This window comes from Muscardinus avellanarius (assembly GCF_963383645.1).
Source record: "Muscardinus avellanarius genome assembly, chromosome: 1".
In the NCBI taxonomy this organism is placed as follows: Eukaryota; Metazoa; Chordata; class Mammalia; order Rodentia; family Gliridae; genus Muscardinus; species Muscardinus avellanarius.
The window spans coordinates 99,201,427-99,273,322 of record NC_137786.1 but is presented as its reverse complement, the minus strand read 5'-3'; the positions used below and the strand labels follow the sequence as shown (position 1 = coordinate 99,273,322).

The following is a 71,896-nucleotide window of genomic DNA, read 5'->3' as shown; positions in this document are numbered from 1 at the left end:
CCTAAATGTACTCATAATTCACTTTTAAGTCTATGCAAGATTTTTTTTTCTCTTGGTGGTACTGGAGATTGAACCCAGAGGCATTCTGCCTTTAAGCTACACCCCTAGCCCGATTTTCTTATTTGGAAACAGGGTCTTACTAGGTTGATGAGAGCCTCACTACTTGCTGAGGCTGTCCTCGAACCTGCAATACTCCTGTTTCAGTCTCCCAAGTACAGGGATTACGCACATGCGCCACTATACCGGGCTCTGTAGTTTTTTCTTTTTGTTTTTCATGTTTGTGTATGTGGCAATAGGGATTGAACCCACCACAGACATTCGACCTCTGAGCTGCACCCCCCAGGTGTGTGTGTGTGTGTAAAAGAGAGAGATAGAGATAAATACAGGAGATAGATACAGGAGAAGGCATTCCACCTTCGAGCTACATCCCCAGCCCGATTTTATTCTTTTATTTTGAAACAGGGTCTTGCTAAGTTGCAGAGGGCCTCACTAAATTGCTGAAGCTACTCAGGAGCCTTCGATCCTCCTATTCTCCTGTCTCAGTCTCAGTTTTCCAAGTACTGGGATTACAAGTGTGGGCGACCACACTCAGCTTTATTTTATTTTTTATTTGGAAACAGAATCTCACTTAAGTTGCTGAGAGCCTCGCCAAATTGCCGAGGCTGCTTCGAACGTGTGATCCTCCTGTTTTAGCCTCCCAAATACTGGGATTTTAGGCATGGAGCCACCTGCCCAGCTAAACACATGCAATTTATATAGCTCCTATTTTGACTTACAAAAATATAGAGGTGCAAGGTGTTGGCCTTTTTGTGTGGTAGTAGGGATTGAACTCAGGGGTATTCTACTTCTGAGTCCTTTTTATTTAGCCCCATCCCTTTTTATTTTTAATTTTTGAAACAGAGAGTCTCTACTAAATTCCCAAGTGCTGCCATGGAACTTGTGATCCTTCTCTCAGCCTTCCAGTACTGGGATTACAAAAGTGTAATGCTACAACCAACAACATACAGGAGGACATAGAAGCAATAATCCACCATTTATCAGTAAGACCGTAGCCATTTTCTTTCAAGTTTTGTAATACTATTTTTTCTCAGTGTAATAAAGATAGATTTTATTCTGATTATAAAAAATAATATGTATTGGGCGTGGTGGCACATGCCTGTAATCTCAGTACTTAAGAAGCCGAGAAGCTGAGTGTGGTGGTGCACGCTTGTAATCCACGCGCTTGGGAGGCCAAGGCAGGAGGATCGCACAGGTTCGAAGCTAGCCGCGTTGGCTTAAGAGACCCTGTTTCCAAATAAAAAAGTATAAAAATAGGTCTGGGAGTGTAGCCCAGAGGTAGAAGGGTTTCCAGGAATCCCAGTACCACCAAAAAAAAAAAAAAAGAGGCTGAGACTGGAGGATCACAGGTTAGAGGTCCACCTGAGCAATTTAGTGAGGCCCTCTACAACTTAATGAGATCCTGTTTCCAAATAAAAAATAAAATAGGGCTGGGAATGTAGCTCAGAGGTAGAATGCCCCTGGGTTCAATTTTTAGTACTCACACAATAATAATATGGAAATGAATATTTATTATTTAAAAATTTAAGCAGTAGAAAGATGAATATGGAAAAAATTTAAAAGTGCCTATTGTTTCTCCAAGGAACCTACTTGCCCAAACTTTGTTTTTACTATACCCTCACACTTTACAAAAGCAGGTTCACTCTACACATGTCATTTTATAACCTTAATTTTGTGTGTGTGTGTGTGTGTGTGGTACTTGGGATTGAACCCAGAGTCATCTCGATAAATTGTGAAGGCGTCATTAAGTTGCCAAGGCTGGCCTCCAATTTGCGATCCTTCTGTCGCAGCGTCCCAGTTTTCTGGGACTGCAAGTATGTGACCCTGTGTGGGGCCCCAGGGTTATTTTATTTGTGTATGTATGTGTGTGTGTGTGTGTGTGTGTGTGTATGTATTTACTTAGTGGGTCTGGAGATGGAACCCAAGGGCATTCGACCTCCAAGCTACACCCCCTGCCCTATTTTTTATTCTTTATTTTGAAACAGGATCTCACTAAGTTGCAGAGGGCCTCTCTAAGTAGTAGCTGAGACTGTCCAAGAACGATCCTCTGGTCTCAGCCTCCCAAATACTGGGATTCCAAGCGTGCGCCACCATGCCCGGCTTCCCCAGGGTTATTTTAGAGTGACCACTACTCTGCTACCCTGCCTTCCTTTCCTCAGAATGGTGTGCCAGAATCTCATTGTTAACAGATGTTAGATCTGCAGTATAAGAAACAATTGCTGATTGCTAACGCATTTTGCACTAAAATTAAACAATGAAGTGTCTATGCAGTTTTTAAGTGTCTTCCTATAGAGTAAAAAGAGACCATCATCGTCAGATGCTTGGTCAAGCTAATCATTATTACCTTCTCTCTGAGTCCTCACAGATGCGACCATTTCAGTTACAGTTGGCACCTAGGGAAGCCCTGTGCCTGGAGGATGTAGGATGCACAGCAGATTTTCCCCCCACTGTGTCGTTTTTCCATTGCTAGTATTTATGAAAGTATTATATAATACAGCAAAATGATGATCTAACCAGGAATCCTCTGCTCTTCCAACTCCTGCTGGATTGGGGAAAAGGAAAGCTAATGGAGTTGAAAAGGATTTGCTTCTGTCAGAATAGAGGGATAATGGTAAAAAGAGAACACATAATATCAGTAAAGTCAGTCAAACAGAACTAGTTTATAAGTTGATGATAGTTTTATCTTAGTGGTAAGAAAAATTTAAAGATTAATTTAATGCTAAAGTTTGAGCAGGGCGTGGTGGCGCACACTTGTAATCCCCGTGCTTGGGAGGCTGAGACAGGAGGATCGCACAGGTTCGAAGCCAGCCTCAACTACTTAGTGAGGCTCTCAGCAACTTAGTGAGACCCTGTTTCCAAATAAAGTATAAAACAGGTCTGGGAGTATAGCCCAAAGATAGAAAAGCCCCTGGGTTCCACCCCCAGTACCACCAAAAAAAAAATTTTTTTTTTTTTTTTTTTTGGTGATACTGGGGTTCCTGGAAGCCCTTCTTTCTACCTCTGGGCTACACTCCCAGACCTATTTTTACATTTTTATTTGGAAACAGGGTCTCCTAAGCCAGTGCGCACGGCTGGCTTCGAACCTGCGCGATCCTCCTGTCTCTGCCTTCCAAGCACAGGGATAAAAAGCCTGCGCCACCACGCCCGGCTTCTTAAAATATTTTTCTTAGCTGCATACGTGTAATCCCAGTATTGGGGAAACTGAGACAGGAGGCTCCCAGGTTTGCAGCCAGCCTCAGCTATTTAGTGAGGCCATCTTCAACTTAATGAGACTCTGTTTCAAAATAAAATAAAATTGGGAGCCGGGGATGGTGGCAGACGCTTGCAATCCTAGCATCTGGGAGGCTGAGACAGGAGGATTGCCGTTTTTGGACAGCCTTAACTACATAGTGAGGCTCTTTGCAACTTGGTGAGACCCTATTTCAAAATAATGAATAAAAAAATATGTCTGGGGTGTAGCTCAGAGGTAGAATGCCCCAGGGATCCATCCCCAGTACCAAAATAAATAAATTAATTAAATAAATAAAATTGGGCTGGAGGTGTAGCTCCAAAATAGAATGCTCCTGGGTTCCATAACCAGTACCCCACCACAATACATAAATAGGTAAATAAATAAATAAAATGTTATTCTGAGCCATTGTTGTTTTCTGTTTTATCAAGATAACTGCTTGTCCTCCAATTAAATTTACATGTAAGTCTTTTATGATTTATTTAGCATATTTTTATCTAGTCCAATTCTTGGCATTGTTTAATATTAGATAAAAACTGTGAGCAAGGTGTGGTTGCACATGCTTGTAATCCCAGCATTTGGGAGGCTGAGACCAGGGGATCACGGTTAACAGATAGCCTCAACTACTTAGTGAGGCCCTCTGCAATGTAGTGAGACCCTGTTTCAAAATAAAGGTTTAAAAAAAAGGCCTGGCGACTCCAGTATAAAAAAAAAAAAAGCCGTGAACTTAATTTCAAATAAACTAAGTAGAGAGGTCTTTCTAAAGACACAAGTTATAAGTAATCATATCCTCAGAGAGTCTAGAAATAGAGGCTTTCTCTCTCCATCGATCTGTTTCGTATGCCACAGTGTCGGGTTATAAACATACCAAATATATGTGTGATATAGGCTGGGTATATCACGTAAATATCAATTCAGTAACTATTGTACAAAATTAGAGGCCCACTTGTGACTTTGAGTAAATTTTATAAAGCTGGTTAAGATGATATACACTACGGCTGGTATTGTTTAAAGACAGTATATATCATAATGTTTTTAGACTAATGAATTCTCACTTTTCGCAGGTAAGTTTTTGTTATGATGGTAGACGATAGAGTCGTTAGGAAGAAAAAGTGTGGGGGGAAAAATCAAGCTTGTCTCTCCAAACCTTGGGCGAAAACTCCAATTGTCGCTAGTTATAAATCTTCCTCAGTATTGAGTTTTAGAGAGACCATGGGGGTCAAAAGCAAAGGGCTGTGTGGTCCGGTCATTCCCGGGTACCTGCATGGCAGAGCTCATCCTAGAACAAAAGCTATTTTAAGTATTCAAAAGAAAAAGCACGTCCTTGAGGCCACCATTGTGGTCATGGGGTGATTGATACCCAAGAGCTGGAGGAATGTGGGCCAAGATGCCTCCTAAAAAGGCTTAAAAGACCAAGGAGACTTGAGAGACCAAGGAGAGACAGGAAGCATTGGAGACTGCTGAGTGACAGAGCTGCATTCATCAGCCTGCTACCCGCCAGAGAACAGCTTGACTTTGACCTGCCGTGTGTTTTAGGTCAGTCCCTTGTCCACCTCCCTGGAAGCCTGGATGGTCCATTTCCCTTGGCCACAGGTAGTCTCAGGGAAAAATGAGGAACCAAACAATTTTATTTTACTTCTTTGTGTCTTGGTAAAGTGTACTACTGTAGCTCACAGGCACCTGCCACTCCCCACCCCATCAACACAGGCTCTCAGAGCCAGGCGCAGTGATCTCAGTCTGTGATCCCAGTGCTTGGGAGGCTGAGACAGGAGGATCACAGGTTCGTGGCCAGTCTCAGCAACTTAGTGAGGCCCTGTTTCAAAATAAAATAAAAGCTGGGCATGGTGGTATACGCTTTTTTTTTTTTTTTTTTTTTTTTTTTTTTTTTTTTTGGTGGTACCGGAGTTCCTGGAAGCCCTTCTACCTCCGGGCTACACTCCCAGACCTATTTTATATTTTTATTTGGAAACAGGGTCTCTTAAGCCAGTGCGGCTGGCTTCGAACCTGCGCCATCCTCCTGTCTCTGCCTCCCAAGTGCAGGGAGGTATACGCTTGTATCACAGTACTTGGGAGGCTGAGACAGGAGGATCACAGGTTTGTGGCCAGCTTTGACTACTTAGTGATGTCCTCTGCAACTTAGTGAGACCCTGTTTCAAAATAAAGAATAAAAATAAGGCTGGGAGTGTTGTTTGGAGATAGAATGCTCCTGGGTTCCATCCCCAATGCTGGGGGAAAAAAAAAAAAAAAAAGCCGGGGATGGTGGTGCATGCTTGTAATCCCAGCATTTGGGAGGCTAAGACAGGAGGATTGAACAGGTTCGAAGGCAGCCTCAGCTATTTAGTGAGGCCCTTTGCAACTCAATGAGACCCTGTTTCAGAATAAAGAATAAAATATAGGGCTGGGGGTGTCACCCGGAGGTAGAATGTCCCGTCCCTGGGTTCCATCCCCAGTACCGCAAATAATAATAAAATTAAAATTAAAAAATAGGGTCAGGGGTGTAGCTCAGAGGTAGAATGCCCCAGGTTCAATCTCCAATACCACAAGAAAAAGAAGAAAAGAAAGAATAAAAAGAAAAGAATAAATGAAATTTTAAAATGCTCTCAGTTCCTTCACACACAAACTGATTGATGCAAAATAGGTACTCAATATACATTTTAATCTTCCTCTCTTATTGCTGTACTCAGTGCTGATGGAAATGTGCTTTATTATTATTATTATTATTATTATTATTATTATTATTAATTTTGGTGGTACTGGGGTTCCTGGAAACCCTTCTACCTCTGGGCTACACCCCCAGACCTATTTTTATACTTTTTTAAAATTTGGAAACAGGGTCTCTTAAGCCAGCGTGGCTGGCTTCAAACCTGCGTGATCATCCTGCCTCCGCCTCCCAAGCGCGGGGATTACAAGCGTGTGCTACCACACCTGGCATTGGAAATGTTCTCTTATCACCCTGGAAAAAAGTAGCCTTCGCGTGGATACTGACTTTTTCCTTTTGCAGTGCTGGAGGTCAAACCCAGGGTTTCACACATGCTAGGCCAGTGCCCAGCCACTGAGTTACTCCCCTAGTTTTCTTTTTTTTTTTTTTTTTTTTTTTTTTTGTCTTTTTCTTTTCTTTTTTTGGCGGTACTGGGGATGGAACCAAGAGACATTCTACCTCCAAGCTACACCCCCAGCCCTATTTTTTATTCTTTATTTTGAAACAGGGTCTCACTGAGTTGCAAAGGGCCTCACTAAGTAGCTGAGGCTATCTGTGAACCTGTGATTCTCCTGTCTCAGCCTCCCAAATGCTGGGATTGCAAGTGTGCGCCACCACGCCTGGCCTCTCTTTCATTTTGAGATGGATATCACTAAATCGCTAAGGCTGGCCTCCAAGTTGCTATCTTTTTACCTCAGCTCCCTGCTTACCAGGATTACCAGCATGTGGCTTTTTCTGCAATGCTTTCAAAGTTTTCTCTGGATTAACACAGCCAAGTTTTTGTTTGTTTGTTTTGTTTTGTTTGCTGGCTCTAGTAAACTGAGCCTCTTCTGTAATTGGGTAGTATGAATTTTATGATTTGGGGGGAGGTGGGGGAACTTGGCCCATTTCACAGTTCGCATGGTCCCTGGAGGCAGTAACTCCATTCTGCTTTTGACAGGCCACCTGTCCAAATGACTTGATCACCAAATAAGTTGGCCACCAAACCCTCTTTTTTTGCAGCATAAAAAAAAACCCGGTGGCACACGCTTGTAATCCCAGCATTCGGGAGGCTGAGACCCAGAGGATCGCGGTTCGTGGACAGCCGCAGCTACTTAGGCCCTCTGCAACTCAGTGAGACCTGGTTTCAAAATAAAGAATAAAAAATAGGGCAGGGGCTGTAGCTCGGAGGTAAAATGCCCCTGGGTTCCATCCCCAGACCCGCAAAAAAAAAAAAAAAAAAAAAGCCCCAGTTCTAACCTGTTTTCCAAAAACCCTAATTTATGCCAATATTAATAATAAAAGTTATATACTGTTCCAGATTCAAATAAAAGAAAAAAATATGCTCTTATTTTCTTATTTCTCCTAGAACATTTTGGTTTTCACAGATATGAAACCCATGAATCAGAATAACAAGACAAGATGTTGGCATCAACTCTTGTGACTGCTTCATTTACCTATGAGTTTTAGAGTAGCTAACACTGTACAGTACTCCTTGAGGCCAAGCCCTTTACAAAATGTTTTATACAGAGTATCACATTTACTCCAGCAACCTATGAAGTAGATACCAACATTATCCTCACATTATAGGCTGAGAAAAGTAGGGTTCTTGGAGGTTGAGGACCTTCCCACAAGCTTACAGCCAGTAAGTAATGGAGTCATGGCATCTGTGCCAGGGCCTGTGCCTTAACTCTGACCATGACCTGGGTTGGCCCCTGATGTGCATGAAAAGACCCCCCAACTGTCTGATCTCAATGTGTTTATTCTTTCTGTGGACCTTAAGGCTGGACCTGGAGGCTTTACTATGTAAGGCCATCATGGTAGGCAGAATAATGAATCTCCTAAAAATGTCCTTGTGCTAATATCCAGAACCTATGAATATATACATTATATTACATTGAGTGTTAGCTTTCCATTACTGTAACAAATACCGGAGATAAAACACTTAAAGAGGAAAGGAGCCTCTTCGTGGTGGCGCACGCTTGTGATCCCCAGTACTTGGGAGGCTGAGACAGGGGATCACAGGTTTATGGCCATCCTCAGCTACTTAGTGAGGTCCTCTACAACTTAGTGAGATCATGTTTCAAAATAAAGAATAAAAAAAAAAAATAGGGTTAAGAGTGTCGCTCAGAGGTTGAGTGCCTCTAGCTTCAATCTCTGGGACCAAAAAAAAAAAAAAAGGAAACAAAATGTGGAAGTAGAAAGTAGATGAGTCAGAGAGATGAGACAGAAGACAGAGAAGAGAGATTCTCAGTCCTCTGACCACAAGGAACTGAATTCTGCCAACCGCCCAAATGAGCAAAGAGAGGGCGCTTTCCCTGAGCCCCCGGTGAGGCCGTGCCCCTCTTGACACACAGAACTCTATAATAAATCTATGTTGTTGTGGTTGTTGTTTTGGTGGTACTGGGGTTCCTGGAAGCCCTTCTACCTCCGGGTTACACTCCCAGACCTATTTCATTCTTTTTTTATTTTTGGAAACAGGGTCTCTTAAGCCAGCACAGCTGGCTTCAAATCTGCGATCCTCCTGTCTCCGCCTCCCAAGCGCGGGGTTTACAAGCGTGTGCCACCACGCCCGGCTAAATCCATGTTTTAAATCACCAGGTTTGTGCTAATTTGATGCAGCAGCAATAGAAAATACACTGGTCAGATTTTTAATTCATGTCAACTAAACTTTCCTGTGGTATTTTTATGCTGGTGAAAATCTCTAGATTTATGTGCGATAGTAATTACATATGGCATTTAATTTCAGAATAAAATTATGTTTGCTAGCCAGGTGGGGTGGCTGGTGCACACCTGTAATCCCAATACATAGGAGGCTGAGATAGGAGGATCACAGGTTCAAGACCAGCAATTTACCAAGACTCTCAGCAACCTAGCAAGACCCTGTTTCAAAACAAAACAAAAAAATAAGCCAAGCGTAGTGGCACGCACTTATAATCCCAGCATTCCAGAAGCTGAGACCGGAGGATTGTGGTTCTCGAACAGCCTCAGCTACTTAGCAAGACCCTTCGCAACTCAGTGAGACCCTGTTTCAAAAAAAAAAAAAAAAAAAAAAAAAAGCCAGGCATGGTGATACACGCATGTAATCCCAGCATTTGGGAGCTGATACAGGAGGTTCACGGTTCGCGGAGAGCCTCAGCTATTTAGTGAGGTCCTCTGCAACTAAGTGAGACCCTATTCAAAATAAAGAATAAAAAAATAGGGCTGGGGGTGTAGCTTGGAGGTAGAATGTCCCTGGGTTCCAACCCCAGTACCACTAAATAAATAAATAAAAATAAAATTTAAAAAGACTAAAAAATAGGGCTTAGGGTATAGCTCAGAGGTACAATGCCCCTGGTTTCAATTCCTAGTGCCAAAATAAATAAAATAAATTTTAAAATAATAAGTAAATAAGGCTAGGAATGTAGCTTAGAGGTAGAGCATCCCTGGGTTCAATACCCTGTGCCCCTCCTACAAATTTGTAAGCAGCAATTTTTATTATTTATTTATTTATTTATTTATTTTGTAGTACTGGAGATGGAACCCAGGGCCTTACTACCTCCAGGCTACACTCTCAGACTTTTTTTTTTTTTGCGGGTTTGGGGATGGAACCCAGGGGCATTCAACCTCCGAGCTACAGCCCCTGCCCTATTTTTTATTCTTTGTTTTGAAACCGGGTCTCACTGAGTTGCAGAGGGCCTCACTGTGTAGCTGAGGCTGTCCGCGAATCACGACTCTCAGGTCTCAGCCTCCCGAATGCTGGGATTACAAGCGTGCGCCACCACGCCCGGCTTTCAGACTTATTTTATATTTTGTTTGGAAACAGGGTCTCACAAAGCTGCTGAAAGCCTCACTAAGTAACTGAGGCTGGCCTCAAACCTGCGCAATCCTCCTGTCTCAGCCTCCCAAGTACTGGGATTACAGGTGTGCACCACCACGCCCGGCTTCACTGTAAGCAGTAATTTTCTAAAATTCAACTTTCTATTTAATAAATGGAGAAACACAATAAAATGTTTTGTCATATTTTTAGTAAAAATCTTTAAAAATTAGACAAGGCAAATAAAATGCAATTCAAATGTATTCAGTGACGCCTGATAATTTTCACATTTTACTACTATTTCTTACATTATATTGAACCTCTACATTTCCCTCCCGCAGTCTGGCAAGTCTGTGTCTTGGGTTTGTTTACTGTCTTTTCCCCTTTTCATGGGGGGGGGGGTGGTCACCAGCCTTCTCCAGCAGGGGGAGGGCGTGTGTGCTGGGGGCTGTGTCTGTGAGCCCAATGTCCTGATCCAGAAGGCTGGCTGTTCCTTCAGTGCCACGTGCCAATAAAAGCCAAGGCACCCTACAAATGCACAGCCTGGGGAGAGTAATGAAGAGACTGTCCAATAAACTATGCGCTCTCGCTCTCTCCCTCTCTCTCCCTGTCTCTCTCTCTCTCCCCTTTCTGGCAAAGGAGAGTTAGAACCACAGTCTGTTATGACTTGGAGTAGTTAAGAAACCGTCTTCCCCTGAACAAACTGCTTGTACGGGGCAGAAGTGACGCTCAGTTCTCCAGCAGAGTCGTCCTTTCTAGCTCGCGAAGGTGTCATGGCATCTGTGTCATCCCGTGATGCTTTGACTTCCTTCTTAGGAACTGCCAAAGTCAACCTGCTCCCGCTCCGGGGCACCTTCTGTGTGGCTTCCCAGAGAGAGAGAGGTCTGGTCTGTCTGGTTCCCAGGTCTCACAGTGTGGGGCACAGGATATATGGATCAATAGGATGAGTGAGTTGTCCGGGACCTGCGGCAGGGTTCTCTACTGCATCTCTCCTCATGTAAGAAACAGTACAAAGTTTGCAGTGATGACTGTATGAGTTAAGGGTATCACACTCCCACAATCTGATTCTAATTTCCTAGAGGCAAGAGTTACATAATTTTTCTCTATCTCAATTTTAGCACCAGGCTGTGTCTTTTCTTTCTTCCTTAAATTATTTAACAAACACTTTGCATTGGACACTCTTCTAAAAACTTTATAAATGCCAGGTGTGGTGGCGCACGCTTGTAATCCCCGCGCTTGGGAGGCGGAGACAGGAGGATGGCGCAGGTTCGAAGCCAGCCGCGCTGGCTTAAGAGACCCTGTTTCCAAATAAAAATATAAAAATAGGTCTGGGAGTGTAGCCCAGAGGTAGAAGGGCTTCCAGGAACCCCAGTACCACCAAAAAACAAACAAACAAACAAACAAACAAACAAAAAAACCCTTTATAAATCATATCTCTTAATTATCATGAGAATGCTGTGAAATAGGCGCTATTGTAATAATCCCTGTTCTACAGATGAAGGGACAGAACTTGCTCAAAGTCACACACCTAACTGGAACTGGCACTCGGGCCTTTGAGACAGTACACCGTGCATCAGGTTTTCATGTGCTGCCTTACCTTACAGCGCTTGATTGAAGGAGAAAAAAACAAAACAAAACAAAAACCTGGCAGCTAAGTCAGGAGAAAATTGTGGAAGAGAGAATTTGTGTGTGTGTGTGTGTGTGTGTGTGTGTGTGTGTGTGTGTGTGTAGTGCTGGGGATCGAACCCAGGGACAGTCTACTTCCAAGCTACACCCCCAGCCCGATTCTCTCTTTATTTGAAACAGGGTCTCACTATGTTGCAGAGGGCCTAAGTAGCTGAGGCTGGGCGCGAACCCAGATCTCCCTGTCTCAGCCTCCCAAGTACTGGGATTATAAGCGTGCGCCACCACGCCTGGCTGAGAGAATATTTTTTTATAAAAGAAATCCAGGCTACTGTTTTTGAGGCTGAGGGAATCGTTGGCAGAAGGATGACACGCAAAAGGATGTGAAAAGAAATTTGGAACTATGGTCACTCCAGCTATGTGGAAAGACGGTTCAAGAAGTACCACAGAAAGTGATGGAAGAGAGCTGAATGAAAATAAAGCTTTGACTTCAAAAAAAGCAAGATGCCATCCATATGGAAAGAATATTTCCACCTCAAGAAATCTGTAAAAGTTCCGTGTACCAACCAGGTCCTCATTACTGCCAAGGCTGTGCCTACCAAAAGGCATCTGTGTGATGCGTGGAAAAGGGTTTTGGGTACGAAAAAGTACAAGCAAGCAGCTATCTCCCTGCTTGGTTTCTGACTTTCCATGATTTTACTTTCTGTTCTGAATTGTCAAGGCCAAACTTACAAAATAACATTTCAAGACAAATGATTAAGTTTATTATTATTATTATTAATTGTTATTATTATTTCGGTGGTACTGGGGTTCCTGGAAACCCTTCTACCTCCGGGCTACACTTCTAGACCTATTTTATACTTTTTTTTTAAATTTGGAAACAGGGTCTCTTAAGCCAGCGAGGCCGGCTCCGAACCAGCGCGATCCTCCTGTCTCCGTCTCCCAAGCGCGGGGATTACAAGTGTGCACCACCATGCCTGGCTAAGTTTATTTTTTTAATGTTTTTATTATTTATTTATTTATTTATTTATTTATTTATTTATTTATTTATTTTTGCGAGTCTGGGGATGGAACCCGGAGGCATTTGGCCTCCGAGCTACTCTCCCTGCCCTATTTTTTTATTATTTATTTTGAAACAGGGTCTCACTAAGTTGCGAAGGGCCTCATTAAGTAGCTGAGGCTGGCCGTCAATAGCGATCCTCCTGTCTCTTGGGCGTGGTGGCGCACACTTGTAATCCCAGCGCTTGGGAGGCTAAGACAGGAGGATCGCACAGGTTCAAAGCCAGCCTCAGCTACTTAGTGAGGCTCTCAGCAACTTAGTGAGACCCTGTTTCCAAATAAATAAAAAATAGGTCTGGTAGTATAGCCCCGAGGTAGAAAGCCCCTGGGCTCCACCCCTAGTACCACAACAAGAAAAAAAAAATGCTCGATTACAAGCATGTGCAACCACACCTAGTAACAAATGGTTAGGTTTAAATCAGAGAATTTTATCTATGTTCACTCTTTTGCTCTCAAGAAGTTTGACCAGCAACAATCTAACTAGTCTTCTGTGTTAAGTATTTTCCTCGTGAACATGTTATTGAACTGGAATATGCAAATTTTGTGAAAAAATATTTCCAATTTTGGTATGCAGTTATGATTAATCTTATAATTCTTATCCCCTCTGTCTACTTTATTTATATATATTGCAAAAGTGAGGCGATCATTTTTATTTTGCTCTGAACTTGACATTTAGGCTTAGCATTCTTCCCCCATTCCTTCACTTGTGACGTAGAATTCTTCCCTCCTTCCCTTAAGCAGTTCTTAGAACTAGCAGTGTCAGCCGGATACGGTGGTGCACCTTTGTAATCTCAGGACTTGGGAGACTAAAACAGGTGGATTGCAGGTTCACCGCCAGCCTCAGCAATTTACAGAGGCCCTCCAAAATTAGTGAGACCCTGTTTCAAAAAGTAAAAATAAAATAGGGGTAGGGCTCTAGCTCAGAGGTAGACTGCATCTAGATTCAATCCTCAGTAACACACACACACACACACACACACACACACACACACACACGAAAAATTAGCAGTCCCTTAATTAGCTTCATAGAGTATTTAAATGTTTGAGCCGGGCGTGGTGGTGCACGCTTGTAATCCCCGCGCTTGGGAGGCTGAGACAGGAGGATCGCACAAGTTCGAAGCCAGCCTCAGCTACTTAGTGAGGCTCTCAGCAACTTTGTGAGACCCTGTTTCCAAATAAAGTATAAAATAGGTATGTGAGTATAGACCAGAGATAGAAAGCCTCTGGGTTCCACCCCCAGTACCACAAAAAAAAAAAAAAAAAAAAAATTAAATTAAGAAAAATGTTTGAGGCCATTATTTTTAAGTGGTTCCTTAGTAATTAGACCATACCCAAATCAAAACCAAGTTGGATTTGTGATTTTTAAAAATTTGTTCTTGAAGCCAGACGTGGTGGCACACACTTGTAATCCCAGCATTTGGGAGGCTGAGCCAGGAGGATCACAGCTTGCAGACAGCCTCGGCTAATACTTAGTGAGGCCCTCTGTAACTTAGTGAGACCCTGTTTCAAAATAAATAATAAAAAATAGGGCTGGGGGTGTAGCTCAGAGGTAGAATGCCCCCTGGGTTCCATCCCCAGTACCATACACACACACGCACACACAAAATTTGTTCTTAAGGCAAAAGTGCAAAAGTGCCAGTTCTTCTCATATGTGGACAAGAACACCAGGAACACCCACATGTCCAAATGAATACACTGGATTTGAGAAAAACATATATTGAGTTCAAATTGTCATGAGAGCCGGGCGTGATGGTGCACACTTGTAATCCCAGTATTTGGGAGACTGAGACAGGAGGATCACAGTTTTTGGGACACCTCAGCTACTTAGTGAGGCCCTTTGCAACTCAATTAGACCCTGTTTCAAAATAAAGAATAAAATATAGGGCTAGGGGTATAGTGCACAGGTAGACTAGCCCTGGGTTCCATCCCCAATACTGCAAAAAAATAAAAATTGTCATGAGATTCATGAGAACAATGTTCAGTCATAGTAATGTGTGATGAAAACAAATCCCCACTCTTTGGGAAAGCTCTTTTTTTTCTATTTTAAAAAATTATTATTATTATTATTATTATTATTATTATTATTATTGCAGTACTGGGGATGGAACTCAGGGGCATTTTACCTCTGAGCTACACCCCCAGCCCTATTTATTTATTTATTTATTTATTTATTTATTTATTTATTTATTTTGGTACCAGGAATGGAACCTAGGGGCTTTCTATCTCCGGGATATACTCCCAGACCTATTTTATATTTTATTTGGAGACAGGATCTCACTGAGTTGCTGAGAGCCTCACTAAGTAGCTGAGGCTGGCTTCGAACCTATGCAATCCTCCTGTCTCAGCCTCCCAAGCGCTGGTATTACAAGTGTGTGCCACCACCCTCGGCTTATTCTTTATTTTGAAATCGGGTCTCACTGAGTTGCAAGGGGTCTCACTAAGTAGCGAGGCTGTCGGGAAAGCTCTTTGAAGCAGAAAACAAGCGTTCTATATATCCTTCCCGCTGTACCCCCAAAGAAATAAATAGAACAAAGCAAACATCTTGACTCTTTTTTTTCATAATGTAGACAGCTAAGAAACTCTGTGGTTTTAAGTGAAAATGTTTCTTATATTGTCCTCATAGGTTTACGGCCTCTGCTTTTAAAACTTGTAGCCTATTTTAGGAGAACAAAAAGGTATTCACTGTTTCCAATTTCAGTATTTATAAATGTGTTGCTGTAAAATATGTAGATACTGTATACAGTGCGATAGTATACATGGCATAGATATTATGTTTTTCTTGTCTTAAAATTACTGTGAAAGATATTTAAAGTTTTAACTGTTCAATTTATCTACAGTTTTTCAAATAGTGTTTTTTTTTTTTTTTTACAATATATTATTACTTGTACATAAGCATAAAGATTATAACCGGGCTGTGGTGGTGCATGCTTGTAATCCCAGCATTTGGGAGGCTAAGACAGGAGGATCTCGGTTCGAGTACAGCCTCAGCTACTACTTAGTGAGGCCCTTTGCAACTCAGTGAGACCCTGTTTCAAAAATAAAGAATAAAAAATAGCGGCCAGGTGTGGTGGTGCACGCTTGTGATCCCAGCATTTGGGAGGCTGAGACAGGAGGATCGCAGTTAGCGGCCAGCCTCAGCTACTTAGTGAGGCCCTTTGCAACTCAGTGAGACCCTGTTTAAAAAAAAAAAAAAGAATAAAAAATAGGCCTGGGTGTATAGTTCGGAGGTAGAATGCCCCTGGGTTCCATGCACAGTAATGCAAAAAAAATTAAAAAATTAAAAAATAAGGATAATACAAAATAAATAATATATCTAAGGGGAAAAAATCCAGATATTCCATGCATAGTTGGTGTTAGACAAATGTCACTGTATAAAATATAGTGATTAAAACCAGGCAGAAGCTAGGCAGGATGGTGCATGCTTGTACTCCTAGCATTTGGGAGGCTGAGACCAGAGGATTGCAGTTCATGGACAGCCTCAGCTACTTAGTGAGGCCCTTTGCAATTCAGTGAGACCTGGTTTCAAAATAAAGAATAAAAAATAGGGTGGGGGTGTAGCTCGGAGGTCGAATGCCCCTGGGTTCCATCCCTAGACCCGCAAAAAAAAAAAAAAAAAAAAGCGCGCGCACACACACACACACACACACACACACACACACACCAGATTTAAATGCTTAAAGGGATTTTGCTCCTTGGCTAAATATCAAATTATGAGTCATTGGATTGTGACCACCTCAATGACTGTGTGTGGGCTGGGGGTACTGGGGATGGAAGCCAGGGGCTTTCTACCATGGAGCTATACTATCAGCTGTTTTATTTTGAAACAGGGTTTCACTAAGTTGCTGATGGTGTCACTAAGTTGCTGAGGCTGGCTTCGAACCTGGGACCTTTCTGTCTCAGCTTCCCAAGAACAGATTATAAACATGCGCCACCACGCCTGGCTTCAATAACTTTATTTTAATTTGACTATCTCTGTGAAGATCCTATCTCCAGATATGATCATGTTCAGAATCACTTAGATAGGGATTCCAATATACTAGATCTTCTTTGGGGGAGGGGGTACATTTCAACCCATCATAGCAGAAGTAGATGGGTAAGAGCCAGGGTCTGAATTCTAGCTCTGTTCTTTATTAATATGAGACCTTGCTGTACTTTATTTCCTTCCTTTTTATGAGGACGAGACAGGTAGTATCTTCCTCATGCTATTGTAAGAATTAAACAAACTAATCAACACATAGAATGGTGCAATGCATGTGAGATATCCACCTATTAAAAAAAATAGCCAGGCGTGGTGGCACATGCCTGTAATCCCAGTACTTGGAAGACTGAGATAGGAGGATTGCAGGTTCGCAGCCAGCCTCAGCAATTTAGTGAGGCCCTCTGCAACATAGTGGGACCCTGTTTCTAAGTAAAATAGAATAGAATTGGGGGCATAACTCAGAGGTAGAACACCCCTGGGTTCAATCCCCAGTGCCCCCTCACACACAAAAATAGTTATTAAATATCTACTAAGTGCCAGAGACTGCTAGAGGCACTTGAAATACAAAAGCAAACAAGATACACAGAAATAACCTGGGCGTGGTGGTGCATACTTGTAATCCCAGCGCTTGGGAGACAGAGACAGGAGGATCGCACAGGTTTGAAGGCAGCCTCAGCTATTTAGTAAGGCTCTGGAGTATAGTCTGGGAGTATAGTCTGGAGGTAGAAAACCCCTGGGTTCTACCACCAGTACCAAAAAATAAAATAAAATAACATAAAAAATAGGGCTGGGTGGTGTGGCTCAGAGGTAGAATGCCCCTGGGTTCTATCCCCAATACTGAAAAAAAAAATTAAGATACACAAAAAATACTTGTATGGAGCTAATTAACTGGTGGGGAAAGAAAAAATGTTAAACACATGGAATATCAGGCAGTAGTAAGTGCTATGGGGAAAAATCAAACAAAACAGGGCTGGAGACCACTTGGGGTTGTAATTTGGGATTAGGGATGCCATTGAGCAAAGACCTACTAATGAGAGGAGAAGACATGGTTTTCTGGGAAAAGAGATATAGAAGAGGTGCCTGCACCTCATTCCTCTTTTTTTGGTAGTGGTGGTACTGGGGATGGAACCTAGGGGCCTTCTCCAAAGAAGAAGCCCTGTTTTATTTTTTATTTGAAAACAGGTTGTACTAAATTGCTGAGGCTGACTTCCAACCTGCGATCCTCCCTCCCGTCTCAGCCTCTCAAGTACTGGGATTACATGAGTGTGCCACCACGCCCTGGTGCACAGGGTCTTGAATGCTTTATTGAGAAATTAGAGCCCTAGTGCGTGTAATGACTCATGCCACAGTTCCAGTACTAGGGAGGCTGAGACAGGAGGATTGAAGGATGAGGCCAGACCTGCAGCAGTTCAGTAAGATCCTGTTTCAGAATAAAAAATAAAAAGGGCTGGGGGAGTAGCTGGAGGTAGAATGTCCCTGGGTTCAATCTCCAGTAACTTCCACCCCTGTAAAAACAAAAAATGAAAGAAAGAAGAAGGAAATCGTGGCTCTAGCCTGTCAGTAATGGGGAAGTTTCTGTGGTACTGGGGATGGAATTCAGGGGCATTCTACCTCTAAGCCCCAGCCCCAGCCCATTTTTTTTTTTTTAATTCTTTATTTTGAAACAAGGTCTGAGTTGCAAAGGACCTCTCTAAGTAACTGAGGCTGTCTGCAAACCTGGATCCTCCTGTCTCAGCCTCCCATATGCTGGGATTGCAAGTGTGAACCACCACGCCCAGTTTTATTTTTTTATTTTGAATCAAGGTTATGCTAAATTGCCAAGGCTAGCCTTGGAACTGGGATCCTCCTGTTTCAGCCTCATCAACACTGGGATTGCAGGCATGAGCACCACACCTAGTTAACAGGGAGCCTTTGAGGCTTGTGCAATGAGGAAAATTGCAGTAGTGTGTAGAATAGGAGTCACGAAGAGTTATTCCAAAAGGAATGTCCTGAAATAATATGGGTGAGAGGTTAGGAGAGCCTAGGTTTGGGTGGAGGAAGAGCACAGGCACCATATTCTGAAAGAAGAAAAGGGAGGTCCTGGTGGCAAGGTTTGTAATCCCAGAGTTTGGGGGGTTGAGACCGGAGGATCACACAGGTTCGAAGCTAGCCTCAGCTACTTAGGCTCTCAGCAATTTAGTGAGACCCTGCTTCCAAATAAAGAAGTATACAATAGGTCTGGGAGGATAGCTCGAAGGTAGGTACTGGGTTCCACCCCCAGTACCACTAAAAAAAAAAAAAAAAAAGAGGTCCTGCTGTAAGGCTTGGACCTTCCAATTTCCCTCTTCTAAAGGGTCATTTTGTTCGTAGGCAAGGGCAGACTCTTGTTTTCACTGAGAGAGTTGGTAACATGTCCAGAATATCAGATGTCAAAAGCCAATGCAAGCCCACGAGGAGGTTTAAGAAGAGCAGAACTTGAGAAGGTGTGCCCCAGAGGAGGGTGTGCCTGCTTTCTTTCTCCAAGGGTCTCTTATTATGTGTAGGTGAGAAAAACTGGGCCGAAACCTGGCCTGCATTCAGAATTCTTTCAGGATGGTCAGGCGCCTTATGTTTAGCCAAACCAGTCCCACCGAATTGCAGGCGGGCGCAGCGAGGACGCCAGTCCCCTTACGGTCTTTTTGCATTAGTCCAATTTAAGAGGGAGCCGGTAAAAGACCCAAACACCCTTCCTTTACGTCCCACCCCAGCCCCAAAGGTTTCGAGTTGCTCCGCGCGGGGCCCTTGAGGCGCTGGGTGGGGCGGGCTGGCCGGGAAGAAGGGGGCTCTGGGGGGCTCGCGCGGGCGGGGCGGGACGGGGCCGGGCGGGGGGGGGGGGGGCTCTGGGGGGGCTCGCGCGGGCGGGGCCTGGCGAGGGTGCTGGCGCGGGCGGGGCGTGGCCGGGGTGCCTCTGGGGGGGCTCGCGCGGGCGGGGCGGGGCCGGGCGGGGGAGGGGGTTCTGGGGGGCTCGCGCGGGCGGGGCGGGGCCGGGCGCGGGCTGGGCGTGGCCGGGCCGGGCGCGCTCCCGAGACGCGCACGCGCGCCGCCGCCCCCGCCCTGGCCGCGTCCCTTCCACCCGCAGTCGGAGCAGCCCCGGCGGCGGCGCACGGTCCCGCCATGTCTGCAGCCATGAGGGAGCGATTCGACCGGTTCTTGCACGAGAAGAACTGCATGACTGACCTCCTGGCCAAGCTCGAGGCCAAGACGGGCGTGAGCCGGAGCTTCATCGCGCTCGGTGGGCTGGGCCGGGGGCGGGGGTCCGAGTCCGGTCGGGGGGCGGCGGCCGGGGTCCGGGTGGGGGTCCGGGTCGGGTCGGGGTCCGGGTCGGGGTCCGGGGGTTCGGGTCGGGGTCCGGGTCCGGGTCCGGGTCCGGGTCGGGGTCCGGGTCCGGGTGGGGGTCCGGCCGGCCGCGCTGACCCCGGCCCCCTCCGCAGGCCTCGCCGCGCTGCTGGCGCTGTACCTGGTGTTCGGCTACGGCGCGTCGCTGCTCTGCAACCTCATCGGCTTCGGCTACCCGGCCTACGTGTCGTAAGTGCGGGCTCCGCTCTCGGGACCGCGCCCAGTGGGTCTTCCGAGCAGGTCGTACCGACGTCGAGCCGAGGCCCGGCGCTGCCCCGCCGCCCGCGGCCGATCTCCACGGGTCAGGGAGTTGGCCGCTTCTCCCTGACCATTGTCATCTTTTTGGCACTGAGGATTGAACCCCAGGCCTTCTACCCCCAAACCACACCCCCAGCCCAATTTTACATTTTATGTGGAAACAGGGTCTCACTAAAGTTGCTGAGGCGGGCCTCAAACCTGCCATCCTCCTGTTTCAGTCTCCAGGTACTGGAATTAGAGGCAGAAGCCAACACACTCGGCCCTTAATTATTATTTTAATAAATGTATCACCATATGTTTGTGTTCATAGGCAGTAAACCCCAATCAGTTTGGACTTCTTTAATTAAGAATTATTTTAATTCAGACACGGTGAGAATTTTTACTTTTTTATTTAAAAAAAGACCAATTTCAGTAAACTTGAGAAATGCTTGCTCTAACAGACCTTATAAATTGCATCCATATTGTAGCACTTAATGTTATGTAAGTGACTCATTGGTATAATTAAACTAAAAGTGAACTTTATAAGGTTAGGATCTAACAAAGTTTTTATTTTATAATATGTTTATTTCGAAAATATCCTCCAGTATTTTTTATTTTCATATGTTCAAGTAGGAATTCTCCACATAAGAATTTTTGTTTTATCCTACAAGAAAGCTGATTAGTTTTACCTTCATTGAATTGATTTCTGAAAGCTTTTAGGAATAAAAACTAAGGGAGAAAAAAATTTCAGCTGGTAGGCTAAGACAGATAACATCATTATACCTTGTGTCTATCATTGGTCAGGCTAGACTTTAGTAAACTAGTAAACCACCAGAAGGGGGAAGGAAATGATTTAGATGAAGTTCTAATGGAAACAATTGAACTGCAATCCCATAAGTAGTTGTTACTGTATTAGTCTGATACAAATAATTAGTCAAACTGCAGAAAGTGTAGCCAACTCCGGGATACTGCCTGCTTGTGAAACTGGAGATCTCTGGAGATCTCAAGTCTTCAAGTTGAGAAGAGCTTTGACCTCTCCAGCCTAACCTATAATGTAACATCCAGGTTTTATGTGTATACCAGGAGTTCACAAAGGCAGATGAGGAAAACTGGTTTAACTGTCTACTTGGTATAAGAATAGCAGTTGTGTGTATGTGTGTATGTTGTATTGGGGATGGAACCCAGGGGCATTCTACCTCCAAGCTATACCCCTATCCATATTTTTTATTCTTTATTTTGAAACAGAGTTTCACTAAATTAAAGAGGGCCTCACTAAGTAGTTGAGGCTGGCCACAAACCTGCAATCCTCCTATCTCAGCCTCCCAAGTACTGGAATTCCAAGTGTGTGCCGCCATGCCCAGCTAGAGTTGCAGTTGTTATTGTTTTGTTTTTGGTACTGGGGATTGAACTTGGGCCTTCTACTTTTCGAGCTATATCTCCAGCCCTATTTTTAAAATTTTTTATTTTTATTCTGAGACAGAGTCTTGCTAGGTTGATGAGAGTCACTACTTGCTGAGGCCGTTCTCAAACAGCTTTGGATTACAAGCATGTGTCTCCACACTAGAGTAGCAGTTTTTAAACTGGGCGTGGTGGCTCACATCTGTCACCCCAGTACTTGGGAGGCTGAGACTAGAGGATCAAAGGCTTGAGGTCAGCCTCAGCAATTTAGCAAGATGCTCTGAAACCTAGTGAGATTTTGTTTCAAAACAAAAAAGGACGAGGGATGTAGTTTGGAGGTAGAGTGCCCCTGGGTTCAATCCTTCGTGTAACACACACACACTACCTGTAATCCCAGTATTTGGGTAACTGAGACAAGAGGAACACAGGTTCACCACCAGCCTCAGCAAATTTAACCATGCCCTCAGAAGCTTGGTGAGACCCTGTTTCAAAATTTAAAATAAATAAAATAGAGCTAGAGGTATAGCTCAGAGGTAGGAAACCTCTGGGTCCCCTGGGTTCGGTCTTCAGTACCACCAAAAAAAAAAAAAAAGGAAAAAAAAGAAAAAAGGTAGACAACTCATTCAAAATGGCTTGCATATCATGTGTCTGTGTACGAGACAAAATGTATTCCTTTACTTTTTCCGTTTATATAGTCTACTTGTAGTTATTTTTTTCCCCCTCAGTACTGAGGATTGAACCCAGGGGCATTCTATCTTTGAGTTATACCCCCATCTCTATTTATTTTGAAACAGGGTCTCACTAAGTTGCTGAGATTGACCTTGAGCCTTCAATTCTCCTGTCTCTGCCCAGCAAGTGCTGGGATTACAGGGTTGTGCCACACACTCGGTTTGCAGATCTTTTCTTCAGTACTGGGGAATGAGCCCAGGGGTATTCTACCTCTGAGCTATACCCCCAGCCTTATTTTATTTTATTATTATTTTTTTTTTTGGTGATACTGGGGGTGGAACCCAGAGGCTTTCTACCTCCGGGCCATATTCCCAGACCCATTTATATTTTATTTTGGAAACAGGGTCTCACAAAGTTGCTGAGAGCCTCACTAAGTAGCTGAGGCTGGCTTCGAAACTGTGCGATCCTCCTGTCTCAGCCTCCCAAGCGCGGGGATTACAAGCGTGCGCCACCATGCCCAGCTCCCAGCCTTATTTTAGTTTGACACAAGGTCTCACTAGGTCAGTGAGAGTCTCACTGCTTACTGAGGCTGTCCACAAACCTGCCATCCTCTTGTCTCAGCCTCCCTAGGGATTATAGAAATAATCCACCAGCCACCACACGAGTTTGTTCTTTTGTTTTTGTTTTTTTTGCGGTACTGGAGATTGAACCCAGGGACATTCTACCTCTAAGTTAATACCCCCAGCCTTACTTTTTGTTCTTTCTTTCTTTCCTTCTTTTCTTTCCTTTCTTTCTTTCTTTCTTTCTTTTTTTTTTTTTTTTTTTTTGTGTGTGTGTGCGTGGTACTAGGGGTGGAACCCAGGGGCTTTCTACCTCCGGGCTATACTCCCAGACCAGACAGACCTATTTTATACTTTGTTTGGAAACAGGGTCTCACTGAGTTGCTGAGAACCTCACTAAGTAGCTGAGGCTGGCTTCAAACCTGTGCGATCCTCCTGTCTCAGCCTTCCAAGCGCAGGGATTACAAGTGTGCACCACCACGCTTATTCTTTATTTTGAAATAGGGTTTCACTACATTGCAGATGGCCTCAGTAAGTAGCTGAGGCTGTCCTCGAACCTGAAATTCTCCTGTCTCAGCTTCCCAAGTACTGGGATTACAAGAATGCGCCACCACACTCGCTTGTAGTTCTTTTTAAAAAAGATTTTGAAGCATTTTTAGGTATGTGCTTGAAGGTGTCATGGATCACATGTGGAGCAAAGCTTGAGTGGCAGTTTGGCAACTGTTGTTTGCCTATAAACCAGCAAAGACTATGACCAGTAAAAAAACTGAATAAGCCAGGTGTGGCGGCGCATGCTTGTAACCCCAGCATTCGGGATGCTGAGACAGGATGATTGAGGTTTGTGGACAGCCTCAGCTACTTAGTGAGGCCCTCTGCATCTTAGTGAGACCCTGTTTCAAAATAAAGACTAAAAAATAGGGCAGGAAGTATAGCTCAGAGGTTGAATGCTCCTGGGTTACATCCCCAGACACACACACACACACACACAAAAAAAAAAAAAAAAAAAAAAAAAACCTTAATAAAACAGATGTGGTGGTGCATGCCTCTAATCCTAGTACTTGGGAGGCTGAGATGCAACCTAGACAGACTTTGTTTCAAAACAAAAAAATAAAATGGCTGGGCTGTAGCTCAGAGATAGAATGCCCCTGAGTTCAATTCCAGTACCATAAAAAAACACAAACAAAAAAAGCTGAATAATACCAGCACTTGGAAAGCTGAGACAGGAGGATGGCAGGTTGGAGGCTAGCCTTAGCAACTTAGTAAGGTCTTCAGCAACTTAGCAAGATCCTGGTTCAAAATAAAAAGGGTTGGCCGGGCATGGTGGTGCACACTTATAATCCCAGTGCTTGGGAGGCTGAGACAGGAGGATCGCACAGGTTCAAAGCCAGCCTCAGCTACTTAGTGAGGCCATGTTTCCAAATTAAGTATAAAAAAGGCCTGGGAGAGCCAGGCGTGGTGGCACATGCTTGTAATCCCCGCGCTTGGGAGGCGGAGACAGGAGGATCGCGCAAGTTCGAAGTCAGCCTCGCTGGCTTAAGAGACCCTGTTTCCAAAAATAAAAAATAGGTCTGGGAGTGTAGCCCGGAGGTAGAAGGGCTTCCAGGAACCCCAGTACCACCAAAAAAAAAAAAAGGCCTGGGAGTATAGTCTGGAAGTAGAAAAGCCCCTAGGTTCCACCCCCAGTACCACACACACACACACAACTTAAAAAAAATAAAAAGACGGGAAGGTTGGTCTGTGCTTACTTGGATTTTTTCCTGTATAATGCTTTTTAGATTTGGCTGCCCATTGAAGTCATTTGAGGAGCTTAAAAAAATACTGATATCTAGCCAGGCATGGTGGCACTTGTCTGTAAATCTGGTACTTGGGAGACTGGACAGGAGGATCATAGGTTCAAGGACAGCATCAGCAAGTAGTAAAACTTTCATCAACCTAGTGAGACCCTATTTAAAAATTAAAAAAAGAAAAAAGACCCACTGGATAGGTTTTTATTATAATTGGTCTATGGTATGGCTTGAGTCTTGGCCAGGTTGTTTATGTGTGTGTATGGGGGGTTACTTTGGCTCGACTCCAAGGGCATTCTATTTCCAAGCTATATTCCATCTCTTTTTTATTTTTATGGTAGTAGGGATTGAACCTATGGCCGTCTACCTTGGAACTAAGCCCCACCCTGGCTTTACTTCTTATTTGGGAACAGGGTCTAACCAGGTTGCAGAGGGCCTTGCTAAGTCGGTGAGGCTGGCTTTGAAGCTGCAGTGCTCCTGTGTTTCAGCATCTCAAGTACTGGGATCACAAGCTTGTGCCACCACACCCAGTTTATTTTTTGTTTTGAAAGAGGGTCTCACTAGGTTGCTGAGAGTCTGGCTCATTTGTTGAGGCTGGAGGTGAACCTGCGATCCTTCTGTCTTAGCTTCCCAGGTGCAGGGATTCCAGGTACCTGGCTGAGTTTTGAGAGTTTTGTTGTTGTTTTGGTAGTGGAGATGAAACCTAGAGGCATTCTGTCTCTGATCTACAACCTAGTTCTTATTTTTTATTATTTATTTATTTATTTTTGGTGGTTCTGGGGTTCCTGGAAACCCCTCTACCTCTGGGCTACACTCCCAGACCTATTTTATATTTTTATTTGGAAACAGGGTCTCTTAAGCCAGTGAGGCTGGCTTCAAACCTGCGCGATCCTCCTGTCTCTGCCTCCCAAACACGGGGATTGCAAGTGTGCGCCACCACGCCCGGCTTATTTTTTTATTTTGAAACCATTTCACTCAGTTGATGAGAATCTCACTTGGACCTGTGATTCTTCTGTCTCAGCTTCCCAAGTACTAGGACTACAAGCGTGTTTTAAAAGTTCTTCAATCTTTTATAATTTTTAAATGATTTTAAAGTACAGTGTTGAGAATTCCTGGTATAGAGTGTTAATAGTGATCTGTGCACTTTGCATTTGAAAATTACATGAGAGAGAAGGAAAAATGGCCTGACCCTGGGAACAGTGCAGAGGCCTAACTGGGACTCTGTGTTTTGTAGGAGAGTCAAGGAAAAGTGAGATCATACACATATAGTTTTAAGCATAAAAACTTCCAATTAGTAAACATCTTCTGGCTATGGGTGACTTTTTTTTTTTATAACGGTACTGGGGATGGAACCCTGGGTCATTCTACCTCTGGGTGACATCCTCAGTCCTATTTTGTATTCTTTATTTTGAAACAGGGTCTCACTGAGTTGCAAAGGGCCTCACTAAGTAGTAGCTGAGGCTGTCCATGAACTGCTATCCTCCGTCTCAGCCTCCCAAATGCTGGGATTACAAACATGCTCCACCATGCCCAGTTTGTGGGTGTTTTTTTTTCTTTTCTTTTTTTTTTTTTTTTTTTTTTTTGTAGTACTGGGGATAGAACCCAGGGTCCTTCTTCCTCTAGGCTATATTCCCAGACCTATTGTACATTTTATTTGGAAACAGGGCCTCAATAAGCTGTTGAGAGCCTCACTAAGTTGCTGAGGCTGGCTTCGAAACTGCATGATCCTCCTGTCTCAGCCTCCAAGTACTGGGATTACAAGCGTACGCCACCACATCCAGCTTGTGGGTAATAGTTAAACAACAAATTTTTTGTTTTAGCAGGGCATGGTGGCACATGCTTGTAATCTGAGCATTCGGGAGTCTGAGACCGGAGAATAGTGGTTTACAGACAGCCTCAGCTACTTAGTAAAGCCTTCTGCAACTTAGTGAGACCCTGTTTCAAAATAAAGAATAAAAAATAGGGCAGGGAGTATAGCTCAATGGTCAAATACCTCTGGGTTCCATCCCCAGACCCTACCCCCCCAATTTTTTTTTGTTTTTAGTTCAGAAGTCTGGGAAGTCCAAGATCAAGGCTCCAGCTGAGTTGGTGTCTGGTGAGGGCTGTTCTCTGTTTGAAAGTTGGTACCTTCATTTTGCATCCTTCCATGGTAGAAGGAACAAAGAGGCTCCCTCTAGCCTCTTTTTTCAAATTTAATTTAATTAATTGGTTAATTTATTTGTGATCCTAGGGATTGAACATTCCTAGGGCAAAGGAGTACTCTACCTCTTGAGCTACACCTCCAGGCCAATTTTAATTTTTTATTTTGAAACAGGGCCTCACTAAGTTTCTGAGGCTAGTCACGAACTGGTGATCCTCCTTCTCAGCTTCTCAAGTACTGGGATTACAAGTGTATGCCAACATGCCTTTTTTATTTTAAATCAAGGTCTTACCAAGTTGTGGAGGGCCTTGTTAAGTTGCGGAGGCTGGCTGAAAACCTGCAATCCTCTCAAACCTCTTTTATAAGGTCACTAATCTTACTCATGGGGCAGAGCACTCATGTTCAGATTACTTTCTAAAGGTTCCCATCTTTTCATACTATCACATGGGTTATTAGGGTTTTTTTTTTGTTGTTGTTTTTGCGGTACTAGGGATGGAACCCAGGGGCATTCTACCTCCGAGCATCACCCCCAGCCATATTTTTTATTCTTTATTTGAAACAGGGACTCACTGAGTTGCAAAGGCCTCACAAGTAGAAGCTGAGATTGTCTTTGAACCGTGATCCTCCTGTCTCAGCCTCTCAAATTCTGGGATTACAAGTGTGCACCACCCCACCTGCTGGTTATTAGGTATTTTAATGTGTAGGTTTGGGTTGCAGGGGGGCACCAGCATTCAGACCATAGCAGTTAGCTTCACTTTCATTATTCTTCATGCCTCTTTTAATTCTCTTTATGCTCCTCAGCTATAGTTATTTTTAAAGATACAGTTTCTCCTACATAGCAAATATCAAATGCCAGCCATATGCCAGGCACTATAGTAGCACTTCAGATATGGCAGGAAATAGGTTTTCTCTCGTCTTTGAATGAATAATCTGCCTGGGTAAAAGACAAGAAAAAGGGAATGACAGTGTGGTAAGTTCCCAAAAGAACACGAATAGGGAGCTGTGTGGTAGAGAATGATAGGAAATAGAATGGGTAGTTTTCTGAGATACTATTTGACTTAAAAGGGATTAGCCAAGAGGTGGAAGGAAGAGGAAATGAAGAAGGCCAGGCCTGAGGCAGCAGACAGCTTAGCTCTGTGACGGGCAGGGGTGGTGAGGCAGAGCCCACGGGGGCACAGGTGCATTGCTAGGCAGAGCCAGGACAGAGGACGGAGCACATTCCATTCCAGATTGGCGCAGATAGGTTGAATGCTTCCCGATTGTTGCATATGGGTATCCAATAAATGGGTAACATGACTTTGTTTACTTTTTTCTTTTTTGGTACTGGGGATTGAACCTAGGGGCATTCTGTCTTTGAGTGATGCCCTGGCCCTATTATTTATTTATTTTTGCAGTACTGGGGATGGAACCCAGGGGCATACTACCTCCGAGCTACACCCCCAGCCCTATTTTTTATTCTTTATTTTGAAACAGGTTCTCACTGAGTTGCAGAGGGCCTCACCAAGTAGCCGAGGCTGTCTATGAACTGTGATCCTCCTTTCTCAGCCTCCCAAATGCTGGGGTTATGAGCATGTGCCACCACGCCTGGCTCCTTTTTTATTTTGAAACAAGGTCTCACTAAGTTTTGTAGGGCCTTGCTAAATTGCTGAAGCTAGCTTTGAACCTGTGATTCTCCTGTCTCAGCCTCCCAAGTACTAGGATTACTAGCATGTGCCACCATGCCTGGCTTTGATTTACATTTAAGTAAGGTAAAGTGTAAATGGCTAACATGTCTGACTAACTTTGGGAAGGAATTGACAGTTCTGTCCAACTTTGTGTATGTGATATTGGTAATGGAACCCAAGGGCCTCATGCGTGCTAGGTAAGTGCTCTACCACTGACCCATATTCCCTATATTCCGAACCTTATCTTACCGATCTTTTTTTTTTTTTTTTTTTTTTTTTTTTTTTTGGTGGTACTGGGAGTGGAACCCAGGGGCTTTCTACCTCCGGGCTATACTCCCAGACCTATTTTTTGTATTTATTTGGAAACAGGGTGTCACTAAGTTGCTGAGAGCCTCACTTAGTAGCTGAGGCTGGCTTTGACTTGTGCAATCCTCCTGTCTCAGCCTCCCAAGTGTGGGGATTACAAGCCTGTGACACCACGCCCGGCTTCTTACCAAACTTTTGCCAGAAATTTAGTTTCTTCTTTTTCTTACCTTCCATATTTTTGTTTTGTTTTGGTTTGGTTTGGTTTTTCTTGTCTTTTCCTCTCTTTGGATCATCATAGCGGGAGGCTCACAGGTTGTGTGAAGAGTTCAGTATTGGGTCTAGAGATTGCTGGTGCAGTAATGAAATTTGGAAAAGTTCATTTGGCTTAGCTTTTCTTATTTCTTTCCCCTTGGGAAATCCACGGCTGCGGCTTCGATGCTCCTGGCTCCAGGACAGGCATCACTGAATGCTGGAGCAGGTGGACAGCTAACGGCATGGCAGTGATCATGGGGGAACAGTACCTTACTGTGTAGCACCTTCTTCCTGCCTTCTACTTGGGATGGAACCCAGGGGCAGGGCTTTCTACATCCGAGCTATACCCTTAGCACTCTTTTATTTTTTATTTTGAAATAGGGTCTTGCTAAGTTGCTGAGGTTGGCCTGAAATTTGCAGTCCTCCTGTCTCAGCCTTTCAGTACTAGGATTTCATGTGCCACTGTGCCTGACCAGTTATTCTTAATTTCTATAAATAAAATTTTTGTGTGTGTTCCTTGAAAATAGAACATTTAATCCCAAGACTGTTTCCAGACTTTTTGTCACCCTGTATAAACAATTTGAAATCTAACTCTAGCCTTCTTGTTATCATGAACTATTGACAACTCTCCCTGCTTCCCTCTGTTACTGATAAGAGAAGGCTGACTGTTGGGTAATAATAGAAACCTCTATTATAAAGGTATGTCTGCCCTTTCCCCCATTCCTGAGGTAGAATTCACATGTCATCCGTTTAGCATATACAGTTCAGTGGCCAGTATGTTCACAAAGTTCTGCAAACATCATCACTAACTCTAAACCTTTTTCATCACCTCAGAAGGAAACCGTTAGCAGTCATTCCCCTTTCTCTTCTCCAGGTTTTAGAAACCATTTATTTTACTTTCTGTCTCTATGGATCTGCTGTTCTAGACATTTCTTATAAACGAAATCATGTCCTTTGTGGCCTTTTTTGTCCAGTGCAATCCTGCTTTTAATGGCAATGCTCAAATACGAGTCTTTCTCTGGGATCCCTGGAGAATGCAGTGCTCTGCTGCACCTGCGTACACAGAGTCTGTTGCCTGAGGCCCCAGATCACCCATGTTAGTCAGCTTACATTGCGGTAACAAAATACCTGAGAAAATCCACTTAAAGGAGGAATGATTTATCTTGCTCCGTTTCAGAGGTTTCAGTCCATGGTCATGTGGCTTTGCTGCTCATGGGCCGGTGATAAGGCAGAATATGATGGTGGGGGAGGGTGCGGCAGAGCCTGCTCACCTCAAGCTGGCCAGGAAGCAGAGAGAGAGGAGAAAGGGGGCCAGGAACAAGATTACTTCAAGGACATGACCCCAGGGACCTTTTCTCCAATTAGGCCCCACCTCCTCAAGGTTTCACCACCTCCTAGTAGCTCTGCCAGTTGGGGACCAAGTCTTCTTCAGGTGGCCCTCTGGGAGGTGTTCCAGATCCAAACTGTATCGTCTGGCCCTTGAGTGAGGTGTTAGTTCAGCCAGGGATACTGGTCCTGTCCCTGCTTCTTTGTGTAAGTAGAAATGTGAGGCAGTGACTAATGACTTGATTTTCTTTTTCTCTTCAGTGAGAGGAAGGGGTGAAGGTTTGCTTTCTCTCCTACCCATCAATGATTTTTCTACAAAAATGTTCATTTTCTTATTTATTTATTTATTTATTTATTTATTATTTATTTATTTGTACTGGGGGTGTAACCCAGAGGCTTTCTACCTCCGGGCTACACTCCCAGACCTATTTTATATTTTATTTGGAAACAGGGTCTCACTAAGTTGCTGAGAGCCTCACTAAGTAGCTGAGGCTGGCTTCGAACCTGTGTGATCCTCCTGTCTCAGCCTCCCAAGTGCCAGGATTACAAGTGTGCACTCCCATGCCTGGCTCTATTTATTTATTTACTTATTTATTTATTTTTGTGCTGCTGGGGTGGAACCCAGGGGCATTCTATCTCCGAGCTCCCCCCTCTGCTCTGTTTTATTCTTTATTTTGAAACAGGGTCTCACTTAAGTTGCGGAGGGCTTCACTAAGTAGCTGAGGCTGCCCGTGAACCTAGGATCATCCTGTCTCAGACTTCTAAGTACTGAGATTACGAGTGTATGCCACCATGGTTTTCTTAAGAATCATTCTGCTGTCTTCCTGGGACAAGCAGAGTTAGACTCTAGAGATCAGATATATAGTCTGGTTCCTTTAGTTGTTTTGTTTTGGTGCTAGGGATTGAACCAGGAGGCTTGTACATGCTAAGCAAACATCCTACCACTGAAGTATTATTTTCAGCCTCCTTTAGTTACTCATTTTTTGTTTGTTTATATTTTGAAACAGGGTCTCACTAAGTTACTAAGGGCATTGCTGACTTGCTGAAGCTGGCCTTGAACCTGTGATTTTATGTCTAAGTCTCCCAGGTATTGGGATTACAGGCATGTGCCATCGTGCTCAGTTCCTATTTAGTTTTGAGATGACACATGCAGGGAGAGAGAGGTAAAGTGTTTTCCAAGGTCACACTGAGACCAGACTGGATCTGGAGCACTCAGTAACTACACAGGAATGCAAAAACAGATTTAGGCATGTTTTATTGCCAATCTTGGAAAGATCAAATCTACTTAAAAGTCCAACACTGTGGAACTTATATTTAATGTTTGATAACACTTTTTAAAGATGTCATACCCACTTTAGTGATATTTTATTTTATGTTTCTTCTCCAGATTATTTTATTTTATTTTGTGGTACTAGGGATGGAACCTAGGGACATTCTACTTCTGAGCCACACTCCAGTCCTATATTTTATTTTAAAATAGGGTCTCACTGAGTTGCACAGGGCCTCACTAAGTAGCTGAGACTGTCCACAAACTATGATCCTCCTATCTCAGCCTCCCAAATGCTGGGATTACAAGCATGTGCCATCATGCCCGGCTTCTCTTCACCAGATCATTTTAAGTGTTAGCTACCAGTACGAAAGATTTTACTCCTTTTCATTCTTTTTATGTCTGCTGGACACCTGTGTAGAATTTTATTTAATAGCCACATATATCCCTGTCTAAGGGATTCACAAATATAGCTCATTTAATGCTCATACCAACCTTACTATAGAAGCACTATGATTTATTGACATTTTTACTGATGAGGAAGAGAAGTACTTGATCAAGGTCTCATGATTAGTGGTAGTAAAACAGGTATTTGAATCCAAAGAACCTGGCTCCAAAGTCTGAGTTTTTAATTGGGCTGGGGGTTACTTGAGATTGAACCCAGGGGCATTCTATTTCCAAGCTATACTCCAGCCCTTTTTATTTTTTATTTTTTATTTTAAAATAGGGGAAGAACAAAACAACAAAACTCAGCCTCCCAAGAATGGGGTTTGCAGGTGCTAGCTTATATATTTAATTTTTTATGTTGTACCATTTCCCAAATGGTTGAGTATCCCTCAGATATATGCCATAACCTTATCTAGAAAAGAAAGTTGAATTGTTGATGTTAACTTTTTTGTTTATCAAATTGACACTTTCAGTACATTATCTTACCATACTGTATTTTCCTCTCTCAAATGAGTTACTGCCATCTTGAATCATGTATCTGTATTTAACACGCATTTGCTGCACTTTGTTAACATTAGTTAGGTTACTGATTATTTATCTCAGTGTATGTCATGTAGCTTTGATTTATGTTAGCGAAAAAAAAAATATATATATATATTTTTTGGTGGTACTGGGGATGGAACCCTTCTACCTCCGTGCTACACTCCCAGACCTATTTTTATATTTTATTTGGAAACAGGGTCTCTTAAGCCAGCAAGGCTGGCTTCAAACCTGCACGATCCTCCTGTCTCCACCTTCCAAGCATGGGGATTACAAGCATGTGCCACCATACCTGGCCAGCAGCAAAATACACACACACACACACACACATATGTAGTTATTTGCAGAGATTTGTTCTGTTTTGGTGGTGCAAACCCAACTCAGATGAAGATAGCACACTGAATTGGATTTCTTAAAAGGAGTAGTCTTTTAAGAAAAGTAGCCTTGCCTTTAGTTGTGTATCAGGAGGAAACTACATCTCAATGGGAGATGTTTGGTCATATCAGAAAGGGGTTATGAAGGGGTAATTTAAAAAAAAAAAACAGAATGTCTGCAAGAGTTATGATACAATTAACTTTTTCTTAGCGAATGATGCATAGTGGAGAACATGTTAGGGAACATAGGTGAAAAAAAGTCACAATTTTACTTGTTTACAGTTTGCAATGACAGACTCCTGAAGGGGTTCATTACCAAGAAGAGAGTTCGAGAATATCACCATGGTATGACTGACAGTTGTGAACTAAACATTTTCTGTTTTGCAGCCAGTCATCTAAAGCAGGGTTAAAGTTCCTTCATGGTACTGGAGGATATGTAATTGTAGCTTTTTTTTTTTTGACTCATTAGTAAGGGATGTGTTTGTTTGTTTGTTTTCTTGTATTTTTCTGAGAACCTATAATTAGTTTTTTTTTAATATACTCTTGAGAACTTGAGTGTGTGTGTGTGTGTGTATATATATGTATGTATATATATTTTCTACTAAGCTGAGTATGTTTCATTTTGTGTGTGTGTGGTATTGGGAATTGAAGTCAAGGGCATTCTGCCTCCAACCTACACACCCAGCCCTTTCTTAGTTTTTGTTCTGAGACAAGGTCTCGCTAGGTTGCTGAGAGCCTCCCTGAGGGCGGTCTCAAACCTGCAGTCCTCCTGTCTCAGTCTCCCAAGTACTGGGATTACAGGTGTGTGACACCATACTCTGTGGCATATGTTCCTTTTATACAAGCTTTTCTCTGCATTTGTATGTTCTTTGTTGAAGTGCTTAAGAGCAGAGCTAAGCATATCCACAGTTTTCTCTGGGTATTACGAAGTATAAACTGAAGTGGCCCTCTGGCCAACTGTGCACTTGACTCAAAATTATAATTGGCATCCTGTAAATTGTGTTCTCAAGCAACACTGAAAATTTTTTTTTCAGTACTGGGGATAGAACCCAGGGGTATTCTACCTCTGAGCTACACCCCTAGCTCTATTTTTTATTCTTTATTTTGAAGCAGGGTCTCACTGAATTGCAAAGGGCCTCCCTAAGTAGCTGAGGCTGTCTGTGAACTGCTATCCTCCTGTCTTAGCCTCCCGAATGCTGGGATTACAAGCATGTACCACCACACCCGGCAACACTGAAATTGTAACCATTTTACTTTTGTCTCTTTCTCTCTCTTTTTTTTTTTAATTGTGATATAGGAGATTGAACTCGGGCATTCTGTTCTGAGCCATACCCCCAGACCTATTTTATTTATTTTGGTACTGGGGGTGGAACCAAGGAACACCTACTTCTGAGCTATGCTCCTAGCCTATTTTTATTTTTTAATTTTGAAACAGGGTCTCAGTAAGTAGCTGAGGTTGAGCTTGAACCGGCGATTCTCCTGTTTCAGCTTCCCAAGTAATGAAATTACATGTCCATGCCACCATGCCCAGCTTTAATTTTATTTTGAAACAGGGTCTTGCTAAGTTATTGCATGCTAACTTTTGCCATTTTTTTTACTGGCTTTTTTTTTTTTTAATGTACTGGGGATAGAACCCAAGGGCATTCTACCTCTGAGGTATACCCCCAGACCTATATTCTTTACTGTTGAAACAGGGTCTCACTGAGTTGCAAAGGGCCTCACTAAGCATCTGAGACCAGCAGCAAACTTGGAATCCTCCTGTCTCAGCCTCCCAAGTACAGAGATTACAAATGTGTACCACTATCCTTGGCTTTTTTTTTCTTCAGTACTAGGGATTGAAGCCGAGGGCATTTTATCTCCAAGATATACCCCCAGCCCTATTTTCTTACTCTTTATTTTGTTGAGATTTATTTATTTATTTATTTATTTATTTTGCGAGTCTGGGGATGGAACCCAGGGGCATTCGACCTCTGAGCTACACCCCCCTGCCCTATTTTATTTTATTCTTTATTTTGAAACCGGGTCTCACTGAGTTGGGGAGGGCCTCACTAAGTAGCCGAGGCTGTCCACGAACCGCGATCCTCTGGTTTCAGCCTCCTGAATGCTGGGATTACAAGCGTGTGCCACCATGCCTGGCTTAGCTATTTTGAAATGAAGGTGTTGTGAAGAAAATTATAAAGTAAACTGAGAGCCGGGCGTGGTGGCACACGCTTGTAATCCCAACATTTGGAAGGTTGAGACCGGAGGATCGTGGTTCGAGGACAGCCTCAGCTACTTAGTGTGAGGTCTTTGGCAACTCAGTGACCCTGTTCCAAAATAAAGAATAAAAAATAGGGCTGGGGGTGTAGCCCAAAGGTAGAATGCCCCTTGGTTCCATCCCCAGCACTGCAGAAATAAAGTTAAACTGAGGCAGGTTATGGTGGTACACACTTGTAATCCCAGTACAAGGGAGGCAGAGACAGGGGGATCATAGATTCATGGCCAACCTCAGTAACTTAATAAGACCCTCTGCAACTTAGTGAGATCCTATTTCAAATAAAAAATGAAACAGGGCTGAGGATGTAGCTCGGAGGTATAAAGCTCCTTGGTTCCATCTTCCAGTACCACAAAAAGAAAAAAGGAAAAAAAAAAAAAAAGATAAGGTGGGCACAGTGCCCCACACCTGTAATCCCAGTAGTTGGAAGGCTGAGAGGAAGATTACAGGTTGGAGGCCAACATGGGAAAATTTAGCAAAAAACTGTTCCAGAATAAAAAGGTTAAAGTTAAGCCGGGCATGGTGGTGCACGCTTGTAATCCCAGCATTTGGGAGGCTGAGATAGGAGGATTGCGGTTCGCAGCCAGCCTCAGCAACTTAGTAAGGAAGGCCCTTTGCAATTCAGTGAGACTCTGTTTCAAAATAAAGAACAAAAAATAGGGTTGGTGATGTAGCTTAGAGATAGAATGCTCCTGGTTTCCATCCCTGGTACCGCAAAAAAAGTTAATCATTTAGTGATAGAATGCCCCTGAGTTCAGTCCCAGTAAACACACACACACACACACACACACACACACACACACACATCTTAATAGTAATTTGTTACCATTTTTGTAGGTTAAAAGCATCTAGCAATTTTTTTTCCTCCCTGGCCTGTGTCATAAAGAAAAGGTTTTGAGCCAGAGTGGTGCACATTTATAATCCCAGTACTTGGGAGACTGAGACAGGAGAATCGCAGGCTCAGGGCCAGCTTCAGCAGCTTAGTGAGGCCCTCAATTTAGTGAGACCCTGTTTCAAAATTAAAGAATAAAACAAATAGGGTTGGGGGTGTAGTGCTGCCAAAAAAAAGAAAGGAAAATGTTTTGGGGAGCAAATGAAGTGAATGATTTGAATTTTTATTCATGGTCTGAGTTTCTGGGCTCTAAAGCAGTTTTAGAAGAGATTCCATTTCTAATACCCTTCTAGAATGTTCCCTGTGAACATTATGGTGCCAATTCCCCTCCCCTGAAGGCCAGGGGTTGGGGGGTTTGTTCTGTTTGTCCTCCTTTTGTCTTCTCAGTTTCCCTTCATTTCTCCTCTCCTCTCGTCTGATCTTTTCTTTTTTTATGGTGGTACTGGGGGTGAAACCAGGGGCTTTTCCACCTCCGGGCTATACTCCCAGACCTATTTTATACTTTATTTGGAAACAGGGTCTCACTGAGTAGCTGAGGCTGGCTTGGATCCTGTGCGATCCTCCTGTCTCAGCCTCCCAAGCGCGGGGATTACAAGCATGTGCCACCACGCCCGGCTCCTGATGTTCTCTTTTTCAGAACTGACTTTGAATGCTGATTCAGTTTTCAACTTAATCTCTTCATATAGTATTGAAAAAAAGTATAAATACAAATATAGTATCTTAAGATATTTAGTGACCATCAACAACATTAACAATGAATTAATTTTGAAGAATAATGAATTACTCTAGCAGAAGTTTAAAACAGCTTAAAAATTGCTAATGCGATACTTGTAGCAGCTGACATATAAGTAGGGCATGTAGAAGACTGCTGTGATGTGTTGTCACTTGCCCACTCTTGTGATTCCTGGACATTGAGCTTATCCCTCTCAGTCACATGGCCACCGTGTGTATCCTGCAGCTTCTGACAGGCAGAAGATCTAGTTAAGGGATCACTTACCTGTGAGTAAGTGATCTACTGTCTACCTCACCTTCCTTTATCTAGGAAAAGGCAGACTAGGTTGTTCCTCATTTAAATTGTGAGGTACTTGAGCAAGTTAAACTTATACCATCCATAACTGATACCATATATATAGGGCCATTAATTTTATTGACAAAGGACTGTTTTAGTAGAATTTGCCTGCAAACTTACTGTATAATATGTATGTCATTAAGTTGGTCATTTGATATCAAAGGAGAATGCTGTATTAAAGAGTTAAGGAAGCCAGGCACAGTGGCACAAGCCTGCAATCCCAGTACCTGGGAGGCTGAGACAGGAGGATCGCAGGTTCAGGGACAGCCTCAGCAAGTAGTGTGATTCTCAACAACCTAGTGAGACCCTGTTTCCACATAAATTTTAAAAAATAGGACTGGGGCTGTAGCTTGAAGGTAGAATGTCATTGGGTTTAATCCCTTCTACCACAAGACAGACAGACAGATAGGGTGGGCTGGGGTTGTAGCTCAGAGGTAGAATGCCCTTGGGTTTCATCCCCAGTACTACACACACACACACTTACACACACACACACACACACACACACACACACACACACTCATAGTAAAAGAGCATGGTATATTTTTTTCACTGTTTGACTCGTCATTTTAGAAGATAGTTTCTCCATATTTATAAAGCATATTGATTTAAAAATTTTTTTTTTATTGGTGCACTGTATTCATACATCATAATGGGCTCGGCTTACTGTCCGCTGCTCCTGTCTGGAGTCTGGTGGGCTGTTGAGTGCCAAGCATATTGATTGTTAACTATCTCATGTCTTTTTTTTTTTTTTTTTTTCAGTACTATGGATAACCCAGGGGCATTCGACCTCCTATTTACAACCCCAGCCCATTTTTTTTTTCTTTATTTTGGCTGTCTGTGAACCCCTGATCTTCCTGTCTCAGTCTCCCGAATGCTGGAATTACAAGCGTGCCCCACCACTCTCGGCCGGTTGTTTTGTTTTTATGTGTTACTGTGGGGCTTATGGTGTAAGTAAGCAAATGAGCTGCATGATCTGTATTCTTTCCTTAGTCTCTTGCTTTGAAAGAACACGTATTCCATAGTGAAAAAGGAACATAACTTTCTGACCACCAATAGTTGCCCACCTTTTTTTTTTTCTGAAGAAGACAGTTATTATTTTATGTCGTAAAATGTGTAAAATCTTTTCTTTCATATGTGAAACACTGGTAATGAGAAAAACATTTTGAGTTATCAAGAACCCTTAGATTATTCTCTCTGATAAATTCAGCCAAAAAGCAGTTCTGTGTATGGCGGAGTGTGGTAGATGGTTGTGTTATGTGTCTACTATAACAAAAAGGGTAATAAACGTTGTGGTCCATATTCCTTACAGTCAGGCTTCAAAGAATCTACCTCGAAATCTGGAACATTGCATATCACTTTCAAAAGAAAACACAAAGCATGCCAGGCATGGTGGCGCACACTTATAATCCCAGCATCTGGGAGGCTGGGACTGGAGGATCGTGGTTCGCAGACATCCTCAGCTACTTAGTGAGGCCCTCTGCAACTCAGTGAGACCCTGTTTCAAAATAAAGAATAAAGAACAGGGCAAGGGGTGTATCTCAGAGGTAGAATGCCCCTGGGTTCCATCCCCAGACCTGCAAACACACACACACACACACACACACACACACACACACACACACACACACACACACCAGATGGTGCAGAAGCAGATTTCTTTCTGTTCTTTACCAAAAGCACATCTTTACTTTTTTTTTAATGGATTGCTTTTTTTGGTTACATTGTCAGTCTCCAGAAATAATAAAATTGAAATCCTTGTACATTTGGTTTTAGCAGTAAAGTGAATGCTTTGAAGATATACTGTCACTTAATTTATGTGAATTTTAATGACTGAGTTCCTTAGGAGCCAGGTGTGGTACATGCAGTATGTGACTGTATTTCTTGGGTGTGTATTCAGAAGCATATTTATATAGAGGTAATAATTGCTAGTTGTGTCATCTTGGGCAAACAGCTGAATTTTTATAAAACTTCATAGAGTCAAGCATCACAAGATCGGGTCTTCTGTGAATGCATAATTATGGGTGATTACTTTTATTAATACATAAAGGAAAACCCAGTTAATCATAGTAATAGTTCTTTAACTTGATGCCATTGAGCCCTTTTTTTTTTTTTTTTTTTTTTTTCAGTACTGGAGATAGAACCCAAGGGCATTGTACCTCGAAGCTACACCCCCAGCCCTATTTTTTAGGGTTTTTTTTTTTAGGGTTTTGTGTGGGGGAGGTTGTGGGTCTGGGGATAGAATCCAGGGGCATTTGGCCTCAGCTATACTCTGTGGCCTAATTTGTATTTTTATTTTGAAATGGTCTCACTAAGTTTTAGAGGGCCTCACTAAGTATATGAGGCTGTCCATGAACCACAATCCTTTGGTCTTGGCCTCCCAAATGCTAGGATTTTTTTTTTTTTTTTGGTGGTACTGGGGTTCCTGGAAGCCCTTCTACTTCCGGGCTACACTCCCAGACCTGTTTTTTTTTTTAATATTTTTTTATTTGGAAATGGTCTCTTAAGCCAGCAAGGCTGGCTCCGAACCAGCGCAATCCTCCTGTCTCTGCCTCCCAAGCGTGGGGATTACAAGCGTGCGCCACCACGCCCGGCAAATGCTAGGATTATAAGCATGCACCACCACTCCAGGCAAACAGTGAGCTTTTAAACGAGTTAAGGAAATTTTTCTGCAAATAATGTTCTCTCTCATTTTTTTTCTTACTTTTTTTTTTTAATGGTACCAGGGTTTGAATTTTACCTCTGAGTGATACCGCCAGTGCTTCTTATTTTTTATTTTGAAATAGGGTCTTGCTAAGTTGCTAGGTGTCGGCAAATAATTTAGCTACATTGCTAAGGCTGTGATCTTTCTGTCTCAGTCTTTCAGGTACTGGGATTATAGGTATGAACCCCCATGCTCGGTTATTGGTAAATTTCTAAAACTTTTTCTCCCCCTCCCTTTTTATTCCCAATGGTGCTGGGGATGGAATCCAGGGCCTTGTGCAGGTTAGGCAAGAACTCTACCACTGAGCTACATCCCAGCCCCTCTTAAACTTAAGAATGCTGTTGTGTTACAGATAAGAAATGAGGACCCTAGCCAGGTGTGGTGGTGCCACTTTAATCCCAGCATTCGGGGGAGGCAGATACTGAAGGATCACAGTTTGCAGACAGCCTCAGCTACTTAGTGAGGCCCTTCGCAACTCAGCAGAGACCCTATTTCAAAAATAAAAACGACAGCCGGGCGTGGTGGCACACGCTTGTAATCCCCATGCTTAGGAGACGGAGGATTGCGCAGGTTTGAAGCCAGTCTCGCTGGCTTCAGAGACCCTGTTTCCAAATAAAAAATATAAAAAATAGGTCTGGGAGTGTAGCCCGGAGGTAGATGGGTTCCATCCCCAGCACCACCATTAATAATAATTAATAATAATAATATAAAAATAGCTGGGCATGGTGGCGCACGCTTGTAATCCCCGTGCTTGGGAGACTGAGACAGGAGAATCGCACAGGTTCAAAGCCAGCCTCAGCTACTTAATGAGGTTCTCAGCCAACTTAGTGAGACCCTGTTTCCAAATAAAATATAAAATAGGTCTGGGAGTATAGCCCGGAGGTAGAAAGCCCCTGGGTTCTACCCCCAGTACCACCACCACCAAAAAAAAAAAATAAAGTTAGTATTAAGCAAAAGCATTGGGATAAACCATGACAGGTTTAGAATAGGGTTGATTTGTCTGGTGAGCTTGGGCCAAGAGTTTAGCATCCCTGAGTCAAGGCCTGTCTGCCAGGTAGATACACATAGGTAGATACACAAAGATACACATAGGTGAGCCAGTAGCAAGAGGAAGGAATGGCTGGTTGGTAGGCAGTGAGAAGTGTCTACTACACACATGAAGTGAGCCTTCCCTGGATGAGGATAGTGACTCATTGCTTTATTAGGATTTCTGGAGCAACGGTGTTGTTGTGAAAATCTGATGATGATGGTTGTTACTTTTCAGCAGTGAATATTAACTGTGTGCCAGGCAGGGTACAAAGGAGAGCTTTAAGCCACAGATACAAATTTGGAAGTTATTAGTAAATTCATGGTATTTAGATTTATGGGAAAAGATACACTGTCTTGATCAAAACAACTAAAATGGTATAATGGTAATATAAGAACAAAAATCTGACATAAGAAATTCCTAATAAGTAAAGTTTTTATTTCATTTATTTGCTTATTTTATTTTATTGTACTGTATTTTGCAGTCAAATGCTCTACCACTGAGCTATACCCCCGCACTATTGTACTGTATTTTGGCACTGAGGATTGAACCCAGCATTCTACCTCTGAGCTACACCCCAGCCCTGTTTTTTATTTTTATTTTGAAATAGGGTCTCACTAGGTTGATCAGTCTCACAACTTCTGGAGGCTGTCCGCGATCCTGTGATCCTCCTGTCTTAGCCTCCCAAGTACTGAGATTACAAGTGTGCACCACTTTGCTCAGCTCCAGCCCCCTTTGTTTATTGGTACTGGGGACTGTATCCAGAGGCCTACCTCTGAGCCAGATCCCTAGCCTTATTTACTTATTTATTTATTCATTCATTCATTTATTCATTTATTTATTTTGTGGGTTTGGGGATGGAACCCCCAGGGGCATTTGACCTCCGAGCTACACCCCCTGCCCTATCTTTTATTCTTTATTTTGAAAGAGGTTCTCATTAAGTCGTAAAGGGCCTGAGTAGCCGAGGCTGTCCATGAACTGCCATTCTCCAGTCTCAGCCTCCCGAATGCTAGGATTACAAGCGTGCGCCACCACACCTGGCTACCTAGCCATATTTAATTTTACATTTGTTTACTTATTTATTTAGTTGTACTAGGGTTTGAGCCAAAGGGCATTTTACCTCAGAGCTATACCCCTAGACCTCTTTTATTATTTTTTTTTTATTTTGAAACAGGGTCCCACTAAGTTATAGAGAGCCTTTCCAAGTTGTTGAGGCTAGTTTCGAGCCTTGATCCTTCTAAGTCTCCCAAGTACTGGGATTACAGGTGTGCCCCAGCATGCCCAGCTTTATTTTTTATTTTGAGACAGTCTCATTAAGTTGCTGAGAGTCTCACTAAATTGCTGAGGCTGACCACAAACCTGCAGTCCTACTCAGTCTCCCAAGTACTGGGATTATAGGCATGTGCCATTGCTCCAGGCTTATTTTTTATTTTATTTTTTATGATACTGTGGACAAAACAGGGGGCTTCTGCCTCTGGGGCACATCCCCAGCCCTGTCTTAGTGTTTAGTTGAAAACTGTCTCATTAAATTGTGAGAGCCTTGCTAAGTTGCTGAGGCGGGCTTTGAACCATTGCCTGTCAAGTACTGGGATCACAGGTATGGGCCACCACCCAGACTTTCACATGCATTTAATGCTATTCCTTTGGCCATCTTGGTTCTTGCCCTGTTTTCACCCACGATACAAACAAATAGGGGCCAACAAGGGTGGAGTCAGCTGGTGCCAATTACTGGAGGGCCCCCTGAACTGGAACAGATTGGCTACTGAGTGTACCAGTATTGGGAATGGCTTAGGAAGATTTGAGAAAGCTCTGATTATTAATAGATATATTTCATAAATAATTGTGTCAAAATTGGCAGACCTGGAGAGAGAAAGGCTTGGCTTCAGTCAGGAAGCAAACAGCTATTGAAACTTAGATCGACTTAGCAAAAAGTAATTAGCAAGTCCATAGGAGAGGGGAACTAGGACTTTCTCTGTCTAAAGACAGATCTACATGATTAGATAATCTAGCTAGGATAGGAGGAGGGGTCAACCTGACCTTTGATCATGACCTTCGTGAAAAGAGACCTAGGCAGAAAGGACACCTGGGCTCCACCTTGGCAGGAAAATAAGTCAGAATTATGTGAACAAGATGGAGGTCATGTGTATAAAAAAGCCGGGTCCATGTGTGTCCCTTTGGTGAATTTGCTCGAATCGCCGCCCCCCCACTCTGGGACATTTATGATTGGCATGGGGCTTTAACTGTCTTCTGTATTTTTATCTTTTTAATAAACTTCTTTAGCCAGTCATGGTGCCGCACGCTTGTAATCCCTGCGTTTGGGAGGCAAAGACAGGAGGATCGCTCAGGTTTGAAGCCAGCTATGCTGGCTTAAGAGACCCTGTTTCCAAAAAAAATAAAATAGGTCTGGGAGTGTAGCCTGGAGGTAGAAGGGCTTCCAGGAACCCCAGTATCACAAAAAAAAAAAAAAAAAAAAGGAAAGAAAGAAAGAAAGAAGGAAGAAAACTTCTTTAAATTTTCAGCAAGAGTCCGGGCTAATATATATTCACTCTTAGCTCAGGACAAGAACCCACGTTTTTTCTGTTTTGGTTATTTTGTGTGTTTTGAGGGAAATTGTGTCTGGAACCCTAACAGGGGTCCTTGGGGACAGTTTCCCCAAAACCATATCATCTCACACCGTAACACTGAGTCATGTACCTATGAGTACCAAAGAAGAGTTTTTGCTAGTACATCATTCACAGTGAGCCCGGAAAAGGTTTTCACCAGTATCCAAGCCTTTTTGCACTAACCTGCAAATAGGATTTTTGGCATTTCAGTTAACTCTTCACTACTGTAGCATTAGGGATTTGGAGTGTTTGAAATTTGGGTATAATTAAAATCCATAAGTAATTCTCTAATCTCCTTTAAGCCTTATTAACCCATTATAAACAGTCTACAGTTCAACTAGCCAGAAGGACCAGAGTTTTCTTCCCTTCCTTTTCTTTTTAATCTCTTCTCCATGTTAATGAATTCTTGCAATACTATAACTATTATCTGTTAAGAAGATATTTACTAAGCTCTTACTCTGTGCCACTCAGCATTCCTAAGTCTTTACATGTATTAACTGCTTTAATCTTCACAGCAACACAAGGCGGCTTATAACCTGCTTGACAGATGAGCAGGCCAAGGCTCAGAGATTGAGTAACTGTCCAGGGTTAAATATGCAGGAATGGTAGAGCTGAGATTGAAGGCTGCAAGCTGAGGATGGCAAAATGAGGGGAAGGCAGGTGAGCACCAATAAGAGGAAGCCTGGCTATCCCATAGTTCAGTGTACTTAGCCACTCTCTTTTGATAGTTTGTTTTGTTTAAATAAAAAATTCAAATGAGCTGATTTCATGTGATGGGCTATATTGTGTTGAACTCTGTGGATTAACCCCCACATACCTTTTTGAGGGTGGGGTCTTGTCTATGTTGCGGAGGCTAAATCTCAAAGTTGACCTCCAGCCTCAACCTCCCTAGTAGCTGGGACTGCGGGCATGTGCCACTGCGTGGGCTCTGGAAGGCTTTCTTTTCTTTTAAGCACTGAGGATTGAACCCAGGGTCTTTTATATGCTAAGCAAGTACTCTACCACTGAGCTACCTCCCTAGCCCCAGGCCTTGTGTCTGACTATTGTTATGGAATTCTGTTTAAAAGTCACTGTTTCCTCAGGAGAGAAATTAAATTAATATGTCTGATGTTCACTTTAGCATTTGTCTTACAAACAAGCCCTAAAGAGAGAAATAGCCTCATAGGAGGAAGTAAGTAGTTACAGAAAGTCCTTTTTTTTTCTCCCCAATACAAACCTCTGCTCTTTTATTTTTAAAAGATAGTGCATGCTTATCACAAAGACTTTTTCCCCCAGGATTAACTTTAAACAGTTTAAAATATATCTTTCTGGATACCATTCTGGTGAGGTTTTTTTTTGTTTTGTTTTTTGTTTTGTTTTTGTTTTTTTTACACACTAAATTTGAACCTACATCTTACATTTAACACTATATATTAGCCGGGCGTGGTGGCGCACGCTTATAATCCCCGCGCTTGGGAGGCAGAGACAGGAGGATCGCGCAGGTTCGAAGCCAGCCGCGCGCTGGCTTAGGAGACCCTGTTTCCAAATAAAAATGTAAAAATAGGTCTGGGAGTGTAGCCCGGAGGTAGAAGGGTTTCCAGGAACCCCAGTACCACCAAAAAAAATTTTTTTTTTCCCCCTTTGGGTAGTAAAGATTGAACTCAGGGGCATACTGCTCTGAGCTACACCCCCAGCCCTATTTTTATTTTTTATTTTTATTTATTTGTGTGTGTGTGTGTGTGTGTGTGTGTGTGTGTGTGTTTCTATGGTATTGGGAATTGAACCGAGGTGCATTCTACTTCTGAGCCACACCTTCAGTCCTAGTTTTATTTTTTTTTTAAATTTTGAAACAGGATCTCACTGAGTTGCTTAAAGGCCAATATTGCTGAAGCTGGCCTCAAACCTCCAACCCTCCTATCTCAGCTTCCCCAAAACTGGGATTATAAGTGTGCCCTATTATGAGGCTTTATTTTTTTATTTTTAAAATTTATTTATTTACTTTGTAGTATTGGGGATGGAACCCAAGGACATTCTACCTCCAAGCTATAGCCCAGCCCAGTTTTTTATTTTTTTATTTTTATTTTTTTGTGGAACTGAGGCTAGAACCCAGGGGCATTCTACCTCTGAGCTATACCCCCAGCCCTGTTTTTTATTCTTTATTTTGAAACAGGGTCTCACTAAGTTGAAAAGGGTTTCATTAAGTAGTAGCTGAGGCTGTCTGTGAACCATGATCCTCCTGTCTCAGCTTCCCAAATGCTGGGATTACAAGTGTGTGCCACCACACACAGGCTTTTTTTTTTTTTTTTTTAATAAGTTGCTGAGGGTATTGCTAAGTTGCTGAGGCTGGTTGTGAACCTGTGATACTCCTGCTCAGCTTCCCAAGTACTGGGATTATAGTTGTGTACCGTCATGCCTGGCTTATTTGTCTGTAAATTGTAGAATTTGAACTAGTTCATCTCTGAGATGTCTCCAACTTAATATTGTCTTGACTTTTTTTCTTTTTGATACTGGGGATAGAATCCAGGGGCATTGTGCCTCCAAGCTACACCCCCAGCCAAATTTTATATATATATAGTGTGTGTGTGTGTGTATGGTACTGGGATGAAACCCTTCTACCTTCAGGATACATTCCCAGACCTATTTTATATTTTTATTTGGAAACAGGGTCTATTAAGCCAGCGAGGCTGACTTCGAACCTGTGTGATCCTCCTGTCTCCACCTCCCAACCACGGGGATTACAAGTGTGCACCACCATGCCCGGCTGGTCTTTTTTATTTTTGAAACAGGGTCTCACAGAGCTGGGAAGTAGCTGAGGTTGTTCATGAACCACGATCCTCGATCTCCACCTCCCAAATGCTGGGATTACAAGCATGTGCCACCGCGCCCGGCTTCTGACTCATATTTCTGCTGCATGAACTTTTAGGACTGCTGACTGCTTCCCCTCCCCACTAGAGCAATCCACCACCTTTTCCACCCTAGTCCTGTCTCGAGTGCTCACCCAGCCTGGCTTTTCTCTTGCTGTCTGCTTTGGAAAAGGGAAGCCCTGCTGCTGGAACATGGCGGGTGGCCACAGCACTGGGCCTCAGTACTCAGAGGTTAGTCAGTGGTGAGAACGTGGCAGTAAGGGTCTCTAGAGAGTAGGGGCTGGTATGACCCTGGTGTCTGTCCAGAGAAGTGTGAGCCCTGAGCTCAGGATCACTGTCACTTAGAGTGAGGTGGCATTAGAGTGGGAAGCATCTGCAGGATGTGGTCCAGGCCTGTGGGAGAGTGGTTGCCATGGTCACCAGCTGCTGTTGGGACAGTTCCAGAATTCTTCCCGGGTTTAATTCTTTTACAAATTTGAGAATGTTCAGATGAGTGTTCTGAGTTATGTTAGAGTTGACTAATTCTAACTAACTACAGTAGAAACATTATTCAGTTTGCCTTCTGTGTGTAACTTTTCTCTCTTGGCCTCTCACTCCCTGTTGGAAACAGGTAGCCTGCCTGCTTGTTACAGCCTGTTGGACCCATGTAGGTCATTTAGATTTTCGTTCCTATGGGACGTGCTGCTAAGACTGGAACTTCAAGCTGATGTTTTTCAAGTTTGGTTCTGCATTAGGATCACCTGCACTTTTCTTTTTTTTTCTTTTTCTTTTTTCTGTAGTGCTGGGGGTGGAACCCAGGGGTTTTTCTACCTCCAGACTATACTCCCAGATCTATTTTATACTTTATTTGGAAACAGGGTCTCACTAAGTTGCTGAGAGCCTCACTAAGTAGCTGAGGCTGGCTTCAAACCTGTGCAATCCTCCTGTCTCAGCCTCCCAAGTGCTGAGATTACAAGTGTGTGCCACCAGGCCCGGCTTCTTTTTCTTTTTTTTAATGTAGTACTGGGGATTGATCAAGGGACATTATACCTCTGATCTACACCCTAAGCTCTATTATTATTATTATTATTATTATTATTAATTACTATTATTATTATTTTGTGGTACTGGGAATGGAACCCAGGGATACTCTGAGCTACACTGCAAGCCCTATTTTTTATTCTTTATTTTGAAACAGGTCTCACTGAGTTGCAAGGGACCTCACTAAGTAGCTGAGGCTGGTTGCAAACTGCAATCTTCCTGTCTCAGCCTCCTGAATGCTGGGATTACAAGTGTGCGCCACCACACTCAGCCTATTTTTATTTTTTTTAATTTGGAAACAGGACTTTGCTAAGTTGCCGAGGCTGACCTTGAAACTAAAATCTTTCTTAGTCTCCCAAGCATTTGGATTGCAGAAATGCTCCATCACATCCAGATCTATTTTATTTTTTATTTTGAAATAGGGTCTTGCAAAGTTGAGGCTGGCTGAAACCTACAGTCTTTCTGTCTCAGCCTCCCAGATACTGGGATTACAAGCATGTGCCACCACATGTGGCTTTCCCTGCACCATCTTTTAAGAGCAAAGGCCTGTGCTGTCTGTGCCATGGTATGAATCAGTAGGTTCAAGAAGGACCCAGGCATGTGGATTTTTACTTACTTCCCTAGAGCACTGGCTCTGAGCATCATCCTATTCCCTTTGAGAGTCCCCAGCACTGCCCACGTGATGAACAGGGTAGGATACAGTGGTCTTTGGACCTGGAGACTATGGCCTTTTCTCCCTTGTGCTCTGTGAGCAGTTTGTGAGCCTTGGTTTTCTCCAGTGTAGAACTAGCCTTATACCCTTTCAAAAGTAAGACTACAAACTCCAGTCATTTTTATGTTAACTCAATAAATATTAAGTGCCACTTTGTACCACATGTTTTGCTAAGTGCTGTCCAGTCCTGATTAAGAGAAAAGGATGGGATGGTGAAATGGGCATCAGCTTTGGCAGTAGTCTTGGATATAAAACCAATCTCTGCTTCTTGTAGCTCAGTGCCTTGCATGTACTATTTTTCTTCTCTAAGCCTCAGTTTCTTTCATAAACAGGAACACCACCACCTATCCTGTAGGCTATGATGATGGTTAAATTAAGTGAGTATTAGGTTTCTACCCCTACATTTTGGTTAGACTGCAAGTGACCTAAAGCATAGACTGTATTTTAGTATTCTTGAATTCTGTGTTGCTTAATAAGTTGCTGCGGGTTCCTTCTGACACACTTGAGTCCTTGTATATGTACACGATAGTAGAGTGTATTGTTGGAGAATCACCTGTTCCCATTCACTGGGTTCAGAAACTAGATAAGTAAGTAGCTTTCTAGAAACTCTAATTTTAAGTTCTCTTGCCATGACTAGATTGGAGCACTGTGTGTGTGTGTGTGTGTGTGTGTGTGTGTGTGTGTGTGTTGTTGGCTGTTGAACTCAGGGACTCAAACATGCTGGTCAAGACTCTACTACTGCTGGGCGTGGTGCGCACTTGTAATCCCAGTACTTGGGAGGCTGAGATGGGAGGATCGGGCAGGTTTGAAGCCAGCCTCAGCTGGCTCTCAGTAACTTAGTGAGACCCTGTTTCCAAATAAAATATAAAATAGGTCTGGCATGTAGTTTGGATGTACAAAGCCCCTGTGTTCCATACCCAGTACACCCCCACACGCACACAAAGACTCTATTACTGAGCTACACCCTCAGCCTAGCATCTCACTTTTTCTCTGTGTCCCAGGTTCCTGCGCTGGCTAGACCATTTCTTATGGTCTTTCTTGTTTTGAGTAGTAGCTTATGATATTAGGACATTAGAGGTGCCTTTTTTCCCCCACAATACTGGGGATTGAACCCAGGGGCACTCTACTTCCACGCTATACCCCCAGCCCTATTTTTTATTCTTTATTTTGAAACAAGTTCTCACTAAGTTGCTGAGGCTAGAGGCTGGCTACTAACCTGGATCCTCCAGTCTCAGCCTCTGAAGTACTGGGATTACAAGCGTGCGCCAACACGCCCAGCTGAGACACATTTTTAAAACATGAACAATATTTGAGAGACTGAGACAGGAGGATCATGGTTCATGGACAGCCTCAGCTACTTAGTGAGGCCCTTTGCAACTCAGTGAGACCCTATTTCAAAATAAAGAAAAAATAGGGCTGGGAGTATAGCTATGAGGTAGAATGCCCCTGGGTTCCATCCCCAGTGCTGTAAAACAAACAAGCAAACAAACAATGAACAATACACTATTTCAAGTAAAAAAATAATTAAGTGATTCAGTAATATGAGAGGCCCTATAAAAAATCTGCTTAACTTAATAAGACATTTTTGTCTTCTCTCATGTACTTGCTTTTCCACAAAGTTGTAATGAATGTGTGTGCCAGATTTTGAGTTCTTTTATTTATACTTTGCAGTATTACTAAATAAAGTGTTCCAATTTATTAACATGAAATTTTTGTTGTTGATAGTTTATTCATGGAATGTCTTTTTTTTTTTTTTTTGTGGTACTGAGGTTCCTGGAAACCCATCTACCTCCGGGCTACACTCCCAGACACCTATTTTTTTATAATTTTATTTGGAAACAGGGTCTCTTAAGCCAGCACAACTGGCTTCAAACTTGTGCAATCCTCCTGTCTCCGCCTCCCAAGCACAGGATTACAAGCCTGCGCCACCACGCCCAGCCTCATGGAATGTCTTTAAGACCTTTAGTGAAATATAGTTGTATAGTCCTTCGGCCTGGGATGAATGTTTAAGAAACAGCTTAAAACTTTTTGAAAATCTACTTAAATGTAAATAGATAAGCCATACTAAATCAAATAAAGCACAGAGAGGGAAAAATGTTACATGCATTTATTCTTTGGTTACATACCTGCCTCTTTCCCTTTGCCTTTTGTTATATTAGCTAGTTTCTATCTATGAAAGCTTAAACATAGACAGTTACAAGTCATTATTGTAATCAGCGTTCTTCAGCTTTCTTCAATTCACTTAGTGATTTTTGTGCTTAAAGTGAAAACCTTTTGCCCCTTCTTGACGTTCAAAGCAGAATTTACAGCTGGGAATGGTGGCACATGCCTATAATCCCAGTACCTGGGAGGCTGAGACTTGAGGATCACAGGTTCAAGACCAACCTCAGAAACTTAGCGAGACCTTGTTTCAATCTAAAAAACTAAAAGTGTTGGGGGTGTTGCTCAGAGGTAGAATGCAATTTCTAGCACCACCAAAAAATAAAAACAAAACAAAAAAACCAGGCATTGACTCCATCACTTTAATACATGATAGCGCATTTGCCTCACTCAGCTATAACCTTTCCCTCTGATTATTTTCTCAAAACACATGGCTGCTTCTAATTAACTTTACAAGGATGTTTTTAGTGGATGAATCAGCAACTTGTCTTTGGGGTGCTGATTTTACAGGGGTAGCCAGTATGTTTTCAATAGTTATTCTCTCTCTCTCCCCTTTTTTTTTTTTTTTTTTTTTTTTGGTGGTACTGGGAGTGGAACCCAGAGGCTTTCTACCTCCGGGCTATACTCCCAGACCTATTTTATATTTTATTTGGAAACAGGGCCTCACTAAGTTGCTGAGAGCCTCACTGAATATCTGAGGCTGGCTTCAAACCTGTGCGATCCTCCTGTCTCAGCCTCCCAAGTGTGGGGTTTACAAGCGTGCACCACCACGCCTGGCTTCGGGTTTAAGATCAGCCTCAGCAACTTAGTGAAGTGCTTAGCAACCTAGTGAGACCTTGTTTCACAAACAAACAAAAATATATATCTATATAGTGGTACTGGGATGGAATCCAGGAGCATTCTACCTTGAGTTACACGCCCAGCCCTATTTTATTTTATTTTTATTTTTTGCAGTACTGGGGATGGAACCTAGGGGCATTGTAATACTTCTGAGCTACACCCCCAACCTTATTTTTTAGTTTAATTTTTATTTTATTTACTTACTTATTTCTTTATTTTGTGGTTCTGGGGATGGAACCAGGGATATTCGACCTCTGCACTACACCCCCTACCCTATTTTTTTATTCTTTATTTTGAAACAAGTCTCACTGTGTTGCGCAGGGCCTCACTAAGTAGCTGAGGCTATCCACAAACTGAGATCTTCTAGTCTCTGCCTCCCAAATGCTGGGATTACAAGCGTGCACCACCATGCTTGTCTTTTTTTAAATGTTGAAACAGGGTTTTACTAAGTTGTGGAGGGCCTCATTAAGATACTCAGGCTGGCTGCGAAACTGTCATCCTCCTGTCTCAGCCTCCCAAGTACTGGGATTACAAGCTCTAGGGGTGTATCTTGGAGGTAGAATGCCTCTGGGTTCAATCCCTATTATCACGAAAGGAAGGAGGGAAATATTTTCTTGAGCTCTTCCTAAGTGATATACTTTCTCTTGTATTGCCTTTCAGAATGAAAGCCATAGAGAGTCCCAACAAAGATGATGATACCCAGTGGCTGACCTACTGGGTGGTGTATGGTGTGTTCAGCATTGCTGAATTCTTCTCTGATCTCTTCCTGTCGTGGTTCCCCTTCTACTACATGCTGAAGGTACGTTGGCTTCTAGACCTCTCTGTTTCTTTCATGTATTTATTTGCTTTTTCCCTACCATTAAAGCTTCGGCTCAGGATCTTTGTACAGGAATAAGAGCAGATTCTTTAATGTGACATTTGTTGTTCTGTCTCAGGTTATAAATAAGACAACAGAATTCAAGTCTAACTTCCTTTGTACTCTGTCTTGGAAACAGCCAAAGGAGTTATGTGTTGAGGTTTTGATAACCCTAAAGGTTGGCAGTACTCTACTATAACCCAGCACAAGTACTGCTGTGAGCTCACTGAGCTCCTGTCTTCATGCAGTATTGCCTGACTTTCATGGAGCAGCTTTGCAGATTTCAGCAGGTTATCAGTTATTCCCATGGTGAGCAGGAGTCACTACTTCTGGAAGGAAAAATGCTTATTTCATTGCTATAGGACGTGTCTGGACTCCTGACTTGTGCCAGAGGTGAGTGAAAATGAAAATGTTCACAACTTCTTTTTTATTTCTGTGGAATTGGGAGTTGAGCCCAGGGGTATTCTACCTCTGAGTTATACACCCAAGCCCTTTTTATTTTTAATTTTTAAACAGGGTCTTACTTTTTTTTTTTTTAAAGGGTTTTGCAAAATTGCAGAGGCTGACTTCAAACCTGTAATCCTCCTGTCTCAGCCCCCCAAGTATGGATTACAAGTGTGCGCCACCATGCCTGGCTAAGGTCTACTGTACTTTTTTAACAAATGAATTCTTTTTGTTTGGCTCTTTTCTGTGTTTCCTTGTTTTTGTTCATATCATTGATAATTTCTTTTGTTTATTATGATGAGCAGAATATTTAAAAATTCTTGGTTAGTCATTTCTAATATTTTTGCTCCTGATGCATCTGTAGTTAATCATGTTGTTTTCCTTTCAAAATGGTATGCTCATCAAGTATCTTATTATCTTGGCCTGCAAGCTTATTTTCCTCCTGGGGTTTCAGCTACTTTGTCTGGCACTGGGCTGGAGGAAAGCCTCACTCAGTCAGTGTGTCTTAGTCAGCGATGGTAGGGAATGGTTGAGTTGTGGGATGAAGAGCCCTGGACAATAGAGGAGCGCCAGTTAATGACTCTCCATCCACAAAATAGCTTCCTGGGTCTCGGCTTCACCCTTTTACTTCACCATTCCCAAAGCAGCATGAGAAAGAGATGCCCCTTGGCTGCCATTCACAGGTCTAGGGATTGGAGCAGCACAGGTGGGGAAGCAACTGCCCTTATCCCAAGGACAGGACTTGTACGCCAAAGCCTTAGAGTTAGAAAAAAGTATAGCAAACCGTGGAATGGTGTGCATGATTGTAATCCCAGCATTCGGGAGGCTGAGACCAGAAGATCAGCCTCCCGAACGGTTTGCGAACAGCCTCAGCTACTTAGTGAGGCCCTCTGCAAGTCAGTGAGACCCTGTTTCAAAATAAAGACTAAAAAATTGGGCAGGGGGTGTAGCTCGGAGGTCAAATGCCCCTGAGTTCCATCCCCAGACCCGCATTAAAACAAAACAAAACAAAACAAAATGTCATCTTGAACTCCAAGTTTACACAAAAATAAATCTTAACTTATTACAATTGACCATTAAATCTTTTTTTTTTTTTTTTTTTTTTTTTGGTGGTACTGGGGTTTCTGGAAGCCCTTCTACCTCTGGGATACACTCCCACGGGCTACACTCCCAGACCTATTTTTTAACTTTTTTATTTGGAAACAGGGTCTCTTAAGCCAACGAGGCTGGCTTTGAACCAGTGCGATCCTCCTGTCTCCACCTCCCAAGCGCAGGGATTACAAGCGTGCACCACCACGCCCAGCTGACCATTAAATCTTTAAAAAACAGTGCTGGGCGTGGTGGCGCACGCTTGTAATCCCCGCGCTTGGGAGGAGGAGACAGGAGGATCACACTGGTTCGAAGCCAGCCTCAGCTACTTAGTGAGGCTCTCAGCAACTTAGTGAGACCCTGTTTCCAAATAAAAAATATAAAATAGGTCTAGGAGTATAGCCCGGAGGTAGAAAGCCCCTGGGTTCTACCCCCAGTACCCCCCCTCCCCCCCCCACACAAAAGTCATATTTCTTCAACTTTTAAATGCTTGCCCAAGCTGCTTGCTGTGATTAGAAGCAGAGGGTTGACAGGGAGAAAGGAACAGAGATATTTGTGAGACTGTCCATCATCAGTGCTTTCCTGATGGCCAGTTTTCTTATACTGATTTATCAAAAATACATTCTCAAGAGCAATGGAAAAAATAGCCATTTTTCTTAAATTTCTTACCTCTTAAGTATCACATCTTATAGTCCACATACAACATCATAACATGTGAGTTATATAATGTGTATTATGTTAAATTCTAGGGCAATTCATAGCAAAGGACCTAACAGTCTGGGAAATGTTATGAATCCTCTCTGCTTTATTCACCCAGATACATGCACATACGCCTGCAAACAAAAGAGAAGCAATATTTCTACAATGACAATAATTCACTTTCCTACCATGAATAAAAGTAGTCCATACAGTCTAGTCCAGTTATAGGGCAGCTCCTATAAAAACAGCAGCCATCTTCTGGTCTGCCTTCGTACACAGGTGGTATGTCCCCTGTGGTGCTGGCCCCTCCTCCCGGAGGGCTGGGGGCGGACATTCCTGTGCAGAAGACGTTCTGGTCACTTTGGCTTTTGCAGTGCAGTTTTTTCCATTTTCACAGTAGTTTGGTGAGTCACCTAGTCCACGGCATATTCAATCACATGACATCCAAGAGCCGCAGTGGATCATCACCCTGACTGAGCCAGAGGCTGGCACGAGTTCTGGGCAATCGATTAGTTCAGAAAAGTCCGTTTGTGGCACATTTCATGGGAGGGCCTGGGATTGGCCAGTTTTCAGTTCTACCTTTTTTCTCATTTTCTCGTCCACTACTTCAACTTCTGTGCTATCCTCCAGTGCCTCTAGAATGAGATTTGAGGTTGGTAGTGAGAGCCCACACACGATGAAATCCTGCAATATAGGCCAGAAGCCTTGTGCATCCATCTTCCTCTGGAGAAAGAAAGCACACTCCAAATTGTCTATACTGAAGTAAAATTCATCTTGACATTTAACATGCTCCTTAAGCAACGCTTCTTCTACAGGATACCCTTGTGTGCCTGCACCATCATAGTGGTACATTATACTGGTATTAAGGTCTGTCTGAAATGGCTGCTCAGTCCTTTCACTGTGTTCTCAGTAACCATACGAATAATCAAAGTTCAGTTGAGAATTCTCTCTGCCTCTCCTTGGCTCTGAAGGAACCTTGGACGTTACCACCCTCACGTCTTGCTCTGGGCACTTCATCCTGATCATCTCTCCTCTCTCCGTCGCCCCTCTAACTGCCTGTCACTTCTCGTAGTATTATGTGCGGATGTATTGGCTTCTGCTTGACATCTTGAGTTGCTCTGGGACCCAGGTCTTTCTTGGCTGTGTGGTCTGAGGCCATCTAAGTGGAGTAGTACCACTTGTGCGTATTAGCTTTTTTTCCTTGGTTACTTAACTGAGCCTCGTCATCACTGACATTTTCAACAAAATGATCTCATTTTGTTTCCTGGTTCTCTTTGCTCTCACTGTTATTTCTGTTTAGCTTTCTTTTTCTTTTCTAATTGGTGGCTTCTTATTTCCTTGGCTGGCTGGTGACACTCTGAGACAGTTGAGCGCTGCACACTGGCCTGACTGCCTGATGGAGGAGCCCACTCAGTGCCACCAGCCTCGGGCTTGGCCCCCAGAAAGCCTTTTATGAAAAGGTTTTTTCTTTCAAAGCAAACAGAAAAAATCTGGACGAGAAAGCTGGGTGTAGTGACGCATGCTTGTAATCCCAGCATTTGGGAGGCTGAGACAGGAGGATCACGGTTCACTGAGAGCCTCAGCTACTCAGTGAGGCCCTGTTTCAAAATAATAAAAAGAATTTTTTTAAAAAATAGGGTTTAGAAGCTGGGCATGGTGGCGCACACTTGTAATCCCAGCATTCGGGAGGATTGTGGTTTGCGATTAGCCTCAGCTACTTAGTGAAGCCCTCTGCAACTTAGTGAGACTCTGTTTCAAAATAAAGAATAAAAATAGGGCAGGTGGTGTGGCTCAGAGGACAAATGCCCCTGGGTTCCATCCCCAGTACTGCAAAAAAAAAAAAAAAAAAAAAAAAAAAAAGAAAGAAAGAAATCCAGGTGTGTTGGCGCACACTTGTAATCGTAGTATTTGGGAAGCTGAAACAGGAGGATCTCAGATTGTGGGGCCAGCCTCACCTACTTAGTGAGGCTGTCTGTAACTTACTGAGATCTTGTTTCAAAATAAAGAAAAATTGGGCCAGGGGTGTAACTTGGAGGTAGAATGCCCCTGGGTTCAGTCCCCATTACCACACACACACACACACACCACAACCAGAAGAGCACTGTGGGGAGATTTAAGGTTTTAAAGATTGCTGGATAAGTTTGTTTTTGTTATTCAAAGACATTTTGCATTTATAAAAATATTCTTACAAGCCAAGGGTTGTGGCACACTCTTGTAATCCTAGCACTTGGGAGGCTGAGACAGGAGGATCAGGCAGATTCAAAGCCAGCCTCAGCTACTTAGTGAGGCTCTCAACAACTTAGTGAGACCCTGTTTTCAAATAAAATATAAAATAGATTTAGAACAGGTAGCCTGGAGGTAGAAATCCTCTGGGTTCCATCCCTAGTACCACACACAAAAGAATTTTTTTTACAGTCTTTAATTTGGAAATGCATATTTTAAACTTCTGATAAATTTGAAGCCCATAATAAGATCCATTCTTTGGCATTAAGCTTACAGTGAAGTGTCTCATGGAAAGAAACTTGGCTTTTGTGTGGACCCACCTGCTCACAGTACCTGGTCTCAGACTTCTAAAACATGAGCAGGCTTCACTCTGGCCTCCCTGTTCACCTCTGCTAGTTGGAGACCACAGAGGTATGAAGAGGGTCCAGAATAAGAGACAGTCACTGACTCATTTAATTTTGAAGTACATTTAAAAAGTTGCCTTGTAGCAAATTTTCTTCCCAAATGGTAAAATGAATGTGCATCCATTAGTAGTCTCCAGGTACACAGCGTCATGGTATTGGTGAGATAATATCATTGAAATAATTAAAATCTATGCTGGCAGTTTTTTTTTTTTTTTTTTCTGTACTGGGGATAGAACCCAAGGGCATTTTATCTCTGAGGTCTCTGAACTACAACCCCCCCAGCCCTATTTTTTATTTTATTTTTATTTATTTATTTTATTTTTGTGGTACTGAGGATGGAAACAAGGGGCATTCTACCTCCCAGCTACACCCCAGCCCCATATTTTTTTTATTCTTTATTTTGAAACAGAGTTTTGCTGAATTGCAAAAGGTCTCACTAAGTAGCTGAGGCTGTCCACAAACCCAGATCCTCTTGTCTCAGCCTCCCAAATGCTGGGATTACAAGCGTGCGCCACCACACTTGACTCATTCTTTATTTTGAAGCGTGTGCCATAACACCCACCTCAGAATGATATTTATTTACAAACCTTATGTCCCATATTATGTTCTAGGTCTGTAGGATAGTTTGGTGACTAAAAGTCCTTGCTATCATGCTATTTGCGGGCGGGGGGGGGGGGTTAGATAGTGAAGGGAAAAAAAAAATATATATATATATATATATTGTGTGTGTGTGTGTCTGGGGATGGAACCCAGGGGCATTTGACCTCCGAGCTACACCCCCTGTCCTATTTTTTATTCTTTATTTTGAAACCGGGTCTCACTGAGTTGCAGAGGGCTTCACTAAGTAGCTGAGGCTGTCGGCAAACCGCGATCCTCCTGTCTCAGCCTCCTGAATACTGGGATTACAAGCGTGTGCCACCACGCCTGGCTCGAAAATAATATTTTTAATTTTACCACTGTTAACATCTTGGAATAGTCTTTCTTTTTGTTTAGTGTGCAAATATATTGTCTGTATATATAAATATCCCCCCAAAACATATAGTATATAGATATATCTTAATCATTTGCGTAAGGGTAAAACCACATACAATACATACAATTTTGTATTTCTTTTTTTATTTTTATATTTTTATTTTTCTGGTACTGGAGATGGGAACCCCAGGGGCATTCTATCTCTGAATTACACCTCCAGCCCTATATTTTATTCTTTATTTTGAAAAAGGGTCTTACTGAGTTGCAAAAGGCCTAAGTAGTTGAGGCTGTCTGCGAACCTGCAATCCTCCTGTCAGCCTCCCAAATGCTGGGATTACAAGTGTGAGCCATCACACCCGGCCTTATTTCTCTCTTTTTAATTGATCCACTGTGTGTGTGTGTGTGTGTGTGTGTGTGTGTGTGTGTGTGTTCATTATTTGACATAGCTGTCCAATCTGTTAAATAGTAATTTACCCATTTTCCTATTGAGAGCAATTTAAGACATTTCTTTTGCTGTAAGTACTGTTGCAATGATATCCTTGTACCTCATGTTTACCCTCAAATCATTTTCTAAATTTATTTCTAGAACAAAGTTTGCATAGTACTGCAGGTTTAAACTTGCAGGTTTAAGTTGATCCAGATAGTTACATTTATTGTTTCTCGCATTGACAGAGAGCATAGCATTTATCTTTTTAATCTTTGTAGGAAGCCAGAAAGATCAGGAAATCTTCCCCTTAACATTCGCTTTTTTGGCTGTTATTTGTATGGGCTGAGCATTTGTTTTCCCCCTGAGACAGGGTCTTGCTCTGTTGCTCAAACTGGCCTGGAACCTCTGAGCTCCGCCAGTCCTCCTGTCTCAGCCTCCTGAGTAGCTGGACCTACAAGCATATGCCACCACACCTGGTTTGAGCAACTGGCTTTAGTTATTCATTCATTTATTCGTTCATTTATTTTATGTGGCCCTGGGGGTTCCAGGGATATTCTTCCTCTGAGCTACATCCTTAGCCTGATTTTATTTCTTATTTGGAAACAGGGTCTCACTAAGTTTCTGAGAGCCTTGCTAAGTTGCTGAGGCTGGCTTTGAACCTGAGATCCTCCTGTCTCAGTCTCCCAAGTACTGGGATTACAAGGGTATACCACCACGCTTGAGCAACTGGTTTAAAATTTAGTCCATGGCTCTTCTTGTGGCTGCATTGCAAAGGCTTTCTGAGACAGGTTTCTGACCAAGTCATTGCAGTGTATTAGGAAGTAAGTGTTGTAATAATTTTTTTTTTTTTTTGCATTAACCCTCACCTCTGACCAGGATAGTCCCATGTGTGAGATAAGTATATCTATAATCTGGAAATACCTTTTCTGAAGGAAAATCAGATGGCAGTAGTATTGGAATCAGAGCTGGGCTTGTCTGGCCTGCTGTAATTTATGGGCTCATGTGTCTGTGTCACAAGAGTCCAGTTGAAATCTCATACGCTCTTTGTCTGAACTGCAGGTTAAGCGTGGGTTTGTCCTCGTGGTTCTGTAGGCTGGCACTCGGCACAGCTTGATGAAAGGTCAAACCTGTATGGGCAACTTTAATAAACGCAGGGTATTCCTGGGCTGAGGAATAGTTCCATTGATTAAGAAGAGGGAGTTGGTGCCGGGCGTGGTGGCGCACACTTGTAATCCCTGCGCTTGGGAGGTGGAGACAGGAGGATTGTGCAGGTTCGAAGCCAGTGGCGTAAGAGACCCTGTTTCAAAAATATAAAAAAAAATAGGTCTGGGAGTGTAGCCCGGAGGTAGAAGGGCTTCCAGGAACCCCAGTACCACCAAAAAAAGAAGAAGAAGAAGAAGAAGAAGAAGAAGAAGAAGAAGAAGAAGAAGAAGAAGAAGAAGAGGAGGAGGAGGAGGAGGAGGAGGAGGAGGAGGAGGAGGAGGAGGAGGAGGAGGAGGAGGAGGAGGGAGTCGTAAAAGCTGGCAACTGAATATCATCTTGAGAGTTTTATGGTAATTAACTTTACTTCTTATTATAAGAAGATGATTTCATTTGAGAACTGGCAAGTGCTAGGATGTAGGTAGAGAGCAGTAATTATTTTACTGTCTCAAGACAGTAGCTAGAGGGTACCAGAAAGTACTAAATTAACAGCCTACAAAGTAATCACATAGAAGAGGGAAAAAAAGTAGGCACTTTGACTCTGGTGCCATCGATAGTCTTGTTTTAATTCATCCAGAAAAGATAATCGTCATGGCTGGATTGCTAAAGAGTTGGCAGCTACACAGGTAGGTAATGTTTTAGGAATTTTCAACAATAGTAAGAACTTTATACTATTGCTTTTAAAAAATATATTAATTTGAGCTGGGCGTGGTGGCGCATGTTTGTAATCCAAGCATTCGGGAGGCTGAGACCGGAGGATCGCGGTTCGTGGACAGCCTCAGCTACTTTGTGAAGCCCTCTGCAACTCAGTGAGACCCAGTTTCAAAATAAAGAATAAAAAATAGGGCAGGGCGTATAGCTCGGAGGTCGAATGCCCCTGGGTTCCATTCCCAGAACAGCAAAAAAAAAAAAAAAAAAAAAAGACTCATAGAGAGGCTGAATTGCCTAAAATCATAAAACAGACCTGATTCTTTTTTTTTTTTTTTTTTTTTGTGGGCAGCCTCCAGGATGCTGGGATTGCAAGCATGCACCACCATGCCCGGCTCCTCTTCTGATTCTTAATCATAAAACAGACTCTACCTCTTCTTTTTTTTTTTTTTTTTTTTTTTTTTTTGGTGGTACTGGGGGTGAAACCCAGAGGCTTTCTACCTCCTGGCTATACTCCCAGACCCATTTCATATTTTATTTGGAAACAGGGTCTCACTAAGTAGCTGAGGCTGGCTTCGAACCTGCACGATCCTCCTGTCTCAGCCTCCCAAGCGCGGGGATTACAAGCGTGCGCCACCACGCCCGGCAACTCTACCTTTTCTGATTCTTAATCCAGGGAATCATTTTCACTCCACCTTGATGCCTATGGGTCTGATATGGGCATCTGTTTTTTCATGAATGAACCATTCCTGAAAAATTGAACTTTTTTTGTTTGTTTTAATTTGATGCTTGGTCTTGCTATAGTACCAAGTCTGTTCTCAAACTCTTGGGCTCAAGCAATCTTCCTGCCTCAGCCTCCTGAGTAGCTAGGACTACAGGCATGGGCACTGTGCCCAGCTCTTTTTGTATCTCCTCCATCTCCTCCGTGTGTGTGTGTGTGTGTGTGTGTGTGTGTGTGTGTGTGTGTGTTGCTGGGGATTGAACCCAGGGGCATTGTACCTTTGAGCTACACACCCTGCCCTTCCTTCTTTCCTTCATTTATTTATTTTCATTTTGATCTGGGTCCCCTATTTTTTATTCTTTATTTTGAAACAGGACTTCACTAGTAGCTGAGGCTGTCTGTGAATCGCAATCCTCCTATCTCAGCCTCCAAATGCTAGAATTAGAAGTGTGTGCCACCACACCCGGCTTATTCTTGATTTTGAAATAGGGTCTCACTAAGTTGCAGAGGCTGGCCACAAACCCACTTCCTACTGTCTCAGCCTCCCAAGTCCTGGGATTACAATTGTGTGTCACCACACCCAGTTTATTTATTTTTTTATTTTGGAACAGGGTTTCACTAAGTTGTGCAGGACCTCACTGAGTTGCTGAGGGTGGCCATGAACCTGCAATCCTCCCGTCTCAGTCTTCCAAACATTGGAATTACAAGTGTGTGCCACTGTACCTGGCTCAGCTTTTGTTTTGTATTTTGAGTATGATATGAGTTCAGAATGTAATGCAAATTCCCTGGAACCAACACAGTGCTGATGGAGTGGGCTGTGTGCACATTTGTGCTCAAGCTCTCTGGCCTCTGCCAGCTCATTGCCAGTTTTGCATTGCTAAATCAAACTTTACAGAAAGACATTGTAGCTTCTTGGTCATTGGAATGTAATCCTTGATTTAGAATAATGACTAAGCCCATAGAGTTAGACTCAAAGCTTAAGAGGTTGAGAGGTTTTTCTTAAAGAAAAAGTTACAAAACTACAGATTTTGTAATCTCTGGAAGTAATTTTTTCTGAATTGGTATTTTACTGTCTGTTGCGTTTATTAGTGCACTACAGTTACACATCATACTGAGGTTGTGATACAGACCCATGCACACGGCTCTTGGCGAATGTCCTTCTGTATCCCAACCCTCCACCCTCCTCTCTCCCTGCACATGTTGATGAACTTGATAGTGCTGCCGTCAGGTGTTGTCATTGTATTAATTTGATCTCTTTCCTTCCTCAGCCCTCCTCCTCCCCTTCCCCAATTCCCAACCCTGTCCACTACTCTGCAGGTTCCCTTCACATTATTTAAAGTCTTTTATGGTTCCTGTCTTCTCTCTAGCTTCCCTGAAAGTGATTTCTGCTTTATGAAGAGTCACCTAGGGCCATGTGTGGAGTGCACACCTGCCACCCCAGTACTTGGGAGGCTGAGACAGGAGGATCACAGGTTTGAGGACAGCCTCAGCCACCAGACACCCTGTTTCAAAACAAAAAAAAGGCTAGAGTGTAGCTTGGAGGTAGAATGCCCCTGGGTTCAACCCCCAGTACCACATACACACACAAAAAACAAAAACAAAAGAAGTAAGGAAGGAGGGAGGAGGAGGAAAAAGAGTATGTTTAGAATCTTTTGAACTAGAATAACCTAGTATGTTGTTTACTTAGCTTTCTAGGGAAATGAATAGTTCCTTGTTATGTTATGGAGGAATAGATTGCTTAGCTAACTTGAAGTGCTGAGTTGTATTTATTATTTGAATTAATGATAGACTTTTTTTGTGTGTGTATTTTACTGGGGACTTTACTCAGGGCCTTGAGCATGCTAGGCAAGTGCCCTAACACTGTGAGCTACACCCCAGCCTTTTAAAATATTTTATTTTATTTATTTATTTATTTATTCATTTATTTATTTATTTATTTTTGTGGTACTGGGGGTGGAACCCAGGGGCTTTCTACCTCCAGGCCATACTCCCAGACCTATTTTATACTTGATTTGGAAATAGGGTCTCACTAAGTTGCTGAGAGCCTCACTAAGTAGCTGAGGCTGGCTTCGAACCTGCGCCATCCTCCTGTCTCAGCCTCCCAAGCGCGGGGATTACAAGCGTGCACCACCACACACAGCTTAATTTTTTTTATTTTTCTGAGACAGGATTTCACTAAGTTTCCCAGGCTGGCCTCCAACTTGGGATCTTCCTGCCTCAGCCTCTCAAATTGCTGGGATTATAGGCATGCCTAGCAAAACCTTTTTTTTTTTTTTTTTTAAGTAAGATATTAGGACAGAATTTTTGTCAACTTTTTATCTCAGAAGGAAAGAAGGGAGGGAGAGAAAGGGGGAGGCGGATGGGGGAGGGTGGAGGGAGGGAAGAAGAGTAGAAGAAAGGAAAGTATCTACGTTTAAAGCAAGAGAAGGGTGCCGAGCGTGGTGGCGCCTGCGCTTGGGAGACTGAGAAAGGAGGATCGCACAGGTTCAAAGCCAGCCTCAGCTACTTAGTGAGACCCTGTTTCCAAATAAAATATAAAACAGGTCTGGGAGTAGAACCAGAGGTAGGAAGCCTCTGGGTTCCAACCCTAGTACCACCAAAAAAAAAAAAAAAAAAAAAAAGCAAGAGAAGGTAGCTGAGTGTGGTGGTGCATACCTTATCATCCCAGTACTTAGGAGCTTAAGCAGGAGGATCACAAGTTGGAGGGCAGCCTCAGCAATTCATCAATTTGTTTCAAAATAAAAAATAAGCTGGGCGTGGCGGTGCACACTTGTAATCCCCATGCTTGGGGGGCGGAGACAGGATTGCGCAGGTTCGAAGTCAGCCGCTTGCTGTGGCTTAAGAGACCCTGTTTCCAAATAAAAATATAAAAATAGGTCTGGGAGTGTAGCCCGGAGGTAGAAGGGCTTCCAGGAACCCCAGTACCACCATAAATAAATAAATAAATAAATAAATAAATAAATAAATAAATAGGCCTGGGAGTAGAGCTCAGAGGTAGAATGTCCCTGAGTTCAATCCCCAATACCAAAAAATTAAGTAAAAATTAAATAAAATAGGGCTGGGAGTATGGCTCAGAGATAGATAGAAATGCTGCCCCGGGTTCAATCCCTTGTATCAAAAAGACAACAGTAGAAAACAACAACAAAAAACAGTGAAAGATGGTGAACTGCGAAGATCCCTTAAAGGCTAAGGATTTTAAAATGTTCAGAGCCGGGTGTGGTGGCGCACACTGGTAATCCCAGCACTCGGGAGGCGGAGACCAGAGGATTGACATTTGCCTACAGCCTCGGCTATTTAGTGAGGCCCTGTTTCAAAAGAAAGAATAAAAACCAGGGCTGGGGAGTGGAGCTCGGAGGCTGAATGCCCTAGGTCCCATCCCCAGTGCTACACACACAGTTCAGAGTGTTTACTCTAATAGCACGGAGAAGCATGACAAACTCACCCAGGCCGTCCTACTTGAGAAGAGGCCCCTAGAGATCAGGCCTGTGTGTACACGGCTTTATACACACAGATAAGGGCTGCATTTTCTTAAATTGATTTTTAAGAATTAGAAAATAAAAGCCTGTTGGGGTTATAAACTAAAAAGGATCTGGTATGTTTTATCCTTTTCCAGTTGGCTTATCCTTAATAGCTCATTACTGGGCACATTTTTTTCCATCTGAGAAAAGCCTACCGTTAAAATGCTGGGACTGTCACTGGGGAAATCCAGAGCGTGGGGGGTGGCGGCTCTGGACGCCCTCACCAGTGCTTGCCTCCCTCTGCAGTGCGGCTTCCTGCTGTGGTGCATGGCCCCCAGCCCTTCCAACGGGGCCGAGCTGCTCTACAGACGCATCATCCGTCCCTTCTTCCTGAAGCACCAGTCCCAGGTAGACAGCGTGGTGAAGGACCTGAAGGACAAAGCCAAAGAGACCGCGGATGCCATCGCTAAAGAAGGTAAGAGCCGGCGCAGAATAGCCCCACATGTGAAGATGTGACACAGCCATGCACGCACACACACTGCAGTAATATAGACACACACGCACACCACACACACACACACACACCCTGCAGTAATATAGACACAGCCACGCGCACACACACACTGCAGTAATATAGACACACACGCACACCACACACACACACACACACACACACACACACACACCCTGCAGTAATCTGGCCAGAGATAATGATAGGACTTTGGTTTGCCATACTAGCAGTAATTATTTTGAAGGTAGAAGCAATAGGATTGTTGCAGAACAGAGCACCTTCCAGATTTCCAAACCCAGTGTATTAGGGTCATGGGAGAAAGACCAACCACCGCTTGAGAAAGCTGGCCCCAGAGCAGCAATGGAGAGGAAGCATTTGGAGAGAAGGATGGGGACCGAGTTTGGTTTTTTGGTTTTTTGGTTTTGAGGTACTGGCGATTGAACCTAGGGGTATTCTAACTCTGAGCTATACTCCAGCCCAATTTTTTATTCTTTATTTTGGAACAGGGTCTCACTAAATTGTGGAGTGCCTCACTAAGTAGCTGAGGCTGGCTTTGAATCTGTGTGATCCTCCCGTCTCAGCCTCCCAAGTGCGGAGATTACAAGCGTGCGCCACCACGCCCAGCTTATTTTTTTATTTTGAAACAAGATCTTGGTTAGTTGCTGAGATTGATCTCGAACCCATGATCCTCTGTCTCAGCCTCCCAAGTGCTCCGTTACAAGTGTGCGCCATTTGGCTTTTGTGACTCTTTTTTTTTTTTTTGGTATAAGATGATTGGATCTAGGGGACATTCTACCTCTGAGCTACACCCCTAGCCCTATTTTATATTTCATTTTGAAAGAGGGTCTCACTAAATTGCTAAGGGCCTCACTCAATTGTTGAGGCTAGCCAGGAACCTGCAGTCCTCAGGCGCCTACATCCTGGGATTACAGGCATGTACCACCATACCTGACTACTTTTCTCCAATTTCTAAAATCCTGGAATCTGTAACCACACCCCTCTGGTTTGCTATATTTATTTATTTATTTATTTATTTATTTATTTATCTATCTATTTTTGTGGTACTGGGGATGGAACCCAGGGGCTTTCTACCCATGGTCTACACTCCAGACCTATTTTATACTTTGTTTGGAAACAGGGTCTCACTAAGTTGCTGAGAGCCTCACTGAGTAGCTGAGGCTGGCTTCTAACCTGTGCGATCCTCCTGTCTCAGCCTCCAAAGAGCTAGGATTACAAGTGTGCACCACCACACCTGACTTGGTTTGCAATTTTAATTGAGTAAAAGGGAAAGGCTGGCCAGTTGTGGTGGCACACGCTTGCAATCCCAGCATTTGGGAGGCTGAGACTGGAGGATTGCAGTTCGTGGACAGCCTCAGCTACTTGGTGAGGCTCTCTGCAACTTAGACCCTGTTTCAAATAAAGAATAAAAAAAAAATAGGGCAGGGGATATACCTCGGAGGTCAAATGCCTCTGGGTTCCATCTCCAGACCCACAAAAAAAGCCGGGGGTTGGGGGGGACAGCTGTCAGGCAGCTGGTGGACAAAGAGGGACTCCTGGTCTCTGTCAGAAGCAGCTGCAGTTTGAGACTCACTGGAGGCTTCCAGACCACTTTCCCCCACCCTCCGTTGCACATGGCGCTGGTTCTTACAGCACATTCCAGCCACTTCCATCACAGGGGAACAATGGCACGGTGAGCCTACACGGATTTCTAGTGCTAGAATGGGTAGATGTCATGGCGTAGCAGTCATCAGATTGATGGTAGTGAAATCTTACGGCAAGCAAATGAGAATGTGATTGTACAAAAGAACACTACTTGAAAGGAGTCTGCTTTTTTTCATACTTAAAGGACAACAGAAGTGTTTAGGTGACGCAGTTGCCTCAAAGGTGAGGCTGGATGACCCTCAGGAACTTTGCTCAAGTCTTCAGTATTTGTGTTCTTTTTTTTAAGATTTAAAGAAGTTTATTAAAAAGATTCGAAATACAGAAAATAGAAATACAGAAAATAGTTACAGCCCCATGCCAAAATGGCATGAGGGGGGAGGGTGGCCCGGCCAACTCACCACTCCCTTCAGGATTTGTGTTCTGAAGAGATGCCTGGGTCATTTCCTGGACACCCTGACCACAAACCTCATTGCTCTCGCCTGCACGAGTCAGCGAGTCTTGTGGTCTAGTGGCTACATTGGCACAGTGCTATAACAAAGAAATTTTGATAAAATTGTCTTTCCTTCTGAACAGCCAAGAAAGCTACCGTGAATTTGCTGGGTGAAGAAAAGAAGAGCACCTGAGCCAGGACCGGATGGCGCTTCCTGCGCTCTGCAGCTCCTCTAGAGCGTGTGTTATTCTAGGGACTGTGGTGTAATCATTTTAATAATGTTGCCTTGGAAACATTTTGATAGGTCAAAAATGGAATGTGTTGTAAGTTTTTTTTTCTTTGCTTACTTTCACTGTCTGTATACATAGGGAACATTTAAGTTTAAAGCAGTGGGCAGTATCTAAATTTTTGAAAATATATTTTGCCTCTAGGTAGGAAAAGACATGTGTTACTATCCTACAGGAAATGTAAGCTAAATAAAATGATCTATCCCACAGGCTCTGTACTTGACTGAGCTTACTCTGCATGCATTGTTCCCTGTATTTAACACTTAGGAAATCCTCATAGTTCTGTTTCGTGTAAAGTAAAACTTCATATAATTCTTAAATGTTTTAATGTATTTATGCACATATATATGTGTACACACACACACACACACACACACACACACACACACACACACACAGAAATGTTGTATAATGCCATGGGAGAAGGGGCCAAGAGAAGGCTGGCCATGCCATTTATAACTTCCATACAATAAGAGCACCTGCCGAAGATACCGTTCTATTTTGCTGGTGGATCTGCTAAATAACACTTCAGAAAATTCACACAAGTGATTCATATTCACACAAAATGAGAAGTGACGTTGAGGGAGACTGGCTGGTTATATATCGTCCTTGTGTTGTAGACCTGAGCCCCAGGGCAGCTTTGAGAGCAGTCGCTCTGACACATTGGAAAGTGTATACGTGCTGCGTCAGTACCCTACAGCCCCAGTTCCTAGTAGGAATAATAATACTGTCCTATCTGCCTGTAAACTTTAGATCTATTATTAAGATGCTAAAAGGAAAACCATTCCTGGTTTTACGAGTAACACGTTGGTTTAGTCTTGTTTTGTGTGTTTTTCCTCCAGTCTTTTTTTAGACCAGTTTAAGGACCCCTCGGACGTGCCCGTCCCTGACTACTGTGTGCTCTTGTCTATGCCATGAGCACAGTGCCAGTGATGACAGCCAGCTCTAGAGTAGTTCTGGAGAATGGGGAAGCATGGTATCACCATGATCTGGGTGGCAGTGCTGACAGCAGACCGCCCCATCTTTATTCTTTGTCTTGATAAACTGCATGCGACTACATACTTTAAGTACAGAATAAAAACATGTAAATGAATGCCTCCAATTCCTGGCCAAACAGCTTGTAGAGCTCTGGACCAGAAGATCTGGACTTTTATCATTTTGTTAGGATCCTTTTGAGTCAGGACCGAGGGTGTAGCTCAGAGGTAGGATGTCCCTGGGTTCCATCCCAGTACCCCCCCTCACACAAATATGTCAAATATGGGATATTATGATCCAATTATTATAGGTCAGAATTTTTCCCCCCCTGGAAAAGGTAGTTAATTTTAGGCATATTATTGAAGAAAAATGAACTTTTTAAAAAATGAGCCCTGTGTTTTTTTTAAGTATTAAAATATCTTTCCCATGAATTAAAGTATGCTTTTTGCTGGAAGAATGAGAGTTAGCAAACTTATATAGAATATATGATCAGATTGTTATCATGTACAAGATCTCAGACAAGATGGGGAGGCATAAAATGTTGCTCATATTTACAAATTATGTAAGAATGGCACTGTAAGAACTACTATAGTATGTTATAAATGCAAATTTCCTTTGTTGCCTTGATACCACAGCTGCTTCTGCGTGTGGCTCTGTAAGCAATTGATATTGGCAGTTGAAATGTCTATTAACGGCAAAAATTGAGTTGAGCAATTCTGTTCCTGTTTCAGTTTCCCAAATAAAATATTGTCATGACTAGGTGTCTGAAAAATGAATTGAGTCTCTGTCTGGCAAAACAAAGCATTCATATGTACACAAATGGTATTTTGAGGGCATATAAAGTAACAGAATTCCTACTAAACAGTTGAAATTTTTCAAAACAATTATCACAACAAATTTTCCCTTGCCTGAAAACTTCAGACATTCATATCAATAAAATTACTGCCACTCTGGGAGAATCTTTTACCCACAGCCAGCAGAAAATGTTCATAGCCTTTAAATAAGTTATCCCTTATCTTGAAGAAGATGTGATACACTAAATATAAATGGATGTGTAATAGGCCGGGCATGGTGGCGCATGCTTGTAATTCCAGCATTTGGGAGGCAGAGACCAGAGGGTCGCAGTTGGTGGACAGCCTCAGCTACTTAGGCCCTTCACAACTCAGTGAGACCCTGTTTCAAGAAATAAAAAAAGACTATAAAATAGGACTGGAGGTGTAGCTCAGAAGTAGAATTCCCCTGGGGTACTGTGAAAAAAAAAAAAAAAAAGATGTATAACAGTCCTCCCTTGTGTGAGGGGGCTATGTTCCAAGACCTCCAGTGGACGCCTGAAATGGCAGATAGTATTGAATCCCATATATAGTTTTTTCCTATAAATACATATATACCTATGATAAAGTTTATAAATTAGGTAAAGTAATAAAATAGGACAGTTATAACTATACTATAGTAAAATTTATGTGCATTGTTCTTAAGACAACTTATTGTGCTGTCCTTTTTTTTTTTTTTAAGACTGGTTGACCTTGAGTAATTGAGGAAAGTTAAACCACCCACAAGGCGGGAGCATTGTAAATACACAAGAGGATTTAATATTCTCTCATGTGTATTTCCTACAAAATAAAATGAAATATAGTTAAATGAAAACTGAATTTTATTAACCCCATTCCTCACCTTGCTTATAATTGTTCCTTAGAGGGTACTGCCTATCAGAGGAAGACTTTCTAAAGAAAGCATGCGACTAAAAAAGTTTATACCAGCTGGGCATGGCGGCACAAGCTTCTAATCCCAGCATTCGGGAGGCTGAGACAGGAGGATCACAGTTCATGGACAGCCTCAGCTATTTAGTGAGGCCCTTTTTCAAAATAAAGAATCTAAAATAGGGCTGGGGGTGTACCTCAGAGGTAGAATGCAGGGATTTCATCCCCAGTACTAAAGAAAAAAAAAAAAAGGTTTCTACCAATAAATAATTAGCACTAGATTTAAAGGCACCTAAACCACACTTGGTACCTACATACTGTATTACACATAGAGGGCTCGTGACTTAAGATAGAGTATTGCATTTATACGGATGTAGTAAACTCATTTTGGTACTGGGGATTAAGTCTAAGAGTGCTCTGCCTCCAAGCCACATCCCAGCCCTCTAAAAAAATGTATTTATAGAGTTGGGCGTGGTGGCACACACTGTAATCTCAGCATTTGGGAGGCTGAGACAAGAATCATGGTCGCAAATAACCTCAGCTACTTAGACCCTGTTTCAAAATAAAGAATAATAGGGCTGGGGAATGCCCTGGGTTCTATCTCTAGTACCACAAAAAAAAAAAACCTATTTATTTATACATACTATGATTGAACCCAGCAGCTTCCTACCTTTGATTTACATCCCCAACCCTTTTAATTTTTTATTTTTGTATTTTGAAGCATGTCCTCAAGCTGCTGAGGACTGCCCGTGAACCTGTGAGCCTCCTTTCTCAGCCTCTTGAGCACTGGGATTATAGGCGTGCACCACCACACCTGGCTGTAGTAAACACTTTTTTTTTTTTTTTTTTTGCGGGTCTGGAGATGGAAAGCCAGGGGCATTTGACCTCCAAGCTACAGCCCCTGCCTTATTTTTTATTATTTATTTTTAAACCAGGCCTCACGGAGTTGCAGAGGGCCTCACTAAGTAGCTGAGGCTGTCCGCGAACCACGATCATCCGGTCTCAGCCTCCCGAATGCTGGGATTACAAGCGTGCGCCACTATGCCTGGCTTTAGTAAACATTTCTTAGAGGTGCCTCCAAATCTTTGTATAGCTTCTGTTTTAAGAAAATACCAGGGGGAGCCGCCCACGCGGTCCTCCCTTGAGTGGACGCGCCTTGCCCACAGACCTTCCGCTGTTGCAACCACCGCCCGCATCTACCCCCAGCAGCCTGCTTTCTCCACCTCCCATGATGTCAAAGCATTTTTCTCTGTTGCTATATAGGCGTTGTAATTACTTCAGATGGGCGTATGATATTCCAGTCATTGCGCTGCTGTTGCTGAATATTTAAATTGCTTATGTTTGCCTTGCCTCAATGTCTCCCAGCTCCTACGAAATATCTATGCTTGGTAGGCACTTTATTTACCCTTTCTGTCTCCCTTTCATGTAAGTGGGGGAAAATAAATATACATCCTGGAGCTTTTCCTTTATGTAAATTTATTTTTGTAAAATCAAAATAGAGTTTATTAGCTTCTCTTTTACTATAAACGTGAGAAAGAAAACCCATGTAAGTTGTAGCATTCTTTATTTTTATTTTTATTTTTGGTGGTACTGTGGGTGGAACCCAGAGGCTTTCTACCTCCAGGCTATACTCCCAGACCTATTTTATATTTTATTTGGAAACAGGGTCTCACTAAGTTGCTGAGAGCCTCACCAAGTAGCTGAGGCTGTCTTTGAACCTGCGCGATCCTCCTGTCTCAGCCTCCCAAGCGCGGGGATTACAAGCGTGCGCCGCCACGCCTGGCTGTAGCATTCTTTTCAAAATAAAACTGTAATCAATACTTGAATCTCCAATAAAAATTCAATTCAATACTTGAAAAAAAAAGATAATACCAAAGGGAAAATAAGACTTTTATTAAAAACACCACTCTGGATTTACAAATCCTTTAAACACCACTGTTGGGGTGTAGCTGTGTCAGGAAGCATTAGCTTAACGTGTGACACCCTGGAACACGTGCTTTGGTCAGTGGTCTAGGTATGCTTTCTTTTGTATGTCTGTAGTCATGATAGCATAGATACAATTCAGATCCCTAGCATCAGGTCTTATATAGATAGCATAAACAGGAAAGTAAATATCTTTGAAAGTGAGTTTTAAATATGCTTTCTGCCTCCGGACTATAATATTAGCTCCTAAGTCCCAGAGGAGTTCAGCAGAGTGCACCTCATGGCCTCAGCACCACCTCTCCGCCGGTAGCCTCCCAGTTGCCTGCTGCACATACCCCAGCCCTATTTTTTTTTTTTTTTTGGTACTGGGGATGGAACCCAGGGGCATTCTACCTCTGAGCTATACCT

At 43.0% G+C, this 71,896-nt stretch overlaps 2 protein-coding genes and 1 pseudogene across 3 annotated transcripts in view; 1 reads left to right on the top strand and 2 right to left on the bottom strand.

Annotated features, from left to right (window-relative positions):
* The window catches only part of PKD2L2 (polycystin 2 like 2, transient receptor potential cation channel), a gene marked incomplete at both ends in the record, with an annotated part of 58,347 nt that extends 47,813 nt beyond the window's left edge, over positions 1-10,534 (bottom strand). The window contains one exon of the mRNA XM_080710337.1: positions 10,464-10,534. Within this exon, the coding sequence (XP_080566463.1) occupies positions 10,464-10,534 (71 nt within the window). The remainder of the gene's footprint in view (positions 1-10,463) is intronic.
* A 9,018-nt stretch (positions 10,535-19,552) lies between these two features.
* On the top strand, positions 19,553-66,799 carry REEP5 (receptor accessory protein 5; the record flags this gene model as incomplete). Its single annotated transcript, XM_080692990.1, has 5 exons — positions 19,553-19,670; positions 19,870-19,963; positions 51,523-51,661; positions 64,310-64,478; positions 66,750-66,799. 5 exons carry the CDS (start codon positions 19,553-19,555, stop codon positions 66,797-66,799), a joined length of 570 nt encoding a protein of 189 aa, XP_080549116.1.
* Positions 54,380-61,679, bottom strand: LOC308270567 (la-related protein 1B-like; annotated as a pseudogene). Its single transcript has 2 exons — positions 61,616-61,679; positions 54,380-55,201 (listed from the first exon to the last, which is right to left on the bottom strand). The product of its transcript is annotated as a la-related protein 1B-like (transcript).
* Positions 66,800-71,896: the final 5,097 nt, after the last annotated feature.